This window comes from Tasmannia lanceolata, unplaced genomic scaffold, assembly GCF_043159265.1.
Source record: "Tasmannia lanceolata isolate RefF3 unplaced genomic scaffold, GAP_Taslan_0.1 ptg000003l, whole genome shotgun sequence".
Classification (NCBI taxonomy): Eukaryota; Viridiplantae; Streptophyta; class Magnoliopsida; order Canellales; family Winteraceae; genus Tasmannia; species Tasmannia lanceolata.
The window spans coordinates 10,695,402-10,767,490 of NW_027518680.1; the positions used below are offsets into that span (position 1 = coordinate 10,695,402).

Consider the following 72,089-nt stretch of genomic DNA (forward strand, 5'->3'; position numbering starts at 1 on the left):
CACCATCCAAGAGGAGAAGAAAAAGAACCCCTCTCTTAGAAAATTCATCCCTCTCCCTCATCTCTTCAAGGGTTCGGCCATCCTTGCCGGATCGGGTGATTTTATACGTTGGGTGATATATATCAAAAGCGGTCATTATCAAGCAAGGAATCATCTTCAAGGAATTAACATCAAAGAAAAATCAAACACAAAGTGGGTTTTCAAAGAGGTAGGCATTTATTTCAATTTTATGTAGGGTCTGTTTTCATGCATATCTTTTACTTTAAAAGAAAAACCATGTTAGGAAGCATCTAGGATCAATCTTTACTCATATTCTTCTTGATGGTAGACTTTGAAGTTATACATGTTTCCCTCTTCTCTTAACCCATCTGATCTTCATTTTTATTTTTCCCTAATGGTTCACACCCTGGTTCCCCCTGGTTAGCCTCTGGTTAGCTCCTGGTTGCACCCAGGTTCGCTGCTGGTTGCACCCAGGTTCGATACTGGTTGCACCCTGGTTCCCTGCTGGTTCGCACCCTGGTTCCCTGCTGGTTCGCACTCTGGTTCCCTACTAATTCGCACCCTGGTTCGCACCCTGGCCAGCCCCTGGTTGTACTCTGGTTCGTACCCTGGTTCACACCCTGGTTCCCCCTGGTTAGCCTCTGGTTAGACCCTGGTTGCACCCAGGTTCGTTGCTGGTTGCACCCAGGTTCGATACTGGTTCGCACCCTGGTTCCCTGCTGGTTCGCACTCTGGTTAGACCCTGGTTGCACCCAGGTTCGCTGCTGGTTGCACCCAGGTTCCCTGCTGGTTGCACCCTGGTTCCCCTGCTGGTTCGCACCCTGGTTCCCTGCTGGTTCGCACCCTGGTGCACCCTGGTCCGCACCCTGGTTTGTACCCTGCTTCCTCCTGGTTAGACCATGGCTAGTCTCGGGTTTGCTCCTAACTTAGACCCAACTCACTAAACCCCATGCCCATAAGCCTTAAACCCTATAACCGAGTCACATCAACCCAAGCCATACCTTTGTCCACTCACTGAGGCACACCATTTATCCATAAATCTGGTTACATTAAATCTAACCCAGCCAGGCCACCTGCAGCTTAAGTCAAATCGCCCCAATACAATCCAACCAAGTGGGATCCCAACCCAGCTCAACTGAGTCAACTCTAGCCAACCTCCCTAGTCGAGTTGACCCAACTCTCTAGTCGAGTATGCTCAACCTCTTTAACCGATTGGACTCTCCCCTTAGTTGACTCAATCCAATTCCTTAATCAACCCATCCCAATGCAACCGAGTCGCATTCGACCAAGTGGCGGCCTTCCATGTCACAACCGAGTCATTCCCCTATTCTACTAATGCCCGTTTACACCTAATAGAACTTCCTCCCTTTTGCCTAACCAAGTCATATCCCAACACAATCTGAGTCGCATGTCTGAATCCATTTGGCCGAATCTCATAAGCCCGCCCATTTTGAATTCCCAAAATTCAAACCCTTGATGATTCCTATATGCTCAATTCTTTGATGCAAATTCCCAATTCCAAAATCCCATTGCTAAATCAATGTTTCTGAATCTCAAGTCCAATGCTCAAATACAAACCCGATTCCTGATCCAAATACCAATTCTGTTTTCCAAAATCCAAGTAACCTCCCCAGTGGAACTACGTGTGGCTTGATCCCCATCACGGGGTACGTAGGCAATTTGGCACTCCCAAGTTCAGTCGCACCTTTCTCTATCTTTCCCATTCCCTCACACTATTCATCATCTCGATTCATCTCGTGTCTCTCGGAACTATTGGATTATGGTTTCCGTCGTAAGGACCCTTAGAGCCCAATTTAGGAACACCGGTGTCGTGTCGTGTCCTAAGTTTTAGGGAGTCTTAGGTTTTAGGGAGTCCAGCCTCATCACGGACGTTTGCTATGTATAGCAACCGTGCCATAGGTCTAGTTACACTAGTCACCCAATCTTTCCCTAGGACAAGCCTAGTAAACTAGGATGTAGGCAAACCTGCATTAGTCTAAGGGACCATTTGCATTTAGATGAGAATCATATAGCATCTTAGATGAAATCCTAAGATAATAAAATCCTCAACTTGAATTAAATAACTTCTCCTAAAACTGTTGAAACAGTCAATCCCGTCTAGGTCGGTGTCCTAGTTGAGTTAGGCATAAGTAGCTTAGCTTAGGTGCACCGAACTACGTCGACTCTGATCCCAGTAAGGCTTGGGTACGTAGGCAGCTTGGATGTCTGATGGCATACCACCCGCGAGTCGGCACCACAAATAAATTGTGGTGTTTTGTATATTAATTTTCTTGTAAATGCTTAATCAAATCACTTAGGATTTTCCATGAAATTAGAATTCTAGGAGAACTTTCACTTAGAATGAATCCAGACAAATTAATAAATCAAGATACACATCTAGGATTCACATTAAAATTAGATCATAGGATGCATGTCACTTAGTTCGCACATTAACATAGAGTTGAATGAGCCATTTAAAATAAATTTAAAAGAATTAGCTTTTGGAATCGAAGACCGATTATCGGGCAGGAATGGTGCATGTGGCGGATAACTCCCCATACCTTCCATTCTCGTAACCAGGTAGCGAGTCTAGATTTCTGGTTAATTACGGGTCCTAGATCCCACATCTAGGTGGCGACTCTGTCAGTCTCTTTCGTGTGGAATTCGGATTGCCTTAGTGATCCCAAGTTCACAGGAAAGATTAATTCAAATCAACATTAAAATGCACACGCCAATCGCGTGGGTACGAGAGACCAAGAGAGAGAGAGCGGCGGCTCGCGCCCCACACCCCTCTCGCGGGATCAGGGTACCACAGTTTGGCGACTCTGCTGGGGATCACCTAACTTCATTAAAACTTCAAAAGATAATTCATTTGAATTTAATTTTAAATGGCTCATAAAAACTCTATACTTGTTAGATTAGTTTGTCTTGTTTTATTTTCTCATCACATTTTACTCAAACTTAATTTAACAAAACCTGAAGGCATCATAGATTGCGCAAACATATTGCACACACTTACATCACTTGCATCTAAACCATGCATCTCACGTGCACACACATCCTATTTTAGGAACCCGGAGTGTTATCTAGCATGGTTGACTGGGATTTCATCACCTGGTGCCTCTGTGCTAGAGAAGCATTCCACCCTTAGCCTAGTACCTTTATGGTACGTAAACGGATCCCTTGTTCACGTACTGATACGCCGGACACTGGTACAGTATATCGAACATGGATTCGCGCTAAGGGAACTCTTAGCCTTACCCCTAGATTAACCCACACATGCATGTAATATACGAACACATGTGCATCACGTGTGTGAGCCTAGTTTAGGATATTCTACCTATTTGTGTTTAGATTAGGCCGTAGTCCATCTTCCAATGGCTACGATCGGTCCTTAGATACACGAACAAAGGCATGAGTCGAGATTCTCTCTCCACTCCGATAGATTAGGATTAGGGTTGATGCCTTCAGGTAACACTGATAAAATGTGAAAAAAAAAAAAAAAAAATTCCCTTTGGGTTAGGATATAAATCCCATCATTTCCAAAAATCTCATAGGATTAGTCATTCATGATCTATCCGTTGAAAGCAATCTTATGCTATCTCATCTAATCTTTTGATCGTGCGTCTTTCGTTCTTCTGTCATACGATTCGATCGTATCTTCATGCCATCTCCTAACTGGCAGATGCAGAATCTCACAATCTTTCTATTATGCATTCTCATGATCTGATCATGCCTGGTCCAGATAATCCAATCTTGCTTGTACCCCTGGTCTCTTCCTCCTCTAGGGGCTACCTTTTCAAGATTATTTTGCTAAGTCCTTCAGAGTTCACTCTCAGAATCCTTGAGCTAGGGGCATTCCCCTATGCGAATCAGTCATCATTGTCCAAAATTGAAAGTATCAGCCATGATGATGTTCAGAACGAACCAGCCTTCGCCGAGCCTTCAACGCCAAACAGTTGCAGCAGTTAAAGTTTTAGTCACTTACTATTTTATGTTGAGTCAGTCATCATGGTCAGTATAATTGTTGAGTCCGGTCTTACAGTTAAAGGTCAATGCCTAGTCCAGGCAAGTTATCTTCTGTTTCCCTTTCTTATTTAGAGTTGTGAATCCTGAGCATGTTCAGGATAGGTCGTCTGATGTAATAGCTTTTCTTTAAATAAAATTTCAGTCAGTTCCAAAAAGTTCACTTGTGTCTGTTTCTTAAGTGTGCTTCTGATCTTAAAATAAGACTCCCTCCTCAAATGAGGACAAAATTGACGAAACTCCACTTGAGTCACAGCAATTACTTGAACGAGAGGAGGAGCGCCAATCCCAACCTTTCAAAGATGAAATTGAAATGATAAACACTGGCACTGAAACTTTGATTCAGTGAATGCCGATTGAAAATACATTACCCTCTAAAGAGTGTGAAGAATTGATAAAATTATTTCAAGAATAAGAAGATTGTCTAGAAAAGCTACAACCGATACCAGGGGCAAGACATAGATGGAAAGCTCAAAGAAAATGAAGAAAGTGAGAAGATATATGCTATACAAGGGGCATAGAGCGGAAACAACTTTCATATTTCTAATCAATGACCTTGGTTCTCAAATTCATAACATAAAGCCAACAAATTCAAGATGAAAAGTTCAAGAGCAAACAATGAAAAGTGATCATCAGATATCGAGAGTACGAATCCATAGATGGAGGATGTCAAAGAACAAGTTTCGCTCTATGAAAGTCAAAAGCACGTATTAGAATCTTGAAAGAAGAAGATCCATTATCTCTTACCTGGAAATGCCGTCAAACTCCGCGAAAAAAAAAAACAAAAGAGAAAAATAATAATAAATAAATAATCAGTACCAGAGGGACTCTAGTAACCTGGATCGATTCCCAATTTGAACATCAGAAGGCCTCCTTTGGCCGAATAAATCCCAAAATCAGAACCCAACGTCAAAAGAATACCGATTGCAAACCCTTCGAGCCTGAGTAAAATTTTCTTGAAAACCCATCAAACTCGGGGCATTCGCCCCCGAACTACGCGAGACCTGATCCCTACACTGGGGTACGTAGGCAGCTCGGTTAAACCGAATTCGGTCGATTCAAAAAAAAGAAAAGAAAAAGAAAAATCAATCGTTCCAAAAAAAAAAAAAAGAGGGACAAGTTCCAAAAGAAGAGAAGTTAATTATTCCAGAAAGAAAAGAAAAAAGAAAAATCAATTAACCTTCAAACAATTTATCTTCAAACTAGGGGCATTCGCCTTGACCTACACACGACCTGATTCCTACCTTGGGATATGTAGGCAACCTGTTCACAGGTTCGGTCGAAATCTTTGTTGAGCCTTAAGCCATTCTTTGAAAAACCCTATCCTACCTATAAAGTCCTTCCGGTGTTCAGAACTAATGAGCTAGATCCCGAGACACAATAAAAAAAAATGATGAATAAGAAAAAGAACGGAGTTTGAAGATCTGCTAGACTGAAAACCTGAAAGGGCGGTCTAGGCAAAATTTAAGATCATTCCCCTGCTAAGTTGAAAACCCAAAAGGGAGGCTTAGGCAAAAGCTAAGGGGATAGCCTGCTGGATCGAAAACCTAGAAAGGTGGTTCAGGCAAAAGTTAAGGTTAGCGCGGTCCGCCAAGTTAAAAACCCCGAAGAGGTGACTTGGTCACGGTAAGAGAATCATTACAAGAAGGCTACAGCCGGTATCAAGACTGAAGATCAACTGAAGTTCAAGCAAACTCAAGTGATATCCTCAAAACTGGGGGCATTGAAGCTAAGCAATCTTAGGGGTCGTAATTAAATTCTTGAGGCATTACTGTTTCAAGGAAGAAGTCCAGTGTTTATTATTTCAAAAAAAAAAAAAAGCATTCCTCGAAAGGATAGACTTACCAAATAAAACGTTAACTAAGTCAGAAGCATTACTGTGTCTGTCAGTGTAGTTAGTCAATCTTTGTCATTCTAAGTTCACTCCTTCAGGGCTGCTCAATCCTTTGAGTAGTGCCTTTCATCTAAGTTTTCTCTTTAGAAAGAGTCAATCGTCGTTCCTATGTCCAAATGATGTAACTGTCTTGGTGAAGGAGGCCCGGCCTAGGCAGCTCCCTGCAATTATACCTGAAAGGGTTCGAGAATCTAGTCAAACAGCTACATTTCAAAGAAGATCAACTCAGAAGAGTTCAGAAGTAGAAACATCAGAAAGCCCAGCTTCCGTAAAAAGATCATACCCCAGGAAGGCACCTTAAGCTTGGAAGAGCCCCAGATGCAATGGTGGTTGAGCCAATTTCTCAGAAAGACGAACCATTAAAATTCGGAATCTCCTTCCAGTTTGTTAAATACTATCCTGGTCAAGAAATGTTTATCTAAACACCTGTCAAGAGGCAAATCTCACTTTTCCATGATTATATCCGAGAGAGCCATTGTTCTAAATTACCAATCTCAAATGTCTTGTTCAAGGTTTCAGTTATCAAAATCCCCAGAAGACAAGACCAACAGTCTCATTGAGAAAAATCTTGTTGAAGTTTCATAAAAATGTTCCTAATCCATTCTTGTTACTAATGGTTCTTCGTTCATAAGGTTGGTCGTCTCATCATTCGTCAAAGTCTTGGTTTCCAATATCTTTACTGGGCACGATCTATAATGTCCCCGATTTCATTGAGTTCAAAAAAAAAAAAAAATCCAAAATTCATCAAATCCAATTCTACGTCAAATTCAAATTCATGAAAACCTCTAAATTCTTCGAGCCCGTTTGTGAACGGTGCCTCTTTTCTCGAGGCCATTTGTGAATGGTCTCGTCTTCTCCTTGAGCCCGTTTGCGGACGGTACCTCATTTCCCAAAAATAAAAAATTCATCAAATCCAATCCTCGATTCAAACAAATCCAATCTTACGTCAAATTCAAGTTCATGAAAAATCTCATGTCCTCTTTGAGCCCTTTTGTGAAAGGTGCCTCATTTCTCGAGTCCATTTGTGAATGGTCTCGTCTTCTCCTTGAACCCGTTTGTGAACAGGTTTCTCATTCTCTGAGTCCATTTGTGAATGATCTCTTGTCCTCTTTGAGCCCGTTTGTGAATGGTGCATCTTTTCTCGAGGCCATTTGTGAATGGTCTCATCTTCTCCTTGAGCCCGTTTGCGGAAGGTACCTCATTTTCCAAAAATAAAAAAATTTATCAAATCCAAATCCTTAATTAAAAAAAAAAAAAAATCCAATCCTACGTCAAATTCAAGTTCATAAAAAATTTCTAAATTCTTCGAGCCCGTTTGTGAACGGGGCCTCATTTCTCGAGTCCATTTGTGAATGGTCTCGTCTTCTCCTTGAACCCGTTTGTGAACGGTGTCTCATTCTCTGAGTCCATTTGTGAATGGTCTCATGTCCTCTTTGAGCCCGTTTGTGAACGGTGCCTCTTTTCTCGAGGCCATTTGGGAATGATCTCGTCTTCTCCTTGAGCCCGTTTGTGAACGGTGCCTCATTTTCTGAGTCCATTTGTGAATGGTCTCATGTCCTCCTTAAGCCCGTTTGTGAATGGTGCCTCATTTCTCGAGTCCATTTGTGAATGGTCTCGTCTTCTCCTTGAGCCCGTTTGTGAACGGTGCCTCATTTCTCGAGTCCATTTGTGAATGGTCTCGTCTTCTCCTTGAGCCCGTTTGTGAATGGTGCCTCATTTCTCGAGTCCATTTGTGAATGGTCTTGTCTTATCCTTGAGCCCGTTTGTGAATGGTGCCTCTTTTCTCGAATCCATTTGTGAATGGTATCGTCCTCCTTGAGCCCGTTTGTGAACGGTGCCTCATTTCTCGAATCCATTTGTGAATGGTCTCGTCTTTTCCTTGAGCCCGTTTGCGGACGGTACCTCATTTCTCAAAAATAAAAAAAATTCATCAAATCCAATCCCCGATTCAAACAAATCCAATCTTACGTCAAATTCAAGTTCATGAAAAATCTCATGTCCTCTTTGAGCCCTTTTGTGAAAGGTGCATCATTTCTCGAGTCCATTTGTGAATGGTCTCGTCTTCTCCTTGAACCCGTTTGTGAACAGGTTTCTCATTCTCTGAGTCCATTTGTGAATGGTCTCATGTCCTCTTTGAGCCCTCTTGTGAAAGGTGCCTCATTTCTCGAGTCCATTTGTGAATGGTCTCGTCTTCTCCTTGAACCCGTTTGTGAACGGTGCCTCATTTCTCGAATCCATTTGTGAATGGTCTCGTCTTCTCCTTGAGCCCGTTTGTGAACGGTGCCTCATTTCTCGAGTCCATTTGTGAATGGTCTCGTCTTCTCCTTGAGCCCGTTTGTAAATGGTGCCCCATTTCTCGAGTCCATTTGTGAATGGTCTTGTCTTATCCTTGAGTCCGTTTGTGAATGGTGCCTCTTTTCTCGAATCCATTTGTGAATGGTATCGTCCTCCTTGAGCCCGTTTGTGAACGGTGCCTCATTTCTCGAGTCCATTTGTGAATGGTCTTGTCTTCTCCTTGAGCCCGTTTGTGAACGGTGCCTCATTTCTCGAGTCCATTTGTGAATGGTCTTGTCTTCTCCTTGAGCCCGTTTGTGAACGGTGCCTCATTTCTCGAGTCCATCTGTGAATGGTTTTCTATCCTCCTTGAGGCCGTTTGTGAACGGTGCCTCATTATCCAAGTCCATTTGGGAATGCTTCTTATCCTCGTTGAACCCGCTTGTGAGCGGCGTCTCATCTCCTTCTAAAAACTGTTTGAGAGCGATCTTTGTCCTTTCCCTTCAGAATCCATTCGAAAATGATATCTCATTCTCTAATTGCCCGTTTGTGAACGGCGCCGCATCGAGTTTTTTTTATTATTCAAGTTCTAGGGTTTCATCTAAGGTTTTGTATTATGTTAAGGTGCGTTGTGTCTAGAGAGTCATTTGTCGATTAAAGCTACGCAAAATGGTTCTGTCATTTTTAACTTTGGTATTCAATGACTACGTCATCTCTACCAAAGAGGGGCATCTGTAGACACCCCATTTTGTTTTGTTTTAATCAACAAATAAATTAGTGTGTTAAATCCATGTGAGAACCCCCTCTATCATTGATTTATATGTTTTAGGTCATTAATATCTTGATCTGACTTTACGGATCATCAATCGGGACAAAATAAGCTAGGGTCACTTCATAGCCCGGACCCTGATTCCATTCCGAGACCCGATTTCCGTAAATCGTTAGATCAATGGCAGATCTTGACCTGGGTCTAACCATCCAAAACCACCTAACCTCTCCTCTCATCCTAACCATCCAAACCTCACCTAACCTCACCTAACCTCTCCTCTCATCCTAACCATCCAAACCTCACCTAACCTCACCTAACCTCACCTAACCTTACCTAACCCCACCTAACCTTACCTAACCTCATCCTCTCATCCTAACCATCCAAAACCACCTAACCTCACCTAACCTCCTATCCCATTCTCCTATAAATACCCTCTCATCCCACCATCCAAGAGGAGAAGAAAAAGAACCCCTCTCTTAGAAAATTCATCCCTCTCCCTCATCTCTTCAAGGGTTCGGCCATCCTTGCCGGATCGGGTGATTTTATACGTTGGGTGATATATATCAAAAGCGGTCATTATCAAGCAAGGAATCATCTTCAAGGAATTAACATCAAAGAAAAATCAAACACAAAGTGGGTTTTCAAAGAGGTAGGCATTTATTTCAATTTTATGTAGGGTCTGTTTTCATGCATATCTTTTACTTTAAAAGAAAAACCATGTTAGGAAGCATCTAGGATCAATCTTTACTCATATTCTTCTTGATGGTAGACTTTGAAGTTATACATGTTTCCCTCTTCTCTTAACCCATCTGATCTTCATTTTTATTTTTCCCTAATGGTTCACACCCTGGTTCCCCCTGGTTAGCCTCTGGTTAGCTCCTGGTTGCACCCAGGTTCGCTGCTGGTTGCACCCAGGTTCGATACTGGTTGCACCCTGGTTCCCTGCTGGTTCGCACCCTGGTTCCCTGCTGGTTCGCACTCTGGTTCCCTACTAATTCGCACCCTGGTTCGCACCCTGGCCAGCCCCTGGTTGTACTCTGGTTCGTACCCTGGTTCACACCCTGGTTCCCCCTGGTTAGCCTCTGGTTAGACCCTGGTTGCACCCAGGTTCGTTGCTGGTTGCACCCAGGTTCGATACTGGTTCGCACCCTGGTTCCCTGCTGGTTCGCACTCTGGTTAGACCCTGGTTGCACCCAGGTTCGCTGCTGGTTGCACCCAGGTTCCCTGCTGGTTGCACCCTGGTTCCCCTGCTGGTTCGCACCCTGGTTCCCTGCTGGTTCGCACCCTGGTGCACCCTGGTCCGCACCCTGGTTTGTACCCTGCTTCCTCCTGGTTAGACCATGGCTAGTCTCGGGTTTGCTCCTAACTTAGACCCAACTCACTAAACCCCATGCCCATAAGCCTTAAACCCTATAACCGAGTCACATCAACCCAAGCCATACCTTTGTCCACTCACTGAGGCACACCATTTATCCATAAATCTGGTTACATTAAATCTAACCCAGCCAGGCCACCTGCAGCTTAAGTCAAATCGCCCCAATACAATCCAACCAAGTGGGATCCCAACCCAGCTCAACTGAGTCAACTCTAGCCAACCTCCCTAGTCGAGTTGACCCAACTCTCTAGTCGAGTATGCTCAACCTCTTTAACCGATTGGACTCTCCCCTTAGTTGACTCAATCCAATTCCTTAATCAACCCATCCCAATGCAACCGAGTCGCATTCGACCAAGTGGCGGCCTTCCATGTCACAACCGAGTCATTCCCCTATTCTACTAATGCCCGTTTACACCTAATAGAACTTCCTCCCTTTTGCCTAACCAAGTCATATCCCAACACAATCTGAGTCGCATGTCTGAATCCATTTGGCCGAATCTCATAAGCCCGCCCATTTTGAATTCCCAAAATTCAAACCCTTGATGATTCCTATATGCTCAATTCTTTGATGCAAATTCCCAATTCCAAAATCCCATTGCTAAATCAATGTTTCTGAATCTCAAGTCCAATGCTCAAATACAAACCCGATTCCTGATCCAAATACCAATTCTGTTTTCCAAAATCCAAGTAACCTCCCCAGTGGAACTACGTGTGGCTTGATCCCCATCACGGGGTACGTAGGCAATTTGGCACTCCCAAGTTCAGTCGCACCTTTCTCTATCTTTCCCATTCCCTCACACTATTCATCATCTCGATTCATCTCGTGTCTCTCGGAACCATTGGATTATGGTTTCCGTCGTAAGGACCCTTAGAGCCCAATTTAGGAACACCGGTGTCGTGTCGTGTCCTAAGTTTTAGGGAGTCTTAGGTTTTAGGGAGTCCAGCCTCATCACGGACGTTTGCTATGTATAGCAACCGTGCCATAGGTCTAGTTACACTAGTCACCCAATCTTTCCCTAGGACAAGCCTAGTAAACTAGGATGTAGGCAAACCTGCATTAGTCTAAGGGACCATTTGCATTTAGATGAGAATCATATAGCATCTTAGATGAAATCCTAAGATAATAAAATCCTCAACTTGAATTAAATAACTTCTCCTAAAACTGTTGAAACAGTCAATCCCGTCTAGGTCGGTGTCCTAGTTGAGTTAGGCATAAGTAGCTTAGCTTAGGTGCACCGAACTACGTCGACTCTGATCCCAGTAAGGCTTGGGTACGTAGGCAGCTTGGATGTCTGATGGCATACCACCCGCGAGTCGGCACCACAAATAAATTGTGGTGTTTTGTATATTAATTTTCTTGTAAATGCTTAATCAAATCACTTAGGATTTTCCATGAAATTAGAATTCTAGGAGAACTTTCACTTAGAATGAATCCAGACAAATTAATAAATCAAGATACACATCTAGGATTCACATTAAAATTAGATCATAGGATGCATGTCACTTAGTTCGCACATTAACATAGAGTTGAATGAGCCATTTAAAATAAATTTAAAAGAATTAGCTTTTGGAATCGAAGACCGATTATCGGGCAGGAATGGTGCATGTGGCGGATAACTCCCCATACCTTCCATTCTCGTAACCAGGTAGCGAGTCTAGATTTCTGGTTAATTACGGGTCCTAGATCCCACATCTAGGTGGCGACTCTGTCAGTCTCTTTCGTGTGGAATTCGGATTGCCTTAGTGATCCCAAGTTCACAGGAAAGATTAATTCAAATCAACATTAAAATGCACACGCCAATCGCGTGGGTACGAGAGACCAAGAGAGAGAGAGCGGCGGCTCGCGCCCCACACCCCTCTCGCGGGATCAGGGTACCACACCATCTTCAACCGTTTCATAGGTCGAAAACAGATTCCTGTCTTTGCAGACATGCCTCGTCGCACCCGAGTCAATCCACCAATCATTGCCATCTTCAAGAATATTTGCTTCTGAAATCATGGCCACAAACTTGTTGTTGTCTGTTGGTGTTCCTGACTTCTTATCTTTAAGAAGTCGACATTCACTCTTGTAGTGGCCTGGTTTGCCACAATTGAAACAAGCACCATTCCTTTTCTTATTCTTATTATTCTTCTTGTCAGGGTGTTTATTTCTCTTCCGATTGCCTTTCCCTTGTTGGTTTGGTTTATTGACATTTTCCACCAAGTGTATCTTAGAGGAAGAATTCTCATGATCATCTTTATGATCTCTAATCCTTGACTCTTCCTCAATCCTGAGGCATAGAGCTAAGTCATCAAGAGAAATCTCCTCTTTCTTGTGTTTAAGACTTTTTCTAAATTCTTTCCAACTTGGCGGAAGTTTGTCAATAATCGACGGAATTATAAAGGAATCATCAAGTAAAATGCCTTGCAAATGAATTTGACTCACCATGTGTTGGATTTCATGCAGTTGATCAATAACAGGTCTATCATCTACCATGTGATAATTCAGGAAACGACTCACAGAGAATTTTTTGCTGCTAGCATCCTCCGCCATGTACTTCGCTTCAGGTGCGTTCCAAATCTCACTTGCCGATCCCATTCCCTGATATATGTCGAACAAAGTATCCGACATAGCATTGAGGATGTGCCCTTTGCAGATGTAATCATCTTGTTCCCATTTCATTCTTGCACGAGCCTGCGCTAATGTCTCATTTTCAACTGTTGTCGGCCTTGGGGATGTGAGAACTCGAACTACTTTGAGCGACGTAAGGATGAAGTGCAACTTCTTCTGCCATCGCTTGAAATTCCCTTTGTCAAATCGCTCAAGTTTGACAAAGTCTTGGGACATTTGACGGATTGAGTACAACGCCATTGAAGCAAAGATAAATCTGTCTTAAGATTGTTAGAGAAATAATTATGTATCTGTTGGAAAGAAAAAGCAGTAACCAGTTTGCTTCAAGGCGCGAAATCGCTTTCCTTAAGACAGATTTCGCCCCCACTAGAAGTGTGCAAAGGGGATCCGCGAACTGCCTCCAAGATACAATGAAGCCAGTAGGAATGTCCTACTAATTTGACGACGCTATGCACAAGCGGAGTCAAATCCGAAATGCCCTTAGAATCTTACAAGCCTGAGAGAATCAGTCTAATTTCTGTTACTGCAGTATAACAGTAATTAGATAAACAATAAGAAAATAGTTTAGTAAAACGAATTTTGGTGGGAGCAAGAAAGAGAGTATAATGCACTAGAAGTCTTAAGAATTTATCCAGAAATGGGTAAATTCGATTGTACTTTGAAATGGTTGGGTTCTGCAACTTTTATAGAGCCTCTGATGTCTTTTCAGTGTGAAAAGCACCCCTGTATAGAGTCTTTCCAGATCGGTTTGAATTCTGGCCGTTAGATCGCGCCCATACGCGATTCAACGAACCAGATCAATCCTAGAGAGTCTGTTGGGATATTTAAATTCCCGTCCTCCCATCTAACCGTTAGATGATCCATCTATGGTACAGATCGCACCCCTTAGATCCTTGACCGTTGGGAAGGGACACAACCCAATGGATCGCACCCACTGACCGTTGGAGCACTGGGCCCGCTGGGCCGACCGTTGTGCTCGAATCAAAGCCCAACCCAATCGAACTATTCGACACTGGGCTTGGGCTTGATGGGCCTTTGAACTATTCGGCCCACCCACTAGACCGATCCACAATCGTCTAGATCCAACGGTCCAGATCAGATCTGGAAAAATTAAAGGCTCCAATCGCTCCTCGCTACGATGCGGCGTGCGGCGTGCGAAGTGCGCCTAAAAAAGCGCTACTATGCGCCCTATAGCCCATTGCCCACGCCGCGCGTGCGTGTGCGCGTGCACGTGCGCGTGCGGGAACGGTGCGTTGCACCGTCCCGCGGGTCCAACCATGGGTTCAACCCAATGGTGCAATCAAACAAGTAATAGAAAAGTGTAGTGCTTTATAAGCCCTTCTCTTTCTTTTCTCTCATCCGATTTGGGACTATCTTTTCAACTACATTACACTATTCTCTTTCTCTTGCAAAAAGCAACTATTTCCAAAGAAAAGTTTTTCTTTTTCCAAAACACACTTAAAGAAAATATTTTCCAAAAATTGTTTTGACCAAAAACACTTGATTTTGAAAAATCTTTAACAAGCCCCATCTCATAGGGTCATGTAGCATGCAGCCAAGAACTGTTTTCCTTGTTGAATAGTGGTTGTAGAACACTTAAGGTGGAAGATTCTCACTAGAACCATCGACAAACCCCATTTTATTTTTTTGCATAGTTTGCCATTCTCATGGCACGACGCCAAGTGGGACAGTTATCACCATTCAAGGGTGTTGAGACTAGTATTGTACCTGCATTATCTGAAGAATGCAGGTGAAATGGAGAAGATGGATCAATGGGTGTGAAGGTTCCAGAAATAGTGACATTGGTGAGACCGGACGTGTACTCACTAGAAGTGGAAGGGTGACGGTTGGCATCAGAGACGGACGAATTAGCAACCATGAGAGTGACGGAGACAAACAATTGAATGAACAAGAAAATGAGCCAAGAACACGGACTTCTACAAGGGCGAATTGCAGCGTAAGAGAAGGAAGAAGAGGCCACGAGGCGAGTGGCTCTGATACCATGTAAAATAATGTTTATTGTGAAAAACTCCACTATGCCGTGAGGGTTGGGAGAGATATATTTATATGCAAAACATATAAAATTGATTGCGTCAATGGCAATCTCATTAATTTAGGATACAAATTTACAGGGGCAATCAACAAATATGAAATCCTCAGTCAATCAACAATCAACATGCTGTAAGATTACTAATATGGGAAAACTCTTCTCTCAGCTCATTTAGCAATCCAATATATATAGGGAATCTTTTCTGACAACCCATTTAGTAATCTAATGTATGTATGAACAAATCCCATTTGGGTTGATTGCCATTTTGGTTGAAGAACAAATCACGTGTATTGCCATTTTGGTTGAGGGGAATAATATCATGTTGTGATTCTCGTAATAAATATTTGCCTATGGCCCATCGACAATGGGACCCAACACTTGATTAGTTCTGAACTGTTGATCAAAATAGTCTGGCACAGGGATGGTAATATTAGAAAGATCCATAACCATAGATCAAAATTCAGTTTTTCATGTAAGATATGACATTGAGCCATTGTCCTCGTCCAATTAGAATAGAAGTTATGCTATATATGGCTAGATTTGTGTATTTTATTTTTAATTTGCTCGAGGCTACTATAACACCAACCTCTTGGTTGCCTTGGTGGTAAAAGGTCTTAGACTTTATGCCCTCAGGTCGTAGTTTCGAGGATTGGTATCCCGATAAATCTCAACACAACAATGCGAGAGGTATTTCAAAATACCTCACTTTTTATTATTATTTTGTTACTATTGTCCTCGTCCAATTAGAATAGAAGTTATGCTATATATGGCTAGATTTGTGTATTTTATTTTTAATTTGCTCGAGGCTACTATAAACCAACCTCTTGGCTTCCTTGTTAGTAAAAAGGTCTTAGACTTTATAATCAGGTCGTAGTTTCGAGAATTGGTATCCCAAGAAATCTCAACACAACAGCGATAGAGGTATTTCAAAATACCTCCCTTATTATTATTTTTTTGTTGCTAAATAAGCTTTGAATGAAAAGAAAAAAAGAATAAGATGGCAACAAAGACTTAATCAACGTTCAAAATTTAAACATTTTTTAATTTTTTCTTTCTTCAATTTTTCTATTGACTAAATACGGATAAGAAACGATATTAAAGACTTCTCAGATGAGATCACAAAGCTTATATTTTATGGGAAATGATATTTCCAAAAACTACAGATTTCACCTCTTTTTATTGGGGGTTTCAATGGATCTGAAAGGTCTATAGATCAAAAGGATGTGTCTTACGGATCTGAATCGGTTCGAAACATGGTTGATCTTAGAGGGAAGATCGACATCTTGATCCAGTTCGAGGGAAGGATCAATCCTCCTTTGTGCACAAAGACACACTTTCTGTAAAAAATTTCTTCATTCCTTCAAAAAAGCTGCGTACATGTTATTTATAGAAAATCCCTAATCTAGATAATCCTTATCTCAAAGTCTCCTACACATTCCAAACAACCACAAAGCAAATCCTACCAATTAATAAAATCTATTGTTATTTATTCCACCACAAGTGGGTCCCATTTAGGCACATAACAATCCACCCGCCTTGAAATCAACCTTGTCCTCAAGGTAGGAGATTGCAAACCAATTGGTGAAAAACCAGATCTTGCGCACTTTTCAAAAGTCTTTTTCTGTCTCCCTCCTTTTCTTGTTCTCTTTGTCTTCCGATTAGTAATCATTTCGCATGTCATCGCCAAGGGCCGCGATAGTTCCATCTTCAAATGGATCTAGTCATGTTATTTATCAAAGCTCTTTTGCCATGCTTTCTTGAAATGATTGAGATTTTGATGCACTGATGATCGATGATGAGGATTTTCTCGATGGCGTTGAACGGTTTGAGAGGAACGGTCGATTTTCCGACGGCAAACTCGTCGAACTCAACAACACTGAAAATTATTGATGCCTTTCTTTTTTGTATATTTTTCTTTTATCTAAAGTATTATACTTTCATATATCCTTGTATAAACTATACTTTCATGATTCCTATAGTGTGGTCCGTACAGTACTATTGTACGGCAGGGTCCACAATAACCAATGATCTAAACCCTTCATTTGTTGGACCTGCCTGTAGATACAGCCCGACTCTCAAACATGGCTCACATAGAGTGAACTTTTAATCCTTTGGTTTGTGGAGGTTTAAATGGACATCAAGGAATAACAAAAGCCCCGGCTAGACTCACAGAAGCCCTTGCAAAAAGAACAGGAAAGGGTGTCCTCATTGGTCAAAACCAATTAAGGATGGCGCAGAAACTCACGATCATAACTATCATAAATGGGTTTTTACCAACGGGGGTGCCCTTTCGTTGTTTTTTTGCAAGGGCTCCTGTGAGTCTAGCATTCCTTACAAAAGTCCCAGCTAGACTCACAGGAGCCCTTGCAAAAAGAACGAGAAAGGGCGTCCTCATTGGTCAAAACCCATTAAGGATTTCTCTTCAAAGGATCATCATTCTATGCGACCTAAAACTTATTATTGTACCCAAGGTGAGAAAAAACTAATTACTCTCCAAATGCTTAAGCTTTTGGTGATGGCCTTATTTAATCTTTTGTACTTTTAACACTCTCCCTCACGTGTGGCCCCTCTTTTTAGGATTGGCCTCCACATGTCACATGTGGCGGCCAGTGGCCACCTCTTTTGGGTTGGCCATTAAATGTGGATTTTTTATATCAATGAGTTTTAAACCCTGGGCAATTGCTTTGATTCCTTGTGGAACAACCGATTACTCCAAAAAAAGCTTAAGGTTTTGGAGATGGCGTTATTTAATCTTGTATACTTTAACACCTTTCAGTTGGCTACAAGTCTATGCTACTCAATGATCGAAAAAGATTTTTGTTCAAAAATAAATACATCAAAATAAACGAATATGCTTTAAATTTTTTAATAAAGATCATAAAAATGTTTTAGAATTATGTTAAACTACATATTCATAGATTCATAAGATCGAACCTTCAAAAATCACACAAATATGATCCATATCAAAATGGAAATGCTAAGGACACCCGTAAGGTCCAACCTTCAAAGATATCAAACGCCATTTAGATTACATAATAATTTAGGGAACATGTTGGCTACATTTATTAAAGAACATCCATGCATTTGACGTGAAACATGTGAATGCATGTGGACATGGAGGGTCCAAATCCCGCTTTTGAGAAGTTGACCGTCAACAGCTAGTCATGGGTTCTCTCCAAGGCTTTCATCTTATGTGACATTTTTATTCTTTATAATAAAGAAGGTGTGTGTATTTAGTAATCTATGAATTTTTATCACACTCCCGGTTAAAAAAAAATCTCTAAGCTTTCTTTTATGCCCCTACTTCATTGTATGGGTAACCATAAAGAGAAAAATGCTATCTTATTCACCACCCTCAGAAAAAGTAACCTGAGTTTTTAAGCTTACAAAAAAAAAAAAAAAAAAAAATCTTAAAAAGTGTTGGGTTGCCCGAACCCGACCGGACTTTTTTTTCTTTTTTTTTTTCTTTTTTTTCCGGGTTGAACCCATCGGGTCGTAAATGGTAATTCACCATGAAGTTAAGAAAGGTTTTCTATTTAATATTAAATGGTTTACTTTTTATTACGAGGTATTGCAATACAATTTATCCTTTGTTAGCTAGTATAAAAACGAACAAAAAACCCCCTACGGGTGTGGCTCTTTGGCTTAAAGCCGTGGGTATGCTTCCCATTGACGTGAATTCAAATTCCCCAGGCTTACTCGATGCAAGTGGTTTATACTTAGGGAATAGTCCCGCTCTAAAAATTGGGGTGGGGAGCGTGGGGATACCCTATTTCAATAAATAAATAAAAAAAGGAAAATGGGAAAACAGAATCTTGACAGTCTTGCCACATATGATATTTGGAATTTAGTGTTTTTACCTTCTTTTTACAATTTTTCTTCAGCACAATTATGTTTTGATGCATGCGCGTACGTATCTTGTCTTTTAGCATTTAATTGTTAAGTGCTTTTTGGGGACAGTAAAAACCCTTTTTCAGCTCTTTAAATATAAAAGACAAGAAACATGAGGGCATGTATCAAAATATGTTTGTGTTAAAATCATTTCCCTTTTTCTCTAAGGCACTAAAATTGACAACTTCAACAACACTATGTAACTTTTAACAGTGGGACCCTTAATTTATTATTGTATCCCACCAAATTAACCATAATCATATCATGTACCTGACTACGTCTAAACCGTGAAAAAAAGTTATCGATAAAATATTTTGGGAAATGATATTTAGCCCCTTTTATCACCAGGGACAGTGGGACACCCATTTGCCAGTGTAGTTTGCAATCAAAGCCTCTGGATTTTTCTGACATAAAGTACATGAGCCCCCTTTTTGGTGATGAAAAGGGGCGTAAATATCACTTCCCAATATTTTCTGTCAGAAATGTTGTTTTGGAATCCAAACTGAGCCTTAGAGAATCACTTTTTTTGTTCTCTAATTTTTCTAGTTAACATTAAATTCTAACTAAGAATAATATTATGATAAAAAAAAGGGCAGTGATAAATCGACTCCCCAAATGGATAAATCGACTCCCCATGTGTCTATCTCTCTCCTCTTTCTCTCTCTAACCTAGAGGAGAGAGAAAGACACATGGGGAGTTAATTTATCATTTTGGGGAGTCGATTTATCATTCCCCTAAAAAAAAGGGAAATGAAAGAAGCACAACAAGGCTTTAATAATGGCACAAACGCATGCAGCTTGTAAAGTCCTTCTTTATTGGGTTATAAGAGCTTTTTGGGAACCGTAATAACACTTACCAGCTCCTTAAATAATAAAAGACAAGATGAGTCAGTGCAATTATCAAAACATGGTTGTGCTGATATCATTTCCCTAAAAAAAATCCTACTCTTAATCTCTAGATGCTACTTATGCAAAAGAAATGGATTCCAATGGGCCTGTTCTTCCCAGGATATAAATCCTTGGATAAGTTGTTCCAGAGATGGGTTACATTGCTTGGATAATTTTATCTTGAATGGATAGATAGTAAGTAACCATGTCCTTGAAGAGGTGACCAACTGCATGTGTACTCATTATTCATTCACCTCCCATACTTGTTTGAATACTTGTTTGGTTGTCTTGAATATATGTACATCTAAAGAGTCTTTCCCAAGGACATGTGAAGCCAAGGTAAGGTTACAAAGGCACTGAATTCTATTCTAGAATTAAAAATATGTTTTGGACCACAGAATGAAAAAATTATTTCGTGTATGTTTTGGACCGTAGAATGTAATAACTTCCAATAAAATTTATTGTCGAGGCTTTGTACCTCAACCTTGCCGTCGCAAGTTCGATCCCCAGCCCACCAACCAGAGAAAACAAAACGTGAAATAAAATTCGGGAATTGATATTCGCACTCCTTTGCTTTATTAATGATTCTCCGCCCATCATTTTACACTTTTATGGAAGTGATATTTACGCCCCTTTTCATCACCGGGGACACCCAGCGTCAGTGTATCAATGGCAAAAAGGGGGCTCATGTACTCTATGTCAGAAAAATTCAGAGGCTTTGATTGCAAAGTACACGGGCAAATGAGTGTCCCTCGTGATAAAAGGGGCGTAAATATCATTTCCCAACTTTTATTCAGGGAGATGATATTATCACCCCCCGCAGTACGTGCACACCTCCTGCTAACTTGATGATATTATCACCCCCTGCATTACTTGCACACCTCCTGCTAACTTGATTTGACGTGAAAAGTGGGCAACTTTATGTCAAATCACATTATAAGGGGGTGCGCAAGTACTGCAAGCGGGCAGGGCGGGAGGAGGTGAAATTACCGAAAAATGGAAACATTCAATACAAAGAGTGTTTACCTAAGTGTGGGGTGTGCCATTATTAAAAGATGGGAGGGCAAATATCATTTCCATAATTTTTTCACAAAACGTGAGTTGCAAGTTGCAACCAAGGTTTTAAATTTCGACCGAAATCCAATCCAAAATTTCGAATCTCGGCATATATCATTTTCATAAACTTTTCAAAAAAGGTGAGTTGCAAGTTGCAACCATGGTTTTAAATTTCGACCGAAATCCCATCCAAAATTTTGGATTTCGGTGGGGACCGAAACCGAAATTTGGCGAAATTTTGAATTTCGGCTTTTCGGAATTTCGAGAATTTCGGTTTGAAATTTCAAGAAAATGCAATTTTTTTTTACGAAAAAAAAGAAATGTCACAAAATTTCGGCCGAAATTTCAAATTGAATTAAATAAGCTTTTAATTTTTTCCAAATTTCGACCGAAATTGGTCGAAATTTTGAAATTTAAGGGGTCCGAAAACGGTACCGAAACGGAAATTTTAAACCCATGGTTGCAACCAAGGATTTGAATTTCAATTTGGGTTTAATTGCGTTCCTCACCGAAACCGAAATTTTAGCCGAAATGCAATAGGAGCTCTGAAAATGTCGTTTTCTTGGGCTGAAATTTTGGCTCAAATTACCGAAATCGTGCCATTCCATCCGGCTGAAATGCAAGCCGGATGCCACGCTGGCAATAGACCTTCCACGCAAGCATGCCTTCTTCCACGTGGCAGGAGCTACCGAATGCCGACTCGAGTTCATCTCTTCTTTTGATTTTTAATATACCCCGTGACGTGGCAGTTGTGGAGCCCCAGGCGGGATTTGATCGACGCGGTGATTGATAGATGGCTGACGTACCGTACGGGTTCTGGCAATGAACGGTCAAGATCCCGAATATCGTGCCGTCCGTACATTTATGAGCTTGGTAGCAGGTTTTTGGATGAGGACAGCTGTCGCTGAAAAGCGACGCACGTTTCTACGGTGGGCCCCACCCTGTGGATATTTGTATTTCAGATATGAAGGCCGGCATACGGAAAGGCTAGCAAAATAGACGAAAACACCCTCTCCCACAATTACATGTAATCACCCGATTAAAAACTTTTCATCGTGATACGATAAGGCCCTGTTTGTTTTGGATTTTGAGTCCAAAAACTGAATATTGGACTCAAATTTACGTGGACTCACGATCGGTTCTCAAAATCCAAAACAAACATTGTCGAAGTGCATGGGAAGCCTGGTAAAGGTCCCCCGGGAATGACATTTGCATGATCTAGAGACCCTTCAATTGGTAGCCTTGAAATCACACTAATCCAATTGGGATAATCTTGTGCTGATTGGCTTGCAGATGAAAGATTGAGGAAAACGAGCAACGACGTAAAAGATTAATAAAGGATCCGAATCACATTAGCATAGTGTGGACCAAGGTTTTAAATTTCTACCGAAATCCAAAATTATGGACCGAAATTTTGAGTTTCGGGTCGAGGCCGAAATCGAAATTGGATGAAATCATAACGTTATAAAATTTCGATTGAAATTTCGTTTTCCCTGAAATTTCGGGATATCTCCTAAAAATCTGTTATTTATTTATTATCTAATATTATCCCGAAATTTCAGCTGAAATAACTATAATTTTAACGAAATTTTTTAAGGGATAAAGTATTATCCAAATTGATTTCGAACGAAATTTTGTAATTTCGGCTAAAATTTTGGTTTCGGTGAGGACCGAAACGCATTCCGAAACCGAAATTTAAAACCTTGGTGTGGAAAAGCTTCTCATGTGCTCAATCATGTGATCAAATTCACATATTATTATCTGCCTCTCATATTTGAAATTTCTTAATCATAATCTTATGTGCAACACACGACAGTATGTTGGAGATCAAAGACCTAGACTTAGAAGCCATCCAAGACAATGATAATCAGGGCTTAGATGCAAAGATGGGTGATGACGACAGTGAAGAGGACACTAGATAAAGGACTAATCCGACTCTGAAGAGGTTTCCTCATTAGAATCCTCCTCAGAAAAGGAGGATGATCAGACAAACACAGAGTCTCAAAGAAACTCTAAAAAAGAATGTATCCTGGGCGGATGAATGTAACCAAGTCCACTTGACTCCAGTCGAGCAGGAGGATAGTAGTGAAGAAGAGACTCCAAAACTTGAGGAATCATGGCAGGAAGTTCACAAGAAAAATTGGCAAAAACACTCAAAAAGAGCCCAACAGACCCCTTCCAAATAAACTAATCATGTAATTCACAAAATATTGAGCGTTTTGTTCCCTTAGGCTTAGTGTTTTTCGCTCATATGTGCTGAGCCCAAAGGTTTTTAATTTCAATTTCGGAATGTGTTTCGGTCCTCAACGAAATCGAAATTTCAAACAAAATCTAATGAAATCAATAAAAAGAAATTTTATCTTATCCAAAAATTTCGACCGAAATTATCGAAATTACAAGTAAGCACTCAAAGCAAACACCAAGAAGAAGAAGATAACGAGTTGGATACAGAAGCAGAAAAATTATAAAAGAGAAGAACTCCTTTCTTTTCTTATTAATAAAATGAAAACACTTCTTAAACAAACATAGTCAACTCAGCTCAACTAAGCCTTTGTCCCAAACTAGTTGGGGTCGGCTAATGAATCCTTTAGAAAATTTTCAAGAAGGAGGTCAAAGAACCATTTGATGCAGTAAGAACTTACAATTAAGCACTCAAAGCAAACACCGAGAAGAAGAAGACAACTAGTTGGATACAGAAGAAGAAAATTATGAAAGAGAAGAACTCCTTTCTTTTCTTATTAAGAACAGGAAAACACTTCCCAAACAAACATAGTCAACTCAACTCAACTAAGCCTTTGCACCAAACTAGTTGAGGTTGGCTAATGAATCATTTAGAAAATTTTCATGAAGAAGGTGAAAGAATCTATCCGGCTCAAATTGATAATAGGATTCATTTCATAGAAGAGTGGCAAAGTTTACGGCTTGTTGCCAACCCGACGCCAACCCTCTTCTTTAATCTGGCTTGGGACAGGCTATGAAAAACACAAGCGGAGTTTTCACACATGAAGAAAAGGTGATCATTTTAACACATGATTTTTTTGTCTTTGGTGGGGGTTCGTGCTCTCTTTCTTGTTTCTTTATGCTCTGTAAAGGGCCAATCTTTTTTTTTTAATTATTATTAACGACGGATTTCCGTTTTACTATCTGCCCTCTTAATAAAATTAGAACTTCACTTTTTCTAAAGTAAGCAATGCAACGTTGGAGTGACTACACCGGTGTTGGAGATTTTCGACCACTCACCTCCTTGACCATTGATGTCCTTGTAGTGTTTCGATCTTTTTCAATTTCTCTGTGTCATAACTGTCTAGGCTGTGGCCCTAGATTTTCAATAAAATTCCACCATTTCAAGAAAAATCTACACAATGTATATTAAGTTTGAGGGAAGTCTAAACTGAAGGGAGCCCTTGCAAAAAAGAGGTGAAAGGCTCCCCCATTGGCTGCACAGCATCATCATGTTTGACTTTTCAGCCTCTATTAATGCATGATGGTGATATGTGGCCAATAGGAGAGCCCTTTCACCTCTTTTTTGCAAGAGCTCCCTTCAGTTTAGACTTCCTCATTAAGTTTATATATAGGTAACCAAAAGACAACTAACAGAGTAACAGTCAACCAATGACTCTTATTCCAACTCACACAGGCATGCCAAAATGCTAAAGATGACAACTAAAAATAAAATCTACTTTATTTAGACAACTAAACCAACACAATAAAGTCTTAATCCAATGTGGTTACACCATCAACATAACTACAATCCTAATCTTATGTGGACACTTTACCAGTCATACCTATCCAGTGTTTTGATTCTTAACTTTTCACACTCATCCATGGAAGTCCCCAATTACTGGAGCTGTGATGCATGAAGGTGACGTTCTGTATTTTATCATAGCGCACTTGTGGAATAGAATCACTTCTTTATGGCCAAGAGGCCCAGGGCATCCGTTGGGTCAAGTTAGGTTGATCAAGGTTTGAAATCAAAAGTAGGGTTTGGGACTTGGGAGTATTAAATTTCTAAATTATGTTATATAAAGAGGGCTTTGGTCATTTTAGCAATCATTTTTTTTTCTGGAGAAATTATATGGTGACTGCTCAGGCCTAGAAAATGGATGGCACATGTTACGTTCCTAATTGGCCGTAACATAATTAAACAAAAAGAAAATAAAAAAGAGGCAACCGGACCTCCTAATGGCCCGAATCGAGAGGAACCATGACTCTCCTACAAAGTTTCCTTTGCTGTAAAATTATCTTCTCCTCCTATTTTTATTGAATTGCAACTATAAAAATACAAGCAAGAGGGAGTGCCACATCACAAGCATACTTACCCACTAACAAGACACATTACAAGTAACTAACTCCCACTACCCTAAACACATTAGCCACAACTAATGGCCATTACACTAAAACACATACCCACAGCTATGCATTAACTAACCCCACATACAACATAAGCAAATACACATAACATTCCTTCCCCCTTTACAAACGACCTTGTCCTCAAGGTCAAGTTATTGGAGAAAAACTTATTCCACCAGGGTCCCAAATCTTAATGGTCGCGATCAGTTGAACCTCGCCTCCAAAATCCATCGTGATCAAAGTTGTGACGAAATAAGATTTTTCATGAAGCCGCTTCAAAATGATGAAATGATCATGATGATCCTTAGTGGTGTCATTAACAAATCTATTCTTGTCGCCATCGATTCTCGCATTTTTCTCCACATGAACATCAACACTTTCAATATTTAACTTTTCTCTTTCTTTACGCATTTGTTTGATCTATTTGCCGATTTTTTTCAAGCTTTCCGCAAATCGCCGGTGTTCTTCCATCATTTAAAAAAAAACACTTTGATTTGCTGGAAATCATCGCGTAGGGATTCCAAAATATTTGGCGGCACAGCCATGGCATAAGATCTACCGCTCTGATACCAATTTGTCACCTGCCTAATTGGCCGTAACAGAATTAAACAAAAAGAAAATAAAAAAGAGGGGGAGAGGTTGATTCGAGGCAACCGGACCTCCTAATGGCTCGATTCGAGAGGAACCATGACTCTCCTACAAAGTTTCCTTTGCTGTAAAATTATCTTCTCCTCCTCTTTTCATTGAATTGCTACTACATAAATACAAGCAAAAGGGAGTGCCACATCACAAGCACACTTACCCACTAACAAGACACATCACAAGTAACTAACTCCCACAACCCTAAACACATTAGCCACAACTAATGGCCATTACACTAAAATACATACCCACAACTATGCACTAGCTAACCCCACATACAACATAAGAAAATACACATAACAGCACAATCCTACATTTTTGGGTCATCTAAACCGTTCATTTGTTGGCCCCTACTGTAGATAGGGTGAGCCATCTTCTCCACAAGATGCTCCTAACCCTTGGATTTGTTGAGGTTTAAAATGGATGACACAGTATAAAAGCCTATATGGATTGGAGGGTTAGGCTCATCCTTTGGAAAATGTTTTCTGGGCCCACCTTATATACATCAAGGTTGGATCACCCAAACAAGTGGGCCCCACAAAGCTTTTTTAGGGTGCACATTCATGCCGGTGAGGGCACCATATAATTCCCCCCCCCTTTCCTTTTTTTGATAGATAAGCCAGAAACAAGGGTGCAACACATGGACTCCTTGTTAGGTCACCAATCCCAGTACTACTGCTAGAAATTTTAAAGTTTAAAGGTACTTTTTGAACTTAAAAATTTAGTGGGAAAATTCAAAATTCAAATCTCCCTTTGTTTTCAAAAGCTCTCGTCTTTTCACTTGAACCAAAGAACTGGGGGTGTGCGAAATGGGTTTCAACTCCAATTCTAGAATGTTTAGAAAGTTTCAACTCCTTATAAGAGGTGGAGTGGTGCAAAGGCTTGGGCCTTTTGGGGGCATTGGAATTTTTTGGGTGACCTAGTTTTACATGAATCCAAGTTCATATAAACACACGCACGCGCTAGGCTGAGGTGGAGGCCCGAAGTACGAGTTTGGGAAAATAAAAATAAACTTTTTGATAAAAATTGTTTTTATTTTTTCCATTAATTCCAAATCTTTTTTTATTTTACCTAGACTTTTTTGTAATTGCTCCCATTAATGTGCACCATTTTATCTTCTCCAACAACCATGAAAGTGACTCTTGGGCGAAGGAAGCCTCTCTACACACAAATTTTTAAGACAGAAATTCCTATACAAAAAGTATACTGGTTTATATAGAAAATGCAAAGTTCTCTCCTTCTGTTTTGCTCTATCTTCCTCCATTTCATTTCGTGTCTAAGCATAGTTTCAAGGTGATTCGAAGTGGACCGGTCAGGAAGTGCACATGGATTGGAACCTGTTTGGGCTGTTTTTATCTTGGAGCGTTGATTCGCAGATCCCGTTTGCACCGTAGGAGGCGGATAGATTCTTTTGGAGAGTGATCGTGTGGCACGACTCAACCTTCCTTCCTCCATCATCATCAAACTAACTTTTGTAATTGTTTTTTCGTTAAAAACAATAAGTATAATGTGTTTTTTTACAGTTTCATTTAAATTCTGTAATTTTTAATAGGACACAAATTTTGGGTAGAGTTGGTCAAATTTGGGGTCGAGTAACTGACTTAGGTTTGAATTACTTCATTTTGGGTTCGAGTAAGCCATAGATTGGTCTCTCTTTCATTACCACTTCCCAATAAGCTTAAGAATCGTAGAATTTTGATTATTCAGATTTACTACTTATTCCAACAATTACTCTCGCTGAAGCACGATTAACTTCGGAGTTCTAATGGAATTCAGTTCATTTGTTCTGGTGTGATCACACCCAAAGTCGTCGACAACAAGGTTAGAAGCATTTTTTGGCCCATAATCAATGATGGAGACTCCAAAAATCGATTCTGAAAGTATCTCAAACATATGGCATTTTTATTAAAATATATTTTTTTATAACCGAGCAGGATTATTGACATAATTGATTCCCAGAATCATAATCACTTTTCCAGAATCTAAAACAAACACTGCCTAAAGCCCTGTTCATTTATTAGACACAATATTGTTTTTATTTTAAGATATAAATTCAGTATTGGCCTCAAAATCCAAAACTAACAATGATTAATGGGTTGATTAATCACTCTTTTTGGATTTTCATTGACTGATTTAAAACTATAGGGCAGGCACCGGGACACATCAATGTGTCTGTCATGCAAACCACGATTCCATGAGAAAATGAAAAAATATAAGGGCATTCCAGTAAATGAACAGGGCACTTATTTACTCTTGTTATTACCACGTGCACAGATAAGGTTATAAAGGATTTTCGCAAATGAAGTCTTCTACTCTGCTTTATTTGCAAAAACAGTCTCCTAGTTAGACAACTAGTAAATATTTATATTTTTTTGATGGGTAACTAGTAAATATTTAACCGAAGGGAAATGATATCGTCAGCACAGCCATGTTTTGATATTTTCACAAACTATCTTGTCTTTTAGTATTTAAAGAGCGGTAAAAAAGTTATTACATTTCCTAAGAAGCTCTCACAAGCCAATTAAAGAAGAAAGGACACTTGGGTTTGTGCAAATATAAAAATATGTTTGTGCTAATTACATTTCCCATCACTGAATTTTGCAAATAAGGTCGCCATCACTTATGACCAAAATGCCCATGAAAGATTTGTTTAGCTCATAAAAAGACCAAAGTATCCTTATATCTTAAAAGCCGAAAATTACTTTCTAAGACGACCAAACTATCTATGATAGTCAATGGTATGTTTTGAATCGAGTGTGGGAGTATCATTCCAATATATACTACCATTCCTGTCCCATACTATGCATGGGTGTAAAAAATGGGCCCTACGCCATCGAAACATTAGGCGTAATATGGCAGGCACCACCTTACACTTGGCATATCGTGGGACCCACACTAATCAAAAATATATTATTGAAAACCACGCGTATTTTGATCTTTTTATTAGGTAAATTTCATTATTTTACATATAAGGACATTTTGATCTCGGGAAATGATAAATGCGCCCGTTTTCATTACTAGGGACACCCAGCTATAGTGTATCTATGACTGCAGAGGAGGTAATGTACTTCACATTTGAAGGAATGAAGTGACCTGATTGCCACAGTGAGCTGCAGCTGAGTGTCCCGGCTGATGAAAATGGGCGCATTTATCATTTCCCTTGATATTTTATGAGTATAAAGCAATCCACCGTGGGTATTTTGGTCACAAATTGATGGCATGACCTGATTTGCAAAATTCAGTCGAATGTGATGACTTTATTTGCAGATTGTCACACAAGAATACTCTTTTTTCAAATAAAGCAACGTACAAGATTTCTTTTGCCAAAACCCCTATTTATAGAGGGCATTGATAGTGATGTTAGAAGTAAAGGTTATTTTCGTAATAATGAAAAGGGGCGCATATATCATTTTTTGTTTTGGATGGGCTGCATATATCATTTCCCCGAATTTACCATCACCCTAAATTAATTCAGTTATTTTGAATAGGAATGAGGTGGTGGGAGTCATTTGAGAAAGACAGAAGGGCATTTCCGTCATAAAAAGTCCAAAGCTTTTTTACCGAAGTCGTCTCTGTAAAAATAAAATAGGAGGGAAAGCAAGAAACAAGAGAGAAAAAGAGTGTTTGTTGGAAATTCCTTACTTTATAACCCCATGATATAATTGAAGGAGGGGTCCTCGTCCTACCCTCGATTCTTCCTTTGCTTTCTCCACTACTCTTCTGCATGGCCCACCATTACGAAAAAACCCAAACTTCCTCATAAAATTACCGTCTTACCAGATCCTTGCAGAGACAAGAGACACAGAAAAGGAGAGAGAGATAGAAAGAGAAAAAATAAGAAGAAAAAGTAGCAAAGCATCTGAAGAAGAAGAGGAAAACCGCCCAAACCCTAGAAATGAATACTACTCGCTAAACTTTCTTTGAATTCCCAAAATCTCCATAAGAGAGAGAGAGAGAGAGAGAGAGAGAGAGAGCCGCCCAAACCCTAGAAATGAATACTACTCGCTAAACTTTCTTTGAATTCCCAAAATCTCCATCAGAGAGAGAGAGAGAGAGAGAGAGAGAGAGAGAGAGCCGCCCAAACCCTAGAAATGAATACTACTCGCTAAACTTTCTTTGAATTCCCAAAATCTCCATCAGAGAGAGAGAGAGAGAGAGAAAATTTTCAGATATCTAGAAATGAATTTCACTCGCTAAACATTCTTCGAATTCCTCAAAATCTCCATCAGATAGAGAGAAGGTTTTTTTCAGATCTGTTCTCTCTGCTTCTTTTTCAGCTCTAGATTTGTCCGTATAGAATTTTAACGGAGATCGGATTCCCGATGGAGTCGAGATTCCCGTAGGTACTGATTTTGTTTGTTTAGAGCAAAAATACAGTTGAAGATTGAGAAATATCTTCCCGTAGGTCTTGATTTTGTTTGTTTAGGGCAAAAATACAGTTTAAAATCGAGAAATATCGAAATCCGGTGAGAATTTTGACGGATTCCGGCATCGGAAGCGGTAATGGAGTCGAGATTCCCGTAGGTCTTGATTTTGTGTGTTTAGAGCAAACATACAGTTGGAGATCGAGAAATATCTTACCGTAGGTCTTGATTTTGTTTGTTTAGAGCAAAAATACAGTCTAAGATCGAGAAATATCGAAATCCGGTGAGAATTTTGACGGATTCCGGCATCGGAAGCGGTAATGGAGTCGAGATTCCCGTAGGTCTTGATTTTGTGTGTTTAGAGCAAAAATACAGTTGAAGATCGAGAAATATCTTACCGTAGGTCTTGATTTTGTTTGTTTTGAGCAAAGATACAGTTTAAGATCGAGAAATATCGAAATCCGGTGAGAATTTTGACGGATTCCGGCATCGGAAGCGGTAATGGAGTCGAGATTCTCGTAGGTCTTGATTTTGTGTGTTTAGAGCAAACATACAGTTTGTGATCGAGAAATATCTTACCGTAGGTCTTGATTTTGTTTCTTTAGGGCAAAAATACAGTTGAAGATCGAGAAATTGCGAAATCCGGTGGAGAATTTTACGGATTCCGGCATCGGAGGGGAGATGGAGACGAGGTTTCCGTAATTACTGTTTTGTTTATTTGTTGTTCTCTTGATTTTATTTCGGTGACCAGATTTGAAGTGGTTCTTGAGTAGAATTTTGATGGATTCGTGGTTCCCTTGACTTGGTGGTTTTAATTTTTGTATTGAGAGATCGAGTGAGGAGGAAAGATTTTCCGGTAGAAAAGTATGGGGAGAAACCCTAGAAATCCGTAAGGTATGTGATTCTTTTATGTTTGATTAGAAAGTAAACTTGGAATGATTTGTCTTTTGCGTGAGCTTCTTTTTTTCATCTGTTTTTTCAATGAAACGGGGGATGAAAGAAAGAATCTGGAAATTTTAGGGTTTTCTTTCTTTCTGAAGGGCATAAAACATGGGCGAAAAACCGGGAATGGGGAAAGCAGAAATATTTTTGTTGATTTAAAAACTCTTTTTTTTTTGTAGATATGATTAGGTTGAAAATTTAGGCTTTTCTGATTTTCTTTTCCTCTTGTTCTCTTGTAGAATTTGGTTGTGGTCAGAGTCACAGAGGCAGTATTTTTAGGAGTTTGTCTGAATTAAGATTTGGGAGCAATTTGGGTTTTGTGTGAATTAAGATTTGTGAGAAATTGGAGTTTGTCTGAATTAAGATTTGTGAGCAATGGAAAGGGAGATCGGTGCTCAAGTTGCTCCACCAATTTTCCTTCACCAGCAACTTCCTAGGCGATTCTGTGAACCGCCTGTGATGACAAAGAAGCGCGATTTGTCATGGCAAAACCCTAATTTTCAGCACCAGCAACAGCTACAGTTCCAACATCAACAACTACTGTTGAAATCAGGGTTTCAAAACCCTAATTGGAACCCAAAGGTTTGGGACTGGGACAGCGTCATGTTTGTTGCGAAGCCCTCTGCTGAGTCTGATGTTCTCCGATTGGGAACCACAGAGGAGAAAAAGAAAGGGGAAGAAACCCTAAAGCCTTTGGTTTTGAGGAAGGAAAACCCTGGTGAAGATGGTGAGAATCTTACCTTGAAGCTTGGAGGAAGTGGGTATTTGGCTGATGAGCCGGCAGTGAGGGCGAGCAAGCGGGTTCGATCTGGATCCCCTGGTGGTGGCAACTATCCGATGTGTCAGGTGGATGATTGCAAGGGGAACCTGTCAAACGCGAAGGATTATCACCGTAGGCATAAGGTTTGTGAGCATCATAGCAAGACGGCCAAGGCGCTTGTTGGGAAGCAGATGCAGAGGTTCTGCCAACAATGTAGCAGGTAAACCATTTTTTTGACGTTTTTGAATGTCTATGGATCCGAGTTAAACTGGGTTTTTTTTCTGAATGGTTTAAACTGGGTTTTTGTAGGCATAAATTTGTTTCATTTTCTTTGTGGCTTAAGGATTGAAATCTTTGATCTCTTCTAGTATGTGAACACAGTTCAGTTTCATAGTGTCATGTCTAGGTTAGGTTGATTTGTCTTTGGTCTTTAAATTTTTCAGATTGGAATTGGAGTGGGCTATGCTGAATGAAACTGGGTTTTAGTAGGCATAAAGGCATAAACTTGTTTCTTTTTGTTTGTGGTCTCAGGATTGAAATCTTTGATCTCTTCTAGTATGTGAGTCACAGTTCAGTTTCATAGTGTCATGTCTAGGTTAGATTGATTTGACTATCCTCTTAAAGATTTTCAGATTGGAATTGAAGTGGGTTATGCTGAAAACCAATTTATTGATTGGAATGCAGATTTCAACTTTCCTTCTTTTTTCTGTATAGTGGTTATGGCTTTTGTATTGAAAAATGAGTGAGGTTTTCTTTTTTACCAGTTTTGATTTGGGTGGAAATTGTATATTTGGATCTGGCTCTTGTTCATTTTTTTAATTTCGCAGATTTCACCCACTTTCCGAATTTGACGAGGGGAAGAGAAGCTGTAGACGAAGGCTTGCCGGGCATAACCGTCGAAGGAGGAAGACTCAACCTGAGGATGCTTCCTCCCGGCTGTTACTCCAGGGAAACCAGGAAAATTCTGGTTGTGGAAATTTGGATATTGTCAATCTGTTAACTCTTTTAGCACGTCTGCAGGGTGAGAGTTTGCTAAATGCATTTACATTTTATCAACATTATCATCTGCACATTTCATTTCATCAGTTATAATCCATTTTCAGGGAATGATGTGGATAAAGATACTAATGGCCCATTGATACCTGATAGAGAGCGGCTCATCCAGATTCTTAGCAAGATAAACTCATTACCTGTTTCTGCAAACTCCTCTGCAAAGTTACCTGTACCGGGAAGATTTGATCTAAACATTGCGCACCCTCTGCAAGCTTCTTCGGAAAAGCCATCCAAAATGGACAGAAGCCCATCTGTTCCATCGACGGCGGACTTGCTTGCTATTTTTTCCGCTGCATTTGCCGCATGCTCGCCCGATGCCCTTGCAATTCTTTCTCAAGGAAGCAGTGATAGTAGTGGCGATGACAAAACTAAGATTAATTGCCTAGACCAAGCAGATGCTTTCAATTTGCAGAAGAAACCAACTCCAGCCTTTCCTCCAGCTAGGGCAGAGAGAAGTGTAGAAGTTTTGGAGTGCCCTGTTCAAGAGGGTAGGTCGAATTTGCCGCTGCACTTGTTTAGTTCTTCGCCTGAGGATGACACTCACCTACAATTGGGATCATCCAGGAAGTACTTCTCGTCGGATAGTAGTAATCCTATGGAAGAGAGGTCATCTCCTTCATCGTCTCCTCCTGTTGTTCAGAAATTGTTTCCTCTAAATTCTGCGACGGAAATTTCAAAACATGACAGGATTTCGATCTGTGGCGAAGATAATGTGACAGTTGAGACTAGTACGAGTCCTGGTTGGATCTCACGTATGGATCTCTTTAAAGGCTCAAATGGAAGGGCTGAGAGTGGTGTAGTTTCAAATCTACGATACCAAGCAGGCTATACTTCTTCATCTGGCTCAGATCACTCACCTTCTAGTTCAAATTCTGATGCCCAGGTAATTCTTTCTTGTTATCTTGATCGAGCTTAATATACTGTTACTTTTTATCATAGGCATTTGACTCTTAGTGCTGTTATTGTTGGAATTGAAGCATGAATGCATTGTGTCCTATGCAGGACCGAACTGGACGAATCATTTTCAAACTTTTTGACAAGGATCCTAGTAATTTTCCGGGGACACTCCGAACTCAGGTCAGGCCTGTTGGGAAGGACATGATATTGTCCGATCAGCGAGAAATATTGAATGCACTTGTTTATATAGTAATGCTGATAATCTGAAAAGCTTGATAATGTGATTAATTTCCATTTCAGATTTTGAACTGGCTTTCTAATAGTCCCTCAGAAATGGAGAGCTACATTAGGCCGGGTTGTGTTGTTCTCTCAATTTATCTGTCTATGCCTTCTTTTGCCTGGGAAGAAGTGAGTGCAACTTTAAAAACAAAAAAAAACAGAGAAGTGGATCTGTACTCTTGTAGTCTTGTTTAATTGATAGTAGGTTCTCTGTTTCTTTGCAGCTCCAAGAAGGGCTTCTTGAGCGTGTCAGTTCCCTAGTTCAGGATTCTGATTCGGATTTCTGGAGAGTTGGCAGGTTCTTGGTTCAAACTGATAAGCAACTAGCTTCGCATAAAGATGGTCAGTATTGATTAGGCATCATACCTTCATTCTCGTTTATTCTTTCAGCAAGAAGCTTAACATGACTCTTTTTATCTTTTATTTTTTGAAATTTCGCTATTGTGGTGCTAAACCTGGTTCTCTAATTGTGCAACAACTAACAACAATTGATAATGGTCTTCTTAAATGAATTCTTGAAAACAGAACTTCTCTGATGGTATGGTCTAAAATTGAATGCCAGGTAGGATACGTCTGTGCAAATCCTGGGGATCATGGCGTTCCCCTGAACTAATCTCCGTGTCTCCTCTAGCAGTCGTGGGTGGGGAGGAGACTGCTCTTGTTTTGAGAGGTCGAAATTTGAGCATTCCTTGTACCAAGTAAGTGGAGCAAAATCTTTCTGTGAAGACCCATAGCAAGGATAAATGTTATGCTTCTTAAATATAAGCTAAACTTTGAACTGTATGTAGGATTCATTGCACCTTTATGGGGGGTTACATGTCGAAAGAAGTTGCAGTAGCATCTTATTCAGGTACCATATATGATGACTCGAGCTCAGAGAGTTTTCATTTCACCGGTGGAGCTCCCAATGTTTTGGGTCGCTGTTTCATTGAGGTAATTCAAGCAGGATTCATTGATAACATGGGGAATGATATTGTTCAATCAATTGATTTATTGTTAATAAATCCATTAGTTACTGTTGCTCAAGTTTATTGTTAAAAATGCGTGCGAGCAGGTGGAGAATGGTTTCAAAGGCAACAGCTTTCCTCTTATAATTGCAGATGCTTCCATCTGTAGAGAACTGAGAATCCTTGAATCCGAATTAGAGGAAGAGGCTAGAATGGTGGATGTCTTTTCAGAAGACCAAAATCAGGACTTTGTGCGGCCAAGGTCGAGGGAGGATGTTTTGCACTTCTTAAATGAACTTGGATGGCTTTTCCAAAGAAAGTGCATCCGGTCTAGTCTTGCTGGTGCCGATTTCTCTCTTACTCGGTTCAAATTTCTCTTCACATTTTCGGTTGAAAGGGATTGGGTTGCTCTTGTTAAAACACTACTAGACATACTTGTCGAAAGGAGCTCCGGAAGTAATGGGTTATCCAGCGAATCATTGGAAACATTGTCGGAAGTCCACCTCTTGAACAGGGCAGTAAAGCGAAAGTGCAGGAAAATGATTGATTTACTTCTCCATTATTCTGTAAGCTGCAATATTAGTGCTTCAAAGAAGTACCTTTTCCCCCCAAATCTAACTGGGCCAGGCGGGGTCACACCTCTACATTTAGCTGCTTGTACAGAAAATTCGGAGGAGATGGTTGATGCGTTGACAAATGATCCACAAGAGGTAAGCTACAAAACTTACCAAATTTCAGTCTATTGATTTTTTATGACCCATAAATTCTCCTAACACGTAGAACTCTTCCTCTTTCTACTGAAACTATTTGATGTGGCTCATTTTTGCTTATTAATTTCTCTTTATTTCCACTGCCATGGCCTTGATCTTGTGGTTCCCAAGTGCCTCGAGTTCTTTTCATAGTGAACTTCAGTCCTTTTACCTGTGGAATCTATATAATTTGGACACTATTTCGACTGGTTTTGCATCCATCGGATTTATTATTATTATTTTTTTTTAAATTTTTTCTGCTGAAATTGTTTGTAGATTGGGTTGAACTGCTGGAGTTCTCTATTGGATGAAAATGGGCTGTCTTCATACATGTACGCGTCCGTGAGGCACAACCATTCTTACAACAGACTAGTGGCTAGGAAGCTTTCAGACAGGAGAAACAATCAACTGTCTATAACAGTTTCAAGTGATGAGATCTTGGTAAAAGCAAAAGAGGGTAAAAAGAATTCTCAACCCTTAGCTTGTGCCCGGTGTGTTGCAATGACGAGGTGTTCAAAGAGAATTCCTGGTGCACAAGGGCTTCTTTACCGCCCCTATCTCCGCCCCATGCTCACAATTGCTGCTGTCTGTGTTTGTGTGTGTTTATTCCTCCGAGGCCTTCCGGATCTTGGTTCCATTGCCCCCTTCAAATGGGAGAATGTGGATTATGGCTGGTGTTAGTCTGAAGAAAAGATAGATCGAGGAAAAGAAGAAGAAGAAGCCCATGCCCATAATCTCTATAATGGTCGATTTGGTTCAGATGTGCTGTAGCCTTACTCAGTAAGAAAAAGTCACATATCCTGAGATGGGCTGGTTTTGGTTTGTGAATTTAAGTTATAAAAGCTGATGTTTTCGCGAATTTGTGCCGGAGGATATATTCTTTGGGCGGGCTATGCTAAGAAGAATGGCATCATCTGAGAGGAAAAGTGCAGGACACTGAAAATCTTTGGAGAGAGAAGCCCAAGAAAACAAATGAATTCGGTGAAACAAGAGAAGTGGAAGGAAAAACAAGTAGAAGTGCAACATGGAAGGCGAAAAGGAGAACCAAATCAAATGTGGGTAAAATACTCAAAAACCAAGATTCAATACACCCTGAGAAAAAAAAAAAAAAAAAAAAAAAAAGGGGTGTCGAAAGCCTAAGCATGCTTACTATTTCTTTTTTCTAGTGGGTTTTAGTAGTTATAATTTCTCTTTGCATCCACGGTTATTTGTTTTCATGGAGATTGGAGGAACTGACAGTTGATTTTTATCGCTGTAAAACCCAGAATAGGCGGTTAAAAACTTTATATTTTTACACGTATGAAATATTTTAATAAAGTTTCATATTTGGGTGATTACTAAAATGCCCCGAAACTCAGCTTGCAGGTAACGCTAGAGTGGGCTTCCTTTTCACTATCGTTTTTCTCGCTAGTGGTGGCTGCTTTTCTTCGTCGTGTTTGACGGTGGGCGGGCCCCATCGTTTGCTTTGTCCATCTGGAACCCACCTCCTTCCAACCTTTCCCACTTTTTAAACCAGAAAGTGGGGCCCGCGATTTTTTCCTTCCATTTGTGCGATGATATTTTCACCCCTGCATTACGCATGCACCCCCTTTATGATTTGATTTGATGTCAAAAAGTGTTAAAAGTTACTTCAAATCACGTTACAAGGGAAACGCATGCGTAATGCGGGGGAGTGAAAATATCATCTCCCTTTTCTTTTTGTAAGTTATGGATGGCGATTTCCGTTATGTGATCAGTGCTTGCGTCATGTCCTTGTCTCTCCCACTTGGAATATGGATGGATATTTTTTCTAAGTAAATAAAAAAAACCTTTCAATTTGTTCGAGGAAGAAGTCTTTTGCTATTTTATGGGATACTAGAAGCTCATTTGACACTCAAAATTCTGATAGAAAATCTTAATCGGCTCGGCAAGATTCGGTTGGGTGAGGTGACGCGGTTGAGTACTTGGTTGATACGGTCATAACTCGGGAGAGTCAAGAAGTTTTTATTAGTTATGTAGACTTGAGAGTAGGGCTGCAACTCGGGTCGGGCGGGTCGGGTTTTGGAGAACCCAACCCTACCCGAGAAATATCTCGGGTCGGGTCGGGTTTTTTTTCGGAAAACCCATGATTCCCAAACCCAGCCTTAGCCATGATAAATCTTGGGTCGGTTCGGGTCGGGTCGGGTTTTTTCACATTGACGCAAATTTTTAAGGAAAATTCTTGTTTGGCAAGGCAACTCAACTCATAGAAGCAGAAATTACACTCACATTACACTTGAATCAAACAATGATGTAATTACACTCATATCACACTTGAATCAAACAATGTTGTAATTACAATCAAACAATGCTGAATCAAACACTTGAATCAACTCAACTCATAGAAGCAGAAATTACACTCACATACAGTAACAGTGGGTGCGTGAGTTTTCACTTTTAACTTTGGGATAATTATATTTACACCCCCTCTAGTTTCTGACACATCCACTTCCACCCCTATAGTTTAAAACGTGACAAATACACCCCTGTAGTTTCAATTTGTTTAAGGTTTGCCCCCTCAGCTGAAGGTTCGTCCATAGATTGAAGGGTTAGGATGATCCGATGGAGCTGCTTTTTTGGGCACACCATATCTATGTCAGGGCCTATCAAATGAACGCTTTGGATCATCCAAATAATGTGGGCCCCTACTCGAATCCAAACACTACAAAAAAATCATCCAAATAATGTGGGCCCACATTGTTTGGATGATCCAAAGCGTTCATTTGATGGGTCCTGACATAGTTAGGGTGTGCCAAAAAAATCAGCTCCATCGGATCATCCTAACCCTTCAATCTATGGACAAACCTTCAGCTGAGGGGGCTTACCTTAAACAAATTGAAACTACAAGGGTGTATTTGTCACGTTTTAAACTATAGGGGTGGAAGTGGATGTGTCAGAAACTAGAGGGGGTGTAAATGTAATTATCCCTTTAACTTTCAACTAACAATAGAAAAAAATGTACATACTATAACTTATGTAACTCGGGTCGGGTCGGGTCGGGCCCCTTCAAACCCGGCTCGACCCGAGATTCATGCGGGCTTTTGAATGCTGAACCCGGCTCGACCCGAAACCCATGAAACCTGAACCCGACCCAGGCTATTTTCGGATTGGGTCGATGCGGGTCGGGTTTTACCCGGCTCGAGTTGCAGCCCTACTTGAGAGAGCCCGTTATGACACGGGGGAGTTTTAAAACTATGCATTTGAGGCATAATCCAAGCCCCACTCACTGGCATTAAGGTGATCGATTTGGTCCTTAATATGCTCCAAATCTCTACAAAATAAAGTGATTTGGTCATTATTATGCTCCAAATCTAGCCACACACACAGAGAGGTGGAGGGGGGCCTAGGTTCTATGTGGATAATTTTGTAAGTCAATAAAAAACCTTTCAATTTGTTCGAGGAAGAACTCTTTTGCTATTTTATGGGATACTAGAAGCTCATTTGACACTCTCAAAATTCTGATAGAAAATCTTAATGGGCTCGGCAAGATTCGGTTGGGTACTCGGGTGAAGCGGTTGAGTACTTGGTTGACACGGTCATAACTTGGGAGAGTCAAAGAAGTTTTTATTAGTTATGTCGACCGGAGAGAGTCCGTGATGACCTGGGGGAGTTTTAACACTATGCGTTGAGGCATAATCCAAGCGCCACTCACTGGCACTAAGGTGATCGATTTGGTCCTTATTATGCTCCAAATCACTAAAAAATAAAGTTATTTGGTCCTTAATAACTTAATATGCTCCAAATTTCTAAAAAATGCAGTGTTAATTCTCCCTCAATATTCACGAGTTTATTTTAATTTAATATATATTTTTATTCATTAGGTAGGTTGGGCTTTACGTTCTAATCATTAATGAAGTTTGAGCTTGTTTTTATGATATTATACTTGCGTTTTTGTACAAACAATTTAAGTCGGTGGTCTCTTTAATGTTTAGGTGTTGGGTTTGTATTATTTATTCATAAGTTGTTGTCTATATGATTCATTTTGGGGGTACGAAGAGATATTAAAATCAGGTCTCCTGATGAGTGCGCATGTTTAAATTCGTTAGCTGTCAAATACAGTGGTGGGGCCCAATTCCTAACTCACTACTTAATTCATCCACTATTATTTCTTGCAATGAATGTGCAATGTATTAAACTTAGGTGTCTTATTGAACTAACTTAGGCATCTAATCGGAAGATGCTAAAAGGGTCACCTTTTACACTCGTTGTCATAGCACATTTGTTATAGGGATGGAGAGCATAGGTCCGGTAAAATGCTATTGAGATCAGCTTGAAGGTTTTTTTTTTGTACTACTGATTTGGGTAATGGTAGATGCAAGACCATGTTTTCATAATGTGGCCAACTCAACTTGTTTTATGCTTTTGAATTGGTTAGGGAACGGTAGTATCCTTTCACATCTGGTTAAACAATATAAGATAAAAACGAGTTCATCTTGTTTTCAGAACGAGCTAGTCTCAATCCTTACAGCCCCACCATTCTCCCCATGGAAATCCCGGAAATTCTCTTTTACCATATTTGGAGCAGGAAAAATCTTATGAGATCAGATGTTTTAGGTGTGTTTTCAGCACTTTAAAATAGTTAAGAATTTAATAAATGAAATTATCGTTGAAGGTTAGAAATTTAGGCATTCACCAAATCAATTGTAGGCGTAGTTTTAAATTTCAACCGAAATCCGAAATTTTGGGTTTCGGTCGGTACAGACACCGAAACAGCACAAACCCGAAACGGTATTTTATTTCGTCTGAAATTTCGAGTCGAAATTTTTTGAAATATTTCACCCAAAAACCAGTTTTTATTTATTTATTAATTTAATATGTTACCGACCGAAATTACCAAAATTTCAATTTCTGTCGGAAATTTGGTATTGAATAAAATAATGTTTCGTTTCGCCGGATTTGGACCGAAATTTTCTGGTTTCGGTGAGGCCCGAAACAAGTACCGAAACTGAAATTTTAAACCATGATTGTAGGGAACTCCACTTCCTCAATGGGTCCCATCCTGATTTCTTCAATGCCATGCTGTATTACAGTTCAACGAAGTGTACCAAAACTATGCAATTATATCGTCCTTGCATGAAAGATAATAAAAAGGAGTGCGGATATCATTTCCCAATTCCTATTTTAAATCAAAGACAAAATGAGGTTATTTTAGTCATTTCGTCTCGTTGACGTCTGACTCAAATGAATGGTATTCCTCTCTGTAAAGGAACGTACGGCAGTGGGGATACCTAACACGTGGCGCGAAGCGTACTTGTACTAACGTATTCCAAGCATCTGATGTATTGGGTGTGAGCTGGCATGTGCGAGATCACGAGGTGTTTGGGCCCACAATTTTGTCCTTTTCTAAAAGAGATTCGCATACCGGGGCCCACACAGAACAATAGAGCTCCAAAACGCATAAAGCAAAACGCCAACTTGCCCTACGGAGAGAGTTGTACGATGCACTAACGTGCGCTTGGTGCGCGAGGTGGGGTTTCATCCCCCTAGCGCACTGGCATGATAACGAACCTTCGCTTTTGCCAACTTGGCTGCTCATATTATCACTACATATTTGGATAATTGCACTAACTTATCTTGTTCTTTATTATTTAAGACCATAGTTTGGGAAAGGGGAATGATGCCGTAAATAAAATCTAACTGGGTCCTACCGAAATACCCCAAAACTAGTGGTTATTTAGTTGTTGGGAGCTAGCGTATACATGAAACTTATTTAACTTACCAAAATACCCCAAAACTAGCCTTTTATAGATACCAGGGTATTTGTGTAGACGACATTCAACTTACAAAAATACCTCCAAACTAATCGTTTTCTAGATTTTGGAAGGGTTAATTTGGTAAAAAGTATTTAACTCACGAAAATACCCCTAAAACTTGTCGTTTTCTATTTTGTTGAGGGTATTTTCAGTAAAAATATTAAAAAAATTAAAAATAGTGTGTCGTGCCTTGCCAGCCCATCATGGGCCGCAGACCAGATTATTATTGGGCCGTGCCTCACACGGCCCATCACTATAGCACACGGAGCATGCACAGCCCACGTGCCTGGCCGGGCTGCCCTCCCGGCCCAATTGTCACTTTGTTATTAGAGTATGGTGAATAGGGGTGGCAAAATTGGCCGAACCGAACCGGAACCGAGCCGACACCGAACCGAAAATTCAGTTTTGGTTTGGTTAAACCAAACCGATTCAAATTTCGGTTTGGTTTGGTTTGGGGATCAAACCGAACAGAAACCGAATATCTCCAATAATTATTAGTAAGGGGTGGTAAAATTGGCAGAACCGAACCGAAACCGAACCGAAGATTCGATTTTGGTTCGGTTTCGGTTTGGTAAAACCAAACCAATTCAAATTTCGGTTCGGTTCGGTTCGGTTTGAGGGTCAAACCGAACCGAAACCGAACCATTGCCACCCCTAATGGTGAAGATAAACAGACCAAAGAACAAAAGAAAAAGAAAATAACGAAGCATGAAACTCACTTCATGATGTTATATTCTTGTGTTTTACAAATGGGATATGATTTTTTCGAAACCACTTTGGGATCATGCGCCCCCATTGTCCCTTGAAATGTGGGCAGAATATAATGCTTTTTGACGTCAAATCACGTGAAAAGGGGGGCGCATAATCCTACATGGGGGGGAAAAAATCACCTTACAAACATTACCCTGTGTAAAGGTCTTAGGTATAGATTTTAGAAACCAACCCTCACGAGGAAGGAAGACACCTCACGTACGGGTCAGAAATCTATGTTGTCTCTTTCAGTTTGAATTGGCAGTTTCCTCTCTTTTTTCCAATGGTTAGAAACCAACCCTCAGGAGGAAGGAAGATTCCTCACGGGTCTGAAATTCCATTAATTAATTCTATGCTCGTTCCTCAGAAGTCAGCAAATCAATAAAAATGAGGAAAATAAGTCTTGGTCACCCCCGCGTTATTAGTCACTCATGGCTACTTGTCGCTATTTGTGACTTTTACTTATCGCAAAGACTTGAAGTCATATACGGCTTGGAGGATGCTAGCGCCACTCACTTAGATTGAGAAAAATGTGTTCATGGTTCGATTGTGGCGGGCCTTGCCAAGAAATTCTTGTGTCCCCATTGCACGAAGGTATTAACATGCAAATGTGTCATTTTTTATCTGCTTCAGCTGTTATGGCTAACAACAGCATTAGCATCTTCAATAGCGAAACCTGGGTGCCAAGATAAATGCCAACATCACCATTCCCTACCCTTTTGGCATTAGAGATCCCAACTGTTTTGATGGGGTATAAAAACAGCAACCTGTAACAGGTCGACACCTGTCCAGGGGTATTATTGTAATTACCTCAGAGTAGGTAAACTCAAACCTATGGCAGGTTAACACCTGTCCTGGAGTAGGTGAGCTCAAACCTATAGCAGGCCGCCACCTGTCCAGGTGTGGGTAATCCCACGTCACCAATTTTCCCCTATAAAAAGGGATTCAATGTTCAAACCAATGGGTAATGCAATACCTTCTCTTCTCCCACTCTTAAAACTAGCTCTGCACTCTTGCACATACTGACTTGAGTGTCGAAAGGCCTGCCCGGAGTAACACCCCAGGTTGGTCTTCTGACTCGTTTGCTCTTTGCGCAGGACTAAACTCCTTAGCTCCCTCACTTCAGTTCCTCGGGCCTTCCAGCTCAGCTCTGACGTCACTGCCGTACCTGTTACCAATTTTAGGTCTAACAGATTGGCGCCATCCGTGGGACCTCGAACTAAAAGCTGTTCAGATCCCCTATAAACAAAATGGCAGGACGGAAGACTGCCCGAGTACCAACTGCACGGACTGCCCGCGCAGTGCTACCTCGCAGGACCCAGAGTGAGCGAATCGCCTCACAGGTGGTGGCTACCTCTGCCACAGCCGAGCAGAGCCCCGCTCGCTCGGACATCTCAATCCTACGCCTACTTCGGATCAAGTGCAAGCTCTCTTTCAACAGATGACTGCTCTTGTTGATCAGTACCAGCAGCTGATCAAAGCGCCTCCCCAACATCCTCTAGAAGCTCCACTACCTGTACAGGAAAGGTCGCGCGCTCACAGGGAAGAGTCAGTGCACCGCGATGAAGACCGGACTAACCACTCCACGAGACAAGTTCAACACTCCAGAGTCAGGCATGCTCACACAGAACCTCACCGCCGTCGGAGATCGCGGTCCCGCCCTGCACGAAAGCATCGAGCCCAGGAAGACCGCGCGCCACAGGAAAAACTCCGGCCTCATCGCAGGAGTCCGGAAAGCCAGTTCGGCTCCGCGGTGAGCCAATCGGTGGAGAGAAGCAGGTCACTGGACCGACCAGACCGTAGAGCTGACCCGATGCTATGGAGGATGGAAGAAATGGACCACCGCATAGAAGAGCTGGCAAAAGATCATAGCCGGCCTGCTCCTCGAGCGTTCTCAAGCAGGACGCCCTTTACCGGCGATGTCATGAGCGCCCCAGTGCCAAGGGGATTTAAAATGCCAACTGTCCCGCAATATGACGGGACCTCTGACCCTGTGGACCATCTGGAGACGTTCAGAACGATGATGCTCCTCCACGGCGCGTCCGACGGCTTCATTTGCAGAGCATTCCCGACCACACTAACCGGTGCGGCCCGGGACTGGTACTCCATGTGGACCCCGATCCGGGACGGGCGTGAGGGGACGTGCCCCCACGACGAGTCTCTCTAGACCGTCCACGTGAAGGAGAGCCCCACCAAGGAACTCTCGAAAGAGTGCCCCTCACAGCATGAGCGGCGATGTAAAGTGAGATACCTCTCGATTCGGGGACTAGCCCAGATTCGAGGCGTACCTTAAACAAAGAAGAGTCGCCATCCAAGGAAGTGGGCCCTGGATCCCATGCTGTGCTCTGTTGCAACGGATAACCAGAGATATAAAATAGGGTTCGTGCCTGATGACGAATGGGGAAGGGATTAGGCGCCCCCAATTCGCCCAAGTGCTAGCACCTGGTCTCTTATGCCATTTATTATTAATTTTGAAGAGTTTTGGGCGAAAATCATGCGAAATGAGAACGAATATCTCCGAGATAACGTCTAGCTAATCATGCATGTCTCGGAGATGAATAAGAAGCACACACAAAAGAAATGAAAGATATGTCGCCTAAGAATAGCTAGGTTATGAGTGACATGCCTAATTGGTGTCTAAGTTCTGGTGGACAAGCACATGCATGTTACAGCTAAAGGTATAGGATCTGTACATAAAAATAAGAAAACACAGCAAAACACACAACACAACACGACTCGACACACGACCCGACACGACAAACCCTAGACTCTAATGCAATACTTGACTCGGACCAGGATGGCCATCCATCCTAGCTGCACTACGTATCCCGGCCTCGGGAAGAATCAGAGCCAACGTAGTTCGGTACCCTATTCTAAACTACGATGCCTAAAACTCTAGGACCGCTATCCTAGACTCGATCCACTAGACTCGACTGATGTTTAAAGTTTTTTGTGCGATTGCTTAAATTCAAGTGGATTGTAATTTTTAGGACTCTATATGCCCTAACTAATGCAAGTTGATTAGCCTTAAGCTAATGCAGGTGGGCCCTATATCCTATGTGTATCTAGGCTGTGCATTCTAAGGAAAACCATGGGTTGACTATATGCTTCCTAGTCTAGCCATCGGTTCGACTAAATGTCTAACCGATCGACTTGAGGCCTCATAACTCTAGGGACACTCACACGACAGGACACACCATATCAATACAAATCAGGACCGACTCCTAACTCTAAAACACCCTAAATATCTAGGACAGACTCCTAACTCTAGGGGAAGATCTTTTTTGAAAAGGTTTTGAAGTTTTTTTGTATTTTTTTGGAATATTTGAAATGTTTATTTTTAAAGGTTTGGCTGGACCTGGGATGTGGACCCCAAGCTGCACTACGTACCCTGTTGAAAGGGATCAAGCCAACGTAGTTCGGACCAGAATTCCTAACTACTCTGCACATGACTCAAGATTTTTTGAAATTTTGATTTTTAAAATGTTTTTGGATTTTGAATTGTTTTTGAGATGTTTTTGAATTTTCAAGTGTTTTTTGGAATGTTTTTGTTGTTTTCAAGTGTTTTTGAAATGTTTTTATTGTTTTTTGACACCAGAGAATAAAATCCTATCATCATAAGGGTAGGGAGACTTCTGGAATCCCGCAAAGGTTGGACATCATCCTATACTTTGCGGGGGAACGAACAGGAAAATAACTCGCCAAGGGTTGGACAGCATCCTATACCTTGCAGGAGCGGGTAAAGATCACAACTTGATGGGAGGATGGACAGAATCCTAACCCCTATGATGACAGGAAAAATTCCTGGACTGACTGAAGGACTGACTCCTGTGCTGAAGACTGTTATAATTACTATTTATAATTACTATACAAGATTACTATTCAAAACTACTATTCATAATTACTATTTATAGGTACTATTCAAAACTACTATTCATAATTACTATTTATAAGTACTATTCAAAACTACTATTCATAATTACTATTTATAAGTACTATTCAAAAACTACTATTCATAGTAGGACCCGCTGTTGTGGGACCCGCTGTGGGACCCGCTGATGTGGGACCTGCTGTGGGACCCGCCGATGTGGGACCCGCTGTGGGACCTACTGATGTGGGACCCGCTGTGGGACCCGCTGCTGTGGGACCCGCTGTGGGACCCGCGGTTGTGGGACCCGCTGCGGGACCCGCTGATGTGGGACCCGCTGATGTGGGACCCACTGCTGTGGGACCCGCTGTGGGACCCGCTGATGTGGGACCCGCTGATGTGGGACCCGTTGATGTGGGACCCACTGTGGGACCCACTGATGTGGGACCCGCTGATGTGGGACCCACTGTGGGACCCGCTGATGTGGGACCTGCTGATGTGGGACCAGCTGTGGGACCCGCTGATGTGGGACCCACTGTGGGACCCGCTGATGTGGGACCCACTGATGTGGGACCCGCCGCTGTGGGACCCACTGATGTGGGACCCGCTGTGGGACCCGCTACTGTGGTGTATCGTGTAGTGCAAAGAAGGACTAATTATAAAATAAAAAACTGAACTTACACCGGCTATAATAGGAGGAACAGAAGATCCAGGAAGATGTTGACGGAGTCGGTGTGCTTGTGTGGGGCCCGCTGCCGTTGGATGGGTTGTGGGGAGGCTTGCCGGAGAAGACGGTGTTTGGTGTATCTTGAAAACCTCTTTGCTATCAAAGGCTCAAAGCCCTCCCCCAAAACCAAAGGAAAAAAAATATCAACCCAAGAGAAATTTTGCACTCTGGCCGAGGAGAGAGCTCTTCAGCTCTCTTTTCTTTCTTTTTTTAGAAGAGAGGAATTCAACCTCCAATCCCCCTCCTTGCAGCCCCCGAGACTACAGCCTTTAAACAATACAAGAACCCCCGTGAATTCCGCTGGAATCAAGAATTAGGAGGTAGTCTTTGTTGGTGGGTGTAACGTGTTTCGCACTTCGCATGATTTCTGGCCCACAAGCCGAAAGCATGAGGCATTTATTTTTTTGACTTTTCTTTCCGGTCCTCAAAAAAATGTGTCTTGTGTTTTATCAGCAAAGGGACCCACCAAATGTGAGACCCAAATCTCATATAATCCAACTCGCCACTTCGCTTTTTTTTTTATATTATATATATATATATATATATATTTATATATGTAACCGACGACTTCTACTCTCTCTCTCTCTCTCTCTGCTGTTTTTTTTTTGAAAATCCCATCTCCTCTGTAAATGAGCTTTTTACTTTTTTTTACAAGAATAGAGGGGAGTGATATTGGCACCACCATTGATGGGCGCACAAACAAATGATAAGGCGCGCCCGTAACCTTTGTCCCATTCGGCCCAGGTTCGGCCCCACCCAGGATAAATCACCCCCCTTCTGCGCATTTACACTACAGCACCGTCTTAGCTCGTTCGCTAGGCAAACGCGATCGGATTTTGACGAAATTTTGCGGGGACCTAGCTGGGACCCAAAGCTAGCCTAGGGTTAAGTTTGGGACCCTAACTCATTGATTTGATGGGGTTTTTTGCAAAACTGGAAGGGTTTAGGGCACGGTCAAAATGGGGTGTCTACACTCCAGGATCAAACCAAACTCTATCAGCAACTTTGAGGACTTTGGGGATGATCTGGTCTGCCATTTCTTGAGAAGCCGTAGGCCAAGGAAAACAACATCCTTGATGGCCTTGCGGCAGGAGGACAATGAGCCTTTGAAGGCATTCGTGAGCCGCTTCAACAGGGAGGCACTCCAAGTGCCAAATCTAGATCCCTCAGCCGCCACGAACGCGCTCCTCGCGGGTGCTAGGTTCAACGACTTCTGCCGCTCAATGGCTCGCCAAAATCCGCATTCACTGGTGGATCTGATGGCCGGGGCTGAAGAGTACATAGCAGTTGAAGAGACACTGGCGGTCCTGGACTCAAATCGGAGGAGAACCTCTGAGGATAAAAATCCTACCAGGTAGCGTAGGGATGACATGGCCCCCAGGAAAGAGAAGTCTCCGCAAAGGAGGGAAGAAAATTTCACCCCTCTCAACACCTCCCGGAAACACATACTGGCCGCTATCAGTAGAGAAGAGTTCGTGAGGTGGCCGACCAGAATGCTCTCCAAGGGAAATAAGAGAGACCAATCAAAGTACTGTCAGTTCCACAGGGACCACGGTCACGACACGGACGAATGCTGGTAGCTCAAGGAAGAAATTGAGCTGCTGATTGGCCGGGGCTACTTGAAAAAGTATGTCCGCAGTGACGGCCACAGAGCAGAGCGCAGAGAGAAGAGTCCTCAGGGCCGCAGCCCTCGACGGTCGCAGCCGCCCCCTGCGAAGAACCAATCTCCCCCTCCATCGAGTCCACAACCAGAAGCACACCGATCCCAGCCAAGGGGAGTCATTGGCACAATTATGGGCAGATCCGCCGCTGGGGGCACATCGTCTGCTACTCGAAAAGCATATGCACGACAAGTCAACGCCGTGCACACATGCAGCAAGAAGATGAAGACAGAGAACGAGATCTCCTTCTCAGATGCGGATCTCGACAACCTGATACTGCCCCACGATGACGCCCTGGTCTTAACCATGCTCGTCGCCAACTGGGAGCTGAAGAAAATCCTGGTCGACAGTGGGAGTTCGGCCGATATTTTGTACTATCATGCTTTCGAAAGAATGATGATAGGTGACGACCGCTTAAAGCCGGCGAACTCAGATCTCTTCGGTTTCTCAGGGGAGGTCTTGAAAGTGGAGGGCCAGATTGAACTCCCAGTCCTCGTCGGAGAGCCGCCCTGCCAAATCTTCGCCATGGTCAACTTCCTAGTAGTGAGGGCCACTTCGGTCTATAGCGCTATCTTGGGACGGCCTGGCCAGAATCTGATCCGAGCAGTCGCTTCAGCGTATCACCAGAAGATGAAGTTTATTACGCCCAACGGCGTGGGAGAAGTCCGGGGAGACCAGCCCCAGTCCAGGGAGTGTTACGCAATGGCACTCAAGGGCAAAAATGCGGTGGATTCGCTGCTGAATGAGCTACTCGACCTGAGGGACGAAGCCCAGGGAACTCAGCCCGCCGAAGACCTCATCTCTATCCCTCTGTGCAAGGGTGATAAGGAGAAAGTCGTTCAGATCGGCTCCTCTCTAAACAACAGCGTCCAGCACCACCTCACCCAGTTTCTTCAAGACAATGCAGATGTCTTTGCATGGGCTCCCGTTGACATGCCCGGCATAGACCCGGAGGTCAGCACGCACAGACTTGGTGTTGACCCAACTTGCAGGCCGGTGAAATAGAAAAGAAGGCATTTCGCCCTCGAAAGGCGGCAAGCGATAAAAGAAGAGGTGGAGAGGCTCTTAAGGGCTGACTTCATCCGAGAAATCCAATACCCGGACTGGTTGGCAAATGTAGTCCTGGTGAAGAAGACCAATGGAAAATGGGGGACCTGCGTTGATTTCACTGATCTGAACAAGGCCTGTCCTAAGGACAGCTATCCGCTCCCAAAAATTGATCAGCTCATTGAAGCCACCGTAGGTGACGAATTATTAAGCTTCATGGACACCTTCTCCGGATACAATCAAATCAGGATGTATGAGTCGGACATACCCAAGACTTCCTTTGTGACGGATCAGGGGACTTACTGCTATCGCGTCATGCCCTTCAGCCTGAAAAATGCCGGAGCCACGTATCAGAGGCTCGTGAACAAGCTCTTCCAGAATCAGATCGGCCGCAATATGGAAGTCTATGTCGACGACATGCTAGTCAAAAGTCGGAGCTCACAATATCATGTGTCCGACTTGGTAGAAGCATTCCAAGTCCGAAGAAAGCACAATATGAAGCTCAACCCCACCAAGTGCACTTTCGGCGTCAGTTCGGGAAAGTTCTTGGGATTTATGGTAAGCCGAAGAGGGATAGAGGCCAATCCAGAAAAGATCAAGGCCGTGGTGGAGCTCACTCCACCAAAAACCATCAGAGAAGTACAACGGCTCACAGGAATGGTGGTCGCTCTGGGGCACTTCATTTCAAAATCCGCAGAGAGGTGCCTGCCCTTCTTCAATGCCGTCAAAGGACTCAAAACTGCGCCTTGGACAGAGGAGTGCCGGACTGCCTTCGAGGAGTTGAAGCAATACCTGTCCTCTCCACCATTGTTGGCAAAGCCGGAGCCAGGTGAGGAGCTACTCCTGTATCTGTCCGTGAGCCCCACGGCTCTAGCAGCAGTCTTAGTTCGTGAAGAGCACCGCCAGCAAAAGCCCGTCTACTATGTCAGCAAAGTTCTCCAAGAAGCCAAAATCAGGTACCGGCGGGTTGAGAAATTGGCTTACTCGCTGGTGATGGCAGCCAGGAAGTTGAGGCCGTATTTTCAAGCCCACACAATAAAGGTCCTGACCGATCAGCCGCTCAGGCAAGTTCTCCACCGACCAGACACCTCGGGGCGTCTTGTAAAATGGGTCGTAGAGCTGAGCAAATTCGACATCCAGTACGTGCCTAGGCCTGCAATAAAGGCTTAAGTCCTGGCAGACTTTGTGGCTGAATGCATCATCCCCCAGCCGGGCACTGAACCTGAAATTGTTCAAAACCCGGCTGTGGAGATGGAAGCCACGACTGAGGAGCGAGCAGGAGATGAGACCGAAAACGAAATCACCCCCGCACCAGCAGAACAGGATCCATCAACCGCCGAACTGATTTGGGAAGTGTACGTCGACGGGTCTTCGAACAAGGGTGGCTGTGGAGCCGGTTTGATTCTCACCGGACCTGACAACTTCACTGCAGATTACGCCCTAAGGTTTGGATTCCGCGCGTCAAATAATGAGGCAAAGTATGAAGCCCTCCTCGCCAGAATGAATCTTGCAGCCCAGGCCAGCGCCCAGAGGCTTAAAGCATACTGCGACTCCCAGCTGGTTGCAAACCAGATTCAAGGGGTCTATGAGGCCCGCGACGAGCGTATGGTCTAGTACCTCTCCCAGGTCCCCAAGCTAGCCAGCAAGTTCAAAAGTTTTGAGGTCATTAGAATCCCCAGAACAGAAAATACAAAAGTAGATGTGCTGTCTAAGCTGGCCGCGTCCGGATACACCACTCTCGGGAGTATATGCATGGAGTTTCTACAGAAGTCCAGTATCGAAGGTAAGGCCGCTGAAATTATGCAGGTAGAGCACGAATCCTGTTGGATGGATGAAATCATCGAGTATCTACGCAGCGGGAAGCTCCCCGAGGCGAAGAAGGACGCCCGCGAAGTGACACAGAGAGCAGCTCGGTTTTTCTTTGATGGTGAGAACCTGTACAAAAGGTCATATACCCTCCCGTACCTAAAGTGTCTCCGGCCAAGCAACGCCGCATACGCCCTACAAGAGATGCACGAAGGGATTTGTCGAGAACATTTGGGGGGCAAGACCCTGGCAATCAAAGTGCTGCTGAGAGGCCTGTACTGGCCTACCTTAAGACAAGACGCACTGAACCTGGTTAGAAGGTGCGAGAGATGCCAAAAATTCTCTCCCACCATCCACCAGCCTGCTGTATCCATGGCCCCTATCATCAGCCCGCTCCCTTTTGCAGTATGGGGGATGGACATCTTGGGCCCCTTTCCACCGGCCTCCGGAAGGCGCGCGTTCGTAGTAGTTGCAATTGACTATTTCACCAAGTGGGTGGAGGCTGAACCTCTGGCCCAGATCATAGAGCAGATGTAGACACCCCATTTTGACAGGGCCCTAAAGTCCCCAAAATCGAATATCCAATAGAATTCCCGAATTTCGAGTCCCCAGATGTCCCGAAATTAATCTCGAAATTCCTAAGGGCTGACCCCAAAATGAGAAGAAGGCTCGTGCTCTGGGCATCTGGTTGTGCACATTTGTGGGTACAAATCCCCAAGAGGTTGTTAGTATTCTTGAGAATCCCCCTGCAAAATTTCAGGGCAATCGGGCGAAAAATGAAAAAAAAAAAGGGCAAAATAAAATCAGAGCGGGGTAGTGTTGATGTTCTCTCTCTTTATTGTGGAAGAGGGGGTGAAACAATCAAGTGAGGGTGGTCATTGATGAAGAGAAAATCAAATAGGGCATAATGGCAGGAGGGTAAAATACCTCATCCTTGGGGTGCTTTTGTAAAGTGGGCATGGCTTTCTCTACAAGCCACATACTTAGACCATTGGATTAAAGAGATGAGGTGTAGGGTCAAGATTAGTTAGAACACTTTAGGGTTTTAGGGTTTCTAAAATGGAGTGTTTGTGGAGGGAGTAGATCAAGGGTGGAGATCACCCAAGGAAAGGAAGATACCACATAGAGGGTTAGGATTAGAGTTAGGGATTGAACCCTAAGTATAAAAATCAAAGAGAGCTTGTGGGAGAAAGGGGAGTCTCATTTTTCATTTGAGAAGAAAAACAGAGGAGAAGAGGGAGCCCATTCTCGTAGGAAAATATACAGAGAGGGAGAAGAGCAGAGAAGAAGAAAAAAAAAAAAAAAAAAACCAAAACCACCTTCTTCTCCGGCAAGCTTGCCGGAATCCGGCAAGCCTACAACCCCTCCATCTTCCTCCTCCGTTCCCTTCTACCACCATCACCACTACCATCTCAGCCAATACCCACCACCATCTTTGTTTACCCTGCAAACCCACATCCACCAAACCCACCTTCTCCGGCAAGCCTCCGGAGTCCAGATGGCTGAGTATACTGAAAATCTCGTCTTTACAGAAATGAGAGAGATGATGATGACATCCATGACCTGATAGACAGAGATCCCCTCATTATTCTTGAACTCGAGTGCTTCCAAGAACCCTACACCTGACCGTGTTGCACCTCTTTCGCCCACCATGGGAACCATTTCACCCATTCAACCCTTCATATATCTTACTACCTTTACCTGTGCCACCCTGGGGCTGGGAAGTAGATTGATTGCTAAGGGAAAATGAAAGATGCCAGAGCTTGAAATTAAGGAAATATCACCACGCCTGAGAAAATCCCATCAATGCCAATGGAGCAGTTTGAGCTAATTTGATAGGACATTATAGGACTGTCCCTCTGAGATTCTAACACCAGGGTCGAATCTCTCCAATCATTCTCATCATTAAGGAAGGCACGTTGCCCTTGAACTTTCAGCGCCAATCCGTTGCCTCCGATGATTTATTGCTTTCTTAGATGCGATGAGTTAGGATTTGGATGTTCATTTTCTTTGCCCATCCCCGGGTCCTGCATGCTTAGATAGACGTTTTCTCGGGGATGATTGTTCCCATTTCACATGATTTTTGCCCAAAACTCTTCAAAGTTAATAATAAATGGCATAAGAGACCAGGTGCTTGCACTTGGGCGAATTGGGGGCGCCTAACCCCTTCCCCATTCGTCATCAGGCACGGACCTTTTGTATCTCTGGTTATCTGTTGCGACAGAGCACAGCATGGGATCCAGGGCCCACTTCCTTGGATGGCGACTCTTTCTTTGTTTAAGGTGCGTCTCGAATTCGGGCTAGTCCCCGAATCGAGAGGTATCTCACTTTGTAGACACCCCATTTTGACAGGGCCCTAAACCCGTGTATCTGAATGAAATCCCGGGGTCAGGCGGAAAATAAATGGAATCAATCCGAGCCTAACCCGTTTGGCAGTTGAAAATCTCAACCCGAATTTCATTAATCAGCCCGAGTCACATCCCAACCCGTGTCTCGAGCTCGGGCCGGGCGTAGTTTAAAGAAATATAAAAAATAAAATAAAATTTTATTATTATTTTATTCCGCCCCCTTTTTTTCTACCCGGGCCCCCCCCTGTAAAGATAAGAGTAGTTAAAATACACTAAATGGGGCTGTCTAGAGCAAGAAGGGGGGGGTCAACCATATCATTCTTCAAAATAGGGGTTTGGGCAAAGAGGAAATCAACCCATCTTTAAGGGTATTCTAGGGTGAGGTGAGAAAGAGATTTTCTTTTTTTTTTTAGGGTTTGTAAAGGCAATGGAGGAAATTAAGGGTTGAAATTGCAAGGCACATGGGTTTTGCAATGAATGGCTAGGATCATCCCATGAAAATATCTAGGTTATAAGAAGCAACTAGAGAGAGAGAAGGAAGGGGAGGGTCATTTGAAAAAAAAAACAGAGAGGGAAAGAAAGAGAGAGCATCACCTCCATCTCCACATCCCCACAGCCACCACTTTCTTCTCCGGCAAGCCTACAACCACTCTCCATCTTCCCACTCCACCGAGCCACCACCTCCATCGGCCGTGAACTCCACCACCACCACCAAACCCATATCCAGCAAGCTACCCATCTTCTCAAACCGTCTCCTCCACCGAGCCACCACCGCTACCAAAACCCATCATCAACTAAACCCACCCTCATCGGCCAGCAAAACCCATTCTAAAAAAAAAAAAACAAAAAAAAAACGAGCGCCTTCTTCTCCGGCGAGCTTGCCGGAATCCGGCAAGCCTACCCCCCACCTTCTTCCTCTTCCCTTCTTTCTGCCATTCCCACCACCATCCACCCACAGCCGCCACCTCCTCCTCCATCCTCTCCATTCTCTGCAACCCCCACCACCAGCAAGCTCCCCCATCCTCCACCCACCTCCACCATCGTCCACCTCCAGCCACCACCACCCAACCCTTCGAAAATCCCCCCCATCTCCACCCTCACCTCCCTCTAAACCCAAAACCAAAACCCCTTCCTCTACACCCCAAAAAAACCGAAACCCATTTCAAAACAAAAAAACCGAACCCACCTCCACCATCCTCCACCCACCTCCACCATCCTCCACCTCCAGCACCACCACCTCCAAACCCTTCGAAAATCCCCTCCATCTCCATCCTCACCTCCCTCCAAACCCAAAACCGAAATCCCCTTCCTCTACACCCCAAAAAAAACGAAACCCATTTCAAATAAAAAAACCCAAAAAGCCACCACCGGACCATTACCCTCTTCAAACCCGGCCAACCACCATCCGGCAGCCACTCTCTAGCCTCTACCACCATCATCTTCCCTCCTCCTTATACCTTCACCCCAACTCCTCATCTTCTCCGGTCAGCACCCCCGGAATCCGGTCACCCAAACCCACAGCCGCTGTCTCCCAAACCGCCACCACCAGTTACGGCCACGACTCCGGCCGGCCACCGCACCTCCACAAAACCTGCAAATCCCAACCACCACACACTTCGACTCTCCCTTTCCCCGCAAACCTCGACTCCTCTGTTTTGGAAACCCAAATCCATTTAAAAAAAAATAAAATCCCAAAACCCACTTCAAGAAACCGTCTCACCCCTCCACCATTAATCCGCCCATTTCATTTTCCCCCCATCTTCTTCTCTGCAACCTCCGGCCGCGCTCCATCTTCTCCAGCAATCTCAGAAACTTCCAGAGAAGCAGGGAAATAAATAGTCAATATTCAAAAAAAGAGAGCAAGCTATTGGAGAGGTATCTTTTCTTTTCTTCCTCTTTGTTATCAAACATGTGATTGATACTCAAATTTGCATTTCTTTTCTGTCTCGAATGTTTGATGATCCATTTTCCTTTGATTTTGCTTGTTATTTCTAAGATTTTCAAATCACTCTTTGTGCTTTAAATCAATTTTTCCATCAATTTTTGTTTGATCTTATCTCCTAATGACTCCGAATTTTCATATTTTTTAAGTGTGTAAGGAGTTCCAGATTTTATTGCTCGGTAACATTTCTATGTAGGTCGCAGGTTTTGGTTTATTTGTGGTTATTAAAATCCATCTTATAATCCCTGATATGAGAAATTTCTTCATGGATTTGAACTCTTTTGTATTCCCTGTTTCTGTTGGAATTTTCATTTCTGTTGCGTTGGACTAGTGTGAGAATCTGTATTCGGTTAGTAGTGTTTTTAATTATCGCGTTGAGATGATAGTATTGCTTTACGATTTCGCGCCAGTAGGAGTAATTTTGCTTTTACTAGATATTTGTATGCTCCATCAGTGGATGAATGTGAGAGTAATTTAGTCATGCTATGCTTAAAATCGAGTAATATAGTTGATAATTGCCCTTGATATTTGATCAAATTCATTTGTCATTTTCTTCTTCGATTGATTTGGGAAAACTTTTAAAGGATTATTAGGATATTTGATAAGTCTTTGAGCTACAAAAGACAGGAACCAATCATGTTCTGGACAATTGTATTAATGTTGAAGCATGGGAGTGCTAGTATTAAAGTATGGGGGTGATGGTGTCATTCCCAGCCTTATCATATTTTGATATATGTACTGATGTTGTTGTTGAGAGTGTTGCTTGTTTTATGTCCCACTCACATTGCCATATTCAAGAAAGCACAAGGGTAGGCGAGCTGGCCACTTTGAAATCAATTTTTCATGTAATCTCTGGTTTGTTGGCTGAGTGTTTAGCGTATAGCTTATACTATTTTCTGACAAAAGCGTGAAAATTTTGTATGCTTGTGTATTGTCTTTTGTAGAAACTGGATATGTTTTGCATTTGAATTCGTTTCAGTCACGGTATTAATTGCCCAGATCAAGTGGGGGAGTTAAGTCTCTATGTTCACTTGAGAGTTGATCTCTTAGTTTTCATGACAAGTCAAAGGGGATTTAGAATATAGTTGACCTCTAAGCCCATCTGTGTCTTGGAGTTGACACGCTTGATATTGGCCATTCTCTAATTTTGTTTCCCTAACGACTAGTGACTCCCTTTTAGGTATACTAGAAGAGAAAAGAGAAAAGCTTTCACTAGATGTCACTTTAATTGAGCCCCGGTCTATAACCAGTGATTGGATTTTGCCGCATTGACCATGATTCCGATGCTTAACAATGGGCCTGAGGCAAATTCCCTTCGATCTCTATCCTGTTTTTGGACCACTGAGCCCAGTCTCTCTTTCTCGCTCTCGGTCTCCTATCGCGGTTGAGTCGGCTTCATTTCTTATGAAGCAAGTCAGTTGGGATGATCGAATAATTCTCTTAGCCTGATCGGCTTCGTTTCATATGGAACAAGTCGATCAACAGGACAAACCCTGTGGTCATTGCCCTTTTGGTTCTCCTTCAGATTTGGCCTCGGCATCTGGGACTTTTGTAGGACTCCTTTGACCTTAGTCTATTCGCTATCTCTATAGGATTTTCGGGAACTTCCTCCCTCGGTCAGGCTATGACGGAATGTATCTTGAGCCAACCCCTTCCCTTCCTGCCTTAGAGTCTTCGCAGGTTAAGGGATTTCTTCCTCTTTAGAGTCAGTCCTAGAGAGTTTAGAAGTCAGTCCTACCATCCTAGGGTTTAGGTGTCTGTCCTACCCCTGTAGATTTTAGGATTCTGTCCTATCCCTTCATAAAATTTAGGATTCCGTCCTTCCATCTTTCAGAGTCAGTCTTCAGCATAGGAGTCAGTCCTTCAGTCTTTCAGGAGTCTGTCCTATCATCATAGGGGTTAGGATTCTGTCCATCCCCTCATCAAGTCAGGTGATTTTGTCCGCTCCTGCAAGGTATAGGATGCTGTCCAACCCTTGCAGAGTCGTGATTCTGTTCATTTTCCCCCCGCAAAGCACATGATGCTGTCCAACCTTTGCAGGATATCAGGAGTCTGTCCTCCCCTTGTGATGATAGGATTCTGTCCTCTTGTGTCGAAAAAAATCAAAAACACCTGAAAAATCAAAAATCCCAAAAATCTCGAGTCATTAGAGTGTAGTTAGGAAAATCTAGTCTGAACTACGGATGGCTTGATCCCTAGCTGAGGGGTACGTAGGCAGCTCAGGCGTGCTGCTGGCATCCTGAGTGCAGTCACCATTTTGCAAATATTTCCCACAACTTCATAACTTTCACAACTTCAAAACCTTCCAAAACTACAAAAATTCTTCAAAATAACATTACCAACAATTTTCAAAAGATCTTCCCATAGAGTTAGGAGTCAGTCCTAGACTTTTGGGGTGTCTTAGAGTTAGGAGTCTGTCCTGATTTGTTGCTTTGTCATGTCCGGTCGTGTGAGTGTCCCTAGAGTTAGGAGGCCTCAGGTCGTGGTCGGTTAGACACTTAGTCGAGCCGATGGCTAGACTAGAACGCGCTTAGATAGCCCACGGTTTTCCTTAGGACACACAGCCTAGTCACACCTAGGGTGTAGGGTTCACTGGCATTAGTTAGGGCATACAGGGAGTCCTAAAAATCACCATTCACTTGAACTTAAGTAATGTCGCAAGAAGCTTTAAAAACTAGTCGGGTCTAGTTAATCGAGTCTAGGATAGCGGTTCTAGAGGGTTAGGCATTGTAGTTTAGCATAGGTCGCCGAACTACGTTGGCTCTGATTCTTCCCGAGGCCGGGATACGTAGTGCAGCTAAGATGGATGGCCATCTTGGTCCGAGTCAATTATCGCATTAGAGTTTAGAGTTTGTCGTGTGGAGTCGTGTTGTGTTGTATGTTTTGCTGTGTTTTCTTACTTTCATGTACAGATCCTATACTTTTAGTTGTAGCATGCATGTGTTTGTCCACCAGAACATAGACACCAATTAGGCATGACACTCATAACCTAGCTATTCTTAGGTGTCATATCTTTCATTTCTTTTTGTATGTGCTTCTTATTCATCTCCGAGCTATGCATGATTAGCTAGACGTTATCTCGGAGATATTCGTTCCCATTTCACATGATTTTTACCCAAAACTCTTCAAAGTTAACAATAAATGGCATAAGAGACCAGGTGCTCGCACTTGGGCGAATTGGGGGCGCCTAACCCCTTCCCCATTCGTCATCAGGCACGGACCTTTTATATATCTCTGGTTATCTGTTGCGACAGAGCACAGCATGGGATCCAGGGCCTACTTCCTTGGATGGCGACTCTTTCTTCGTTTAAGGTGCGTCTCGAATCCGGGCTAGTCCCCGAATCGAGAGGTATCTCACTTCACATCGCCGCTCATGCTGTGAAGGGCACTCTTTCGAGAGTTCCTTGGCGGAGCTCTCCTTCACGTGGATGATCCTGAGACTCGCGTGGGGGCACGTCCCCCCGCCCCGTCTCGGATCCGGGTCCACACACTTCACATCGCCGCTCATGCTGTGAGGGGCACTCTTTCGAGAGTTCCTTGGCGGAGCTCTCCTTCACGTGGATGATCCTGAGACTCGCGTGGGGGCACGTCCCCCCGCCTCTCTCGGATCGGGGTCCACAGACTGGCGACTCTGCTGGGAAATTTTTGAAACATTGCCTAACTCTGTAAAAATGCCATTTTAATTAATTTTGAAGAAATTTGGGTCAAAACCAAGCTAAATGGGAACTTTATCGTTAGAATCCAGGGGCACCAAGTAGGTGCGTAATTAAAACGAGGGATTTACACACTGCACATCATGCATCGTCATATTCTTTATTTCTTTCATTGTTTTTCATTATTATTGGCTACACGGGATAGATTCAATGCGTGCCCGACTGGGATGTCATTACACCCTGATGGTACTGTTGAATTTATTTCCAAGCTATGCGCCGGTGCTGCAGCCGTAGACATTGGGCGTACTTTTGTCTACAGCAGCCGACGAGCAATGAAGCATACTATGTATAACATTGGGCGTACTTTTGTTATACATATTAAGTATGTTTCATACGCATAGTACCCGATAGATTGAGTCCGGAGCCCTACTTTGTTTTATATATTATGTGTATACTTACTGACTTAGTGAAACCCAACTAGGAAGTACCTATGTTTATATAAGTATATTGCATTCATATAGGGTCGAACATGTGTTGCTCACACGTGTGGAGCCTAGAGTTAGGAGCTTTGTCCCCTTTGTAGACTAGGGTAGTTCATTTTACATGGCTACAGCGGTCATAGTACACTCATCAGTCTGTCTTGAGTCGAGACTTCCTTGACTCCGCTAGTTAGACTAGGGTTGGTGCCCCTGGTTAGGATGTATATATATGTATATATTTATTATTAGATTAGGGCTTGCTTCTTAGTTAGGTTTCCTTCTAATCTAATCAATTTTTTCCCATCTATCCATTCTGTGGATTATCATCAGATTCTTGGCTCTTTTAGTCATGATCTGTCTTCCGTGAGCTTGATCATTTGATTGATCCTGATCAGATGTACTTCGCATGTCGATTATGAGTCTATCTTGCCATTATCATTATCGGAGTGTGTGTTCTTGCTGAGAGCCTTGCTTTATTTTGACCATGACGGCATACTCTTCATGTTTAGTTGCTGAGACCCTCCTAGTATAGCCGTCATGCTGCCGATTTTTTTTCAGAACCCTTGAGCGTAATCATTATCCTTTTGGGTTCGTTGACAAACCATGTGCTTACCTTACCACATCTCCTAGTATAGCTGTTATGCTGCCGAATTTTCTCCGAATACTTTGAGTGTGGTCATCATCCTTTTAGGCTTGTTGACGAACCATGTACTTGCCGTACCACATCTTCATGTACAGTTGTTATGCTGTTGGATTTTTATCCAAGGGAAGGATGTCTTTGTGCTGCCTTTTGTTTCAACTTGCGCATTACATTGCCATGCGATTTCTTCTCATTGAACCTAGTGTTTGTGATGTCCATGATAGGAATCTTGCCCGGTTGGTTAATCATAGCTCTCGAAAGATTCACCTTTTCAAAACCCATTTGGCCTCGCCCAGCTTCAAGGCTTAACCGCAATTCTGCTTCACCCATTGCACCTCTCACATGGCTGAGTATACTGAAAATCTCGTCTTTACAGAAATGAGAGAGATGATGATGACATCCATGACCTGATAGACAGAGATCCCCTCATTATTCTTGAACTCGAGTGCTTCCAAGAACCCTACACCTGACCGTGTTGCACCTCTTTCGCCCACCATGGGAACCATTTCACCCATTCAACCCTTCATATATCTTACTACCTTTACCTGTGCCACCCTGGGGCTGGGAAGTAGATTGATTGCTAAGGGAAAATGAAAGATGCCAGAGCTTGAAATTAAGGAAATATCACCACGCCTGAGAAAATCCCATCAATGCCAATGGAGCAGTTTGAGCTAATTTGATAGGACATTATAGGACTGTCCCTCTGAGATTCTAACACCAGGGTCGAATCTCTCCAATCATTCTCATCATTAAGGAAGGCACGTTGCCCTTGAACTTTCAGCGCCAATCCGTTGCCTCCGATGAAGTGTCTCATCTTTGAAATTTGTTTTGAAGTGTGTATACCAACCCTCTTGTCAAAGTTGGTAAGTCTAACCATGTCAATATCAATTCTTAGTATGTTGTGTTTATTGGTCTCTCTCATTGTGAGCCAATGTCCAATCTTGTTGAATTTGATGGAGAGCCTATCGTGGCGCGTCAAAAATCATTGATGTACTTCAAACATTCAATGCAATGAACATCTGATTCCAGTGTCATCAATATTCTTGTATATGTTCACTCTTGGATCTAATGTTAATAAACAAATTAAGACACCCTCCTCGGACGAGGATGCCGATGAAATTCTCCTCGAGATTTGAAAGATGATCAAGCGAGAGGAAGAGTGTCGAGCAAAGCCACTTGAAGATGAAATCGATATCGTGGATAGTGGTATCGAAATCCGAAACTCGGGAAATAAGGATTGGCAAAATCTCCCGAAGAGCGCAAAGAATCGATAAACCTATTTAGAGGGTTCAAGGAAGTGTCGCTTGGTCCTATGAGGATAAGCCGGAAGCGTGCCTTGGCACTATTCAACGTAAGTCACCCTCAGCTTCAGACATCAGGTCGAAAAGGCGAAAATTTCAAATGAAGAATACCAGACATCAAATGCAGTGAATGAAAAATTGAGAGAAGACTTTCGGACAGCAAAGTCATGAGCATAGAACATGAACCCCAAAAAGAATACTTGGGCTATACATTGCGGTGGAATTTCTAGTTAAAGCATTCAAGGTGTAGGGCATTCCCCACATCCAAGCAAAAAAATAAAAATCAGAATGAACAAAAAAAAAGAAGATAGAATCCAGAGAAGAAAGGAGAAGGGAGCATGCCCCACGTCAACTCCTCAAGAATGTCAGAATCTCAAAAAGCAGAGCTGATAAATAGATTGAAAGATTTCAAAATCTTCAGCATTCAGAGAAGACCTAGAGTCGTAGAATCCCGAATATCAGTGCGAGATCCCAAAGAAAAAGTGGGAATTCAATCAGTCTAGCTTGCACAGTGCAGATGAAGTCTTGCCAGGAAATGCCGCCAGACTCCTCAAAAAAAAAGAGAAAGAGAAAAAAGTTCAAAGCCATTGAACCGTAGTCACTCAAGAAGCTTGTATGCCAAAACACCAGAAGGCCATCCTTGGACGCCTGCGCTTTAAACGCCAAAAATCCCAAGTTTAAAAAAAAAAATCCTTTTGCAAACACCTTCGAGCCTCAACAAAATCAAACATTCTTTTCAAACACCCTCAAACCAGGGACATTTGGTCCGAACTACGTCTGACATGATCCCTTTCTACAGGGTACGTAGGCAACCTGATCAATTCAGGTTCGGTCGACCTTTGGAATAAAGTCAAATTATTCCCTTTCAACCTTTGAGCTAAAAGCCAAATCATTCTATTCCAAACCCCAGTGAACCACGCGAACCTGATCCTCCATTGTTGGGGTACTTAGGCAACCTGGCCAATCCAAGTTTAGTCGAAACTTTGAAATCCGAAAGAAATATCCAACCGTTTTGAACCCAAGCCCACCTAGAAAGTCCTTCTGGTGAACAAGCAGAGGTTTGAAGTCGAGAAAAAAAAAAGAAAACGATGGAGTCTGAAGACCCGCTAGGCTGAAAACCCGAGAGGGCGGTCTAGGCAAAATTTAGGGTCATTCACCCGCTAAGTTGACAACTGAAAAGTCAGCTTAGGCAAAAATTAGGGTATCAAGCCCGCTGGATTGAAAACCCGAAAGGGCGAACCAGGCAAAAGTTAGGGCAAGCGGTCCGTCAGATTGAAAACCTGAAAAGGCAATCTGGTCAATGGCAACGACTTCCAACGAAAAAGCGAATCATCGAGATGGAGAAACAGTCTTCAACCAAGGTAAAATCTCGGAGTCCAAGTAGTGCCAGCAAGCTTACTTTAACATTCCTCTAAACTAGGGGCATTGAAACCGAGCAATCTGAAAGGGATAATAACCATGACGTAAACACCGAAAGAGGAGAGTAGTGCCTCTTGACACGGTCTTCGAAATACTCTAAGAGTGGCTAAGCCAAACCCTTAAAAATGACACATCAGATCCAAGAATGAGTCGAAAGCGAATCTAGTCCTTCGAGCAATAAGAGTCTTCTTTGATTGAGTCCTTGAAAATCTGTTCCTCCTTCATATTTGTGTTCCCTTTCCTTGCAAAGTCCAAACTGTCGGGTGCTGGAAGAATGGGAGCGTGTCCTCCAAAATGCGAAGAAAATTCAGAGTAAATCCTGGTTTAGATATCAGAAGGGGCGGGAGACATCTTGTTCAAACCTACCAGAGACCTTAAGCCTCCAAAAGTGAGCAATGCGAAAGAAAGGATTCTCAGACTCAGCCATCATGGTGATTGTCCTACTCTCTCCATACAAAAAAAAAAATTGTGCAACCTCAAGCCTTCATGAAATGAAGCATCTTTTCTTCAACCATCATTGTCCTGCCTCTTTAAAACTCTTGTCATGGAAACACAATATACTAGGGGCATCTTTTATGACTTGCGTCATAAAAGATATCAAGAGCACAAAGGCAATCAGTAATAGTGTCTCCAGCAAGTTAAGATAAGAGGGGTACGAGCACATCTCAAGCCAAGCCTCTAAACTCCTCAGTTGAGTCCATTCTTCAGAAGAGTCAATTCTCCAAGTAAATCAGTTTCCCTAGCGGAGTCTAGAATTTGCTCGCGCAGCCTTCAATCCCCGGCAAAATTCAGTTCTCTCAGAACTTCTCAGAAAAAATGGTCAATACTCAAAACCTCAGCAAGTTACCTGTGTCTGGTTCTCAACAGAGATCGCGCACTCCTAAAGTTCTCGGCAAGAGACAATCAATCCTGTAATGGAATCGATCGAAATCTCGATTTCTTGAATCAAAATTGTTCATTCTTGAGTTTCGTATTCTTGATTCCTAGAGTGGTTTGATCATGATGCTGTCTAATCATTCCGCTTTGTTCATCTGTCAAGATGCTGTCTTCTCAGATCCCTATTTAGGAATGATCATGATGCTGTCTAATCATTCCGCTCTGTTCATCTGTCAAGATGCTGTCTTCTCAGATCCAAATTCAGGTTTGATCATGATGCTGTCTAATCATTCCGCCGTATTCATCTGTCAAGATGCTGTCTTCTCAGATCCCAATTCAGGTTTGATCATGATGCTGTCTAATCATTCCGCTTTGTTCATCTGTCAAGATGCTGTCTTCTCAGATCCCAATTTAGGAATGATCATGATGCTGTCTAATCATTCCGCTCTGTTCATCTGTCAAGATGCTGTCTTCTTAGATCCAAATTCAGGTTTGATCATGATGCTGTCTAATCATTCCGCCGTATTCATCTGTCAAGATGCTGTCTTCTCAGATCCCAATTTAGGTTTGATCATGATGCTGTCTAATCATTCCGCTTTATTCATCTGTCAAGATGCTGTCTTCTCAGATCCCAATTTAGGAATGATCATGATGCTGTCTAATCATTCCGCTCTGTTCATCTGTCAAGATGCTGTCTTCTCAGATCCAAATTCAGGTTTGATCATGATGCTGTCTAATCATTCCGCCGTATTCATCTGTCAAGATGCTGTCTTCTCAGATCCCAATTCAGGTTTGATCATGATGTTGTCTAATCATTCCGCTTTGTTCATCTGTCAAGATGCTGTCTTCTCAGATCCCAATTTAGGAATGATCATGATGCTGTCTAATCATTCCGCTCTGTTCATCTGTCAAGATGCTGTCTTCTCAGATCCAAATTCAGGTTTGATCATGATGCTGTTTAATCATTCCGCCGTATTCATCTGTCAAGATGCTGTCTTCTCAGATCCCAATTTAGGTTTGATCATGATGCTGTCTAATCATTCCGCTGTGTTCATCTGTCAAGATGCTGTCTTCTCAGATCCCAATTTAGGTTTGATCATGATGCTGTCTAATCATTCCGCTCTGTTATTCTGTCAAGATGCTGTCTTCTCAGATCCCAATTTAGGTTTGATCATGATGCTGTCTAATCATTCCGCTTTATTCATCTGTCAAGATGCTGTCTTCTCAGATCCCAATTTAGGTTTGATCATGATGCTGTCTAATCATTCCGTTTTGTTGATCTGTCAAGATGCTGTGTTCTCAGATCCCAATTTAGGAATGATCATGATGCTGTCTAATCATTCCGCTTTATAATCTCCAAATCCCTGAGTGGCTTAATTAGATGCTGTCTAATCATTCCATTCTGCAATTTGCGAGAATCTGCCTCGTCAATTCATCTTATCATTCCTTCTCGATGAGAATCTGTCTCGTCGATCCATCTCGTCGCCCCCTTGCATCCCTTCCGTTCGAAATCTCGGGCCAGTCAAAATGTGTTGTCTGCTCGGCTTTGGCTTCCGTGCGACAAGCACACTCTGCCAAAGAGGGGCATCTGTAGACACCCCATTTTGACAGGGCCCTAAAGTCCCCAAAATCGAATATCCAATAGAATTCCCGAATTTTGAGTCCCCAGATGTCCCGAAATTAATCTCGAAATTCCTGAGGGCTGACCCCAAAATGAGAAGAAGGCTCGTGCTCTGGGCATCTGGTTGTGCACATTTGTGGGTACAAATCCCCAAGAGGTTGTTAGTATTCTTGAGAATCCCCCTGCAAAATTTCAGGGCAATCGGGCGAAAAATAAAAAAAAAGAAGAAAAAAGGGCAAAATAAAATCAGAGCGGGGTAGTGTTGATGTTCTCTCTCTTTATTGTGGAAGAGGGGGTGAAACAATCAAGTGAGGGTGGTCATTGATGAAGAGAAAATCAAATAGGGCATAATGGCAGGAGGGTAAAATACCTCATCCTTGGGGTGCTTTTGTAAAGTGGGCATGGCTTTCTCTACAAGCCACATACTTAGACCATTGGATTAAAGAGATGAGGTGTAGGGTCAAGATTAGTTAGAACACTTTAGGGTTTTAGGGTTTCTAAAATGGAGTGTTTGTGGAGGGAGTAGATCAAGGGTGGAGATCACCCAAGGAAAGGAAGATACCACATAGAGGGTTAGGATTAGAGTTAGGGATTGAACCCTAAGTATAAAAATCAAAGAGAGCTTGTGGGAGAAAGGGGAGTCTCATTTTTCATTTGAGAAGAAAAACAGAGGAGAAGAGGGAGCCCATTCTTGTAGGAAAATATACAGAGAGAGAGAAGAGCAGAGAAGAAGAAAAAAAAAAAAAAAAAAAAAAACCAAAACCACCTTCTTCTCCGGCAAGCTTGCCGGAATCCGGCAAGCTACAACCCCTCCATCTTCCTCCTCCGTTCCCTTCTACCACCATCACCACTACCATCTCAGCCAATACCCACCACCATCTTTGTTTACCCTGCAAACCCACATCCACCAAACCCACCTTCTCCGGCAAGCCTCCGGAGTCCGGCCGAACCACCACATCAAATCCATTTTCGGCCATCTCCGCCTCCAATCCACCCACAACCACCTCCACCTCCCTTCTCTGCAACCTCCACCGCCAGCAAGCTCCCCCATCCCCACCACCATTGTTTTCAGCCCTCATTAAATCCCCTATCAAAACCCCATTAAAATCCTATCCCTTCACCCACCATTTTCTCCGGCCAAACCACAGGAATCCGGCCAAAAAAGGAGAAACACCACTACCGGCCACCCTCTGCCACCCCCCCAAACTCGTTTTCAACCTCCACCACCATCTTTCCCTTTCACCCCCAATTTCCACCATTTCCCTCCCTACAGAACCCTCTGCCAAAACCCATTTTCGTTCCACCATCACCGACGACCTCCTTCATTTTTTATTTTTATTCTCCTCCACCAGCCACCACCACCTCCTCCACAGCCACCCAGCCACAACCGCACCCCATTAGAACCCACTTCACAGCCACCCACCGCCAGCCACAACCGCACCCCATCCCAAACCCACTTCGCCGCCGCCCACCTCCAAGCCGCAACCGCACGCCACCCAAACCCATTGCACAGCCGCCCACCTCCACCCCAAATCTTCAAACCCATAACCACCGAACCTACCTTCTTCTCCGGCAAGCTTGCCGGAATCCAGCAAGCCTATTCCACCTCCTCTGCCACCCCAAAACCCATTATTTCCACCATTATCAACCCTTATCACCTCTATTCACTACCCTTTTTAGATTCTTCATAGATTTTCAAAACCATCTCCCACAGCCATCATTATCCCCTTCATCTTTATTTTCATCAATCCCATCTCAAATCTGAAATCCACGGCTCCATTTTTTTCGGCACCACCACTGGATCTGGAAACCCATGGCAAAATCCATTGATTCTGGCTGGCCAATTTGCAGAGAGCGTTGGAGAAGAGGATTATAAGAGGCTTAAACTTCAAAAAAAGAAAGAAAAAAAAGAAGAAAAGGTAAACCTATTACCCTTGTTCTCTTTAGTTCTGTTCTTCATGGTGTGTTTTGGTTTCCTTGGCTTCAACTTTACTCTTGATTCTAGTTGGGTTTTCATCATATCTCAATCTCATCTGCTGATAAAAATTGTCTGTATCAGAATCTTGATCTGAATCTGTCATTGATGTGTTTACATCCCATTAATCGTTATAACTTTAGTTGGTTTACCCACTAGATGACTCTTATTATGATTTTCATTGGATTAGTGAGCAGCCTTGGGTCTTTCAAATCGTATTCAATGGAGATTTTGGGACTGCACATTAAGTGACCTCCATTGTGTTGCCAAGTTAATGCCGTGTACACGTTCCTAATACTACATTTATATTCATGCATGACTTGGGAATAGAATCATTGAATTCCTAAGTATTCTTTCGTTGAGCAAAGCTGTTTAAATAAATCCCAATGCTCAGCTAGTCCTAGCTCATATTCCTGTGATCATTTGGGGGTACAGTTTGAGTTGAGTTTGAGGTAATTATTAAAGTACGGTAGTAACTGCATTTATATTATGATCCACTGATTCAAGTGCTACCATGTTTTAGCGCTCACTCAAGCTGCTTATGACTATGTCCTTCTTCTAATCTGTTTGTGGGGATAGTATGCCGTTTGATCACTCTTTGGAAATGTGTTGAGGAAGTCTATATCTTTCTCAAAGGTAATGGTATCACGTCAGTCCTGTTATGCTAAGTTGAAACATGGTTAAATTTTGGTAGCAGCCCGAGTTAATCTGCCATCCCTTCCCATTTTGGGTTTATTTTGTCTACGTGTTTGGAGTTTGGGATAAATGTTTGTATCCTAGGAGCCTCACAAAATCGTGGTTATTTGATTGCCATTTTACATCTGTGCGCGTCACTTTATTCATCTGGTCATTCGTTTGAAAGCAGGTGTTAGGATGAGAGTATGGGCTCCCCTTTTGAAATCCAAGGCATGTTTTGTGCATGCTACACATTCTAGTTTCAGATAATCTTCTAGAGACGGGGATCAAAGTGAGTGTTTATTCATTCGGCTTAGAGAGTGGGTATAGTTATCAAAAGTGATCAATGCTCACTTTAGCTTTCGCAGCAGTGACCTCGCCATGACTTGGTGATTATACCCAACTTGCTCATTTTCTTCTTAGCGCATTTGTCTCATAATGATAATAACTGGATTAACTCTTAGGAATTGCATGAGCTTGGTTAATAAAAGTCCTTTCCTTTGGATTCCGGTTCTATTTCAGGGTCTGAGAGATTCCTCTGGTTGTCGAGATCTTTATTAGAGTTCAGGGTGTCCGTTAGCATTTGATATTATCGTTAGTTTTCGGAATCCCCCCTTCGGGTGGAGGCTATGACGGAACGTATCTTGAGCCAACCCTTTCCCTTCCTGCCTTAGAGTTTCCGCAGGTTAAGGGATTTCTTCCTCTTTAGAGTCAGTCCTAGAGAGTTTAGGAGTCAGTCTTACCATCCTAGGGTTTAGGCGTCTGTCCTACCCCTGTAGAGTTTAGGATTCTGTCCTATCCCTTCATAAAATTTAGGATTCTGTCCTTCCATCTTTCAGAGTCAGTCTTCAGCATAGGAGTCAGTCCTTCAGTCTTTCAGAAGTCTGTCCTATCATCATAGGGGTTAGGATTCTGTCCATCCCCTCATCAAGTCATGTGATTTTGTCCGCTCCTGCAAGGTATAGGATGCTGTCCAACCCTTGCAGAGTCGTGATTCTGTTTATTCCCCCCGCAAAGCATAGGATGCTGTTCAACCTTTGCGGGATATCAGAAGTCTGTCCTCCCCTTGTGATGATAGGATTCTGTCATCTTGTGTCGAAAAAATCAAAAACATCTGAAAAATCAAAAATCTCAAAAATCTCGAGTCATTAGAGTGTAGTTAGGAAAATCTGGTCCGAACTACGGATGGCTTGATCCCTAGCTGAGGGGTACGTAGGCAGCTCAGGCGTCCAGCTGGCATCCTGAGTCCAGTCATCATCTTTTTACATCATCTTTTTACACCCTTTCTTTTTACAGTATTTTCACACACCATTTTTTTTTACACCCTTTCACCATTTTTTAAATCACCATTTTACAAATATTTCTCATCTTTTCGTCCACCCGAGTTCAGTCAAACCTTTTTAATAAATATTTTCAAACATTTCAAAACAAAAGCAAAAATGGGCAAGGATGGTGACTGCCAGGTCACTCGGAGCCCTCTTTTCATTCCATTTCCGGTTTTCATCGTGATTTTCCGGTTTCCATCGGTTTTCTGACATTTTATCGGGTTTTGGGACGGGCGATGACGTAGCGTGGCCCTTTTACAGGGATTGTCCTCGCTGAGCCCAACGATAGGTCATGACGATCGCGAGACTTGTCCGATCTTCAGCAGATTAGGATCGCTGGGCTTGATTCCTTTTGAATCGCCCTCTGAGCCTATCGTGTGTTCCATCTTCTTTTCCCTGGCATTTTTTATTCTCACATGCCGTTGATTTTCCGATTTCTTTATTTTCTTACACTTTTTAGCTTGCTGTGTGCTTATCATAGATTTCTCATGCATTCTAGTTTGTTTGTTCTTCTAGCGTGCGATTGATTGTCATTTTCTTAGTCTTATCTCTTGCATAGGCTTGCATGCTAGTATGTTTACTTTACTGCTTTGATTGCTTAGCTATAGCGTTTATTCATTCGTCTTAGCTTGATTATCTGTCTAAACTTAGATATTTGCTTTCCTTATCTCCTTTATATCTGTCATTATCTGCTTAGCTGTAGCTATGCATGCGATGATTTATTGCTTTCTTAGATGTGATGAGTTAGGATTAGATGCGATGAGTTAGGATTTGGATGTTCATTTTCTTTGCCCATCCCCGGGTCCTGCATGCTTAGATAGACGTTTTCTCGGGGATGATTGTTCCCATTTCACATGATTTTTGCCCAAAACTCTTCAAAGTTAATAATAAATGGCATAAGAGACCAGGTGCTTGCACTTGGGCGAATTGGGGGCGCCTAACCCCTTCCCCATTCGTCATCAGGCACGGACCTTTTGTATCTCTGGTTATCTGTTGCGACAGAGCACAGCATGGGATCCAGGGCCCACTTCCTTGGATGGCGACTCTTTCTTTGTTTAAGGTGCGTCTCGAATTCGGGCTAGTCCCCGAATCGAGAGGTATCTCACTTCACATCGCCGCTCATGCTGTGAGGGGCACTCTTTCGAGAGTTCCTTGGCGGAGCTCTCCTTCACGTGGATGATTCTGAGACTCGCGTGGGGGCACGTCCCCCCGCCTCTCTCGGATCGGGGTCCATAGCAGAACGTGCAGAATTTCTTCTGGAAATCATTGGTTTGTAGATTCGGCATCCCCCGTGTCTTGATAACAGACAACGGCAGATAATTCGACTGCAGGAACTTCCGGAGATTCTGTTCCGACTTGAAGATCGAACAGAGATTTACCTCGGTGGCACACCCTCAGACAAATGGGCAGACAGAAGTAATGAACAGGATCCTGCTTCAGGGAATTAAAAAGAGGCTGGACGAGAAAGCTGGCCGATGGGCGGATGAACTTTATCATGTCCTCTGGGCATATTCCACCACCCCGAACACATCCACGGGGGAGTCGCCATTCAACTTGTCCTTTGGGACGGAGGCAGTAATACCGGTCGATGTGGGCGCCCCGTCTCCAAGAGTCACCAACTTCAATGAGAAGCTCAATGGAGAGGGGCTTCGTGCAAATCTGGACTTACTGGAAGAAGCCCGAGAAGAGTCTCGAATCAGGGTCGTCGCCTACAAGCAGAAAGTTTCCAACTATCATGATTTGAAGATACGCCCCAGAAAATTCAAAGCGGGAGATCTGGTCCTAAGGAAAGCTGCTGTCTCCCAACCAAAGAAGGTCGGAAAACTCTCCCCGACCTGGGAGGGCCCGTATCGAGTAAAAGAAGTGATCCGCTCGGGAAGTTATAAACTGGAGACATTGGAGGAACACCTGTTACCCCATGCCTGGAACTCAAAGAACCTCCGGAAGTACTATCAGTAGTAAACCACCCGGTGTGGAAGTGACTTTGTAAATATATACCGAATGTGAATGATAGAAACTCTTTTGCAAATCTCCTCGCAAGACTATTTGGAAACCCAGTTCGCTAAAACTCGGGTACTTGCTATTTGGAAACCAATTCGCTAAAACTTGGGTACTATGGAAACCCAGTTCGCTAAAACTTGGGTACTCGCTGTTTGGTTCGCCACGGCTCATCTCCGCAAAGATCGGGAGCCCACTCCTGGTACGGAACCAGCCCGAATGCAAAACCCAACGCCGCTTGGAAACCCAGTTCGCTAAAACTCGGGTACTTGCTATTTGGAAACCCAGTTCGCTAAAACTTGGGTACTCTGGAAACCCAGTTCACTAAAACTTGGGTACTTTGGAAACCCAGTTCGCTAAAACTTGGGTACTCGGTGCTTGGTTCGCCACG

The 72,089-nt window shown here is 42.6% G+C and overlaps 2 protein-coding genes across 2 annotated transcripts; both read left to right on the forward strand.

Moving 5' to 3' along the window:
• The first annotated feature begins 29,620 nt into the window (after positions 1–29,620).
• On the forward strand, positions 29,621–37,159 carry LOC143850844 (squamosa promoter-binding-like protein 14). The gene is made up of 12 exons (XM_077360116.1): positions 29,621–30,687; positions 30,795–31,083; positions 31,371–32,111; positions 32,719–32,912; positions 32,995–33,827; positions 33,947–34,021; positions 34,142–34,249; positions 34,345–34,462; positions 34,683–34,818; positions 34,909–35,053; positions 35,175–35,777; positions 36,093–37,159. The coding sequence occupies exons 3-12, from the start codon at positions 31,507–31,509 to the stop codon at positions 36,495–36,497; spliced, it is 3,222 nt and encodes a 1,073-aa protein (XP_077216231.1). The 5' UTR covers positions 29,621–30,687; positions 30,795–31,083; positions 31,371–31,506; the 3' UTR covers positions 36,498–37,159.
• Positions 37,160–50,297: 13,138 nt separating this feature from the next.
• Positions 50,298–51,254, forward strand: LOC143865140 (uncharacterized). Its single transcript, XM_077375783.1, has 2 exons — positions 50,298–50,630; positions 50,850–51,254. Exons 1-2 carry the CDS (start codon positions 50,298–50,300, stop codon positions 51,252–51,254), a joined length of 738 nt encoding a protein of 245 aa, XP_077231898.1.
• Positions 51,255–72,089: the final 20,835 nt, after the last annotated feature.

Coding starts and splice junctions, on each gene's coding strand:
- LOC143850844 (XM_077360116.1), top strand. CDS start 31,507: ATGGAAAGGGAGATCGGTGCTCAAGTTGCTCCACCAATTTTCCTTCAC. Junction 33,828..33,946: donor GTTCAAATTCTGATGCCCAG/GTAATTCTTTCT, acceptor TGTCCTATGCAG/GACCGAACTGGACGAATCAT. Junction 35,054..35,174: donor TGGGTCGCTGTTTCATTGAG/GTAATTCAAGCA, acceptor GCGTGCGAGCAG/GTGGAGAATGGTTTCAAAGG.
- LOC143865140 (XM_077375783.1), top strand. CDS start 50,298: ATGGTGGTCGCTCTGGGGCACTTCATTTCAAAATCCGCAGAGAGGTGC. Junction 50,631..50,849: donor AGAAATTGGCTTACTCGCTG/GTGATGGCAGCC, acceptor ATCATCCCCCAG/CCGGGCACTGAACCTGAAAT.